Source organism: Ovis aries, chromosome 3 (genome assembly GCF_016772045.2).
Source record: "Ovis aries strain OAR_USU_Benz2616 breed Rambouillet chromosome 3, ARS-UI_Ramb_v3.0, whole genome shotgun sequence".
In the NCBI taxonomy this organism is placed as follows: Eukaryota; Metazoa; Chordata; class Mammalia; order Artiodactyla; family Bovidae; genus Ovis; species Ovis aries.
Genome location: NC_056056.1, coordinates 162,869,082 through 162,940,548, shown reverse-complemented (window position 1 = coordinate 162,940,548; position 71,467 = coordinate 162,869,082). Strand labels below are relative to the sequence as shown.

General features: G+C 40.0%; 3 protein-coding genes across 25 annotated transcripts in view; 1 reads left to right on the top strand and 2 right to left on the bottom strand.

Annotated features, from left to right (window-relative positions):
* The window catches only part of NACA (nascent polypeptide associated complex subunit alpha), an 11,424-nt gene extending 9,439 nt beyond the window's left edge, over positions 1–1,985 (bottom strand). For 6 of the 19 annotated variants that reach the window (XM_060412926.1, XM_012174719.5, XM_060412931.1 and 3 more), the window contains exons 1-3: positions 1,947–1,985; positions 1,279–1,417; positions 1,023–1,094 (exon numbers count right to left, since the gene is read on the bottom strand). In XM_060412926.1, the coding sequence (XP_060268909.1) occupies positions 1,023–1,092 (70 nt within the window). In that variant the 5' untranslated portion in view covers positions 1,093–1,094; positions 1,279–1,417; positions 1,947–1,985. Of the gene's footprint in view, positions 1–1,022; positions 1,117–1,257; positions 1,418–1,946 lie in introns of all 19 variants that reach the window. The other 13 variants (XM_060412927.1, XM_012174720.4, XM_060412933.1 and 10 more) reach the window with 3 other exon arrangements.
* Positions 1,986–3,942: 1,957 nt separating this feature from the next.
* On the bottom strand, positions 3,943–21,814 carry PRIM1 (DNA primase subunit 1). Of its 2 annotated transcripts, XM_004006569.5 has the most exons (13): positions 21,636–21,814; positions 20,727–20,884; positions 17,206–17,312; positions 17,061–17,134; positions 15,592–15,728; positions 15,187–15,245; positions 13,962–14,071; positions 13,364–13,455; positions 13,053–13,194; positions 10,855–10,924; positions 10,362–10,447; positions 6,602–6,700; positions 3,943–5,156 (listed from the first exon to the last, which is right to left on the bottom strand). In XM_004006569.5, the coding sequence occupies exons 1-13, from the start codon at positions 21,736–21,738 to the stop codon at positions 5,137–5,139; spliced, it is 1,257 nt and encodes a 418-aa protein (XP_004006618.1). In that variant the 5' UTR covers positions 21,739–21,814; the 3' UTR covers positions 3,943–5,136. The 2 variants fall into 2 exon arrangements, with proteins under 2 accessions (XP_004006618.1, XP_060268922.1); XM_060412939.1 differs by having other exon boundaries at positions 3,943–6,700.
* An 11,988-nt stretch (positions 21,815–33,802) lies between these two features.
* Positions 33,803–55,683, top strand: LOC101105400 (17-beta-hydroxysteroid dehydrogenase type 6). 4 transcript variants are annotated; one of them, XM_060412924.1, is made up of 6 exons: positions 33,803–33,848; positions 44,094–44,420; positions 46,730–46,988; positions 50,703–50,866; positions 52,038–52,151; positions 54,928–55,683. In XM_060412924.1, exons 2-6 carry the CDS (start codon positions 44,108–44,110, stop codon positions 55,143–55,145), a joined length of 1,068 nt encoding a protein of 355 aa, XP_060268907.1. In that variant the 5' UTR covers positions 33,803–33,848; positions 44,094–44,107; the 3' UTR covers positions 55,146–55,683. The 4 variants fall into 4 exon arrangements, with proteins under 4 accessions (XP_060268907.1, XP_004006617.1, XP_060268908.1 ...); XM_060412925.1 differs by lacking the exon at positions 33,803–33,848 and adding an exon at positions 42,488–42,599; XM_004006568.6 differs by lacking the exon at positions 52,038–52,151.
* The last annotated feature ends 15,784 nt before the right edge of the window (positions 55,684–71,467 follow it).

The following is a 71,467-nucleotide window of genomic DNA, read 5'->3' as shown; positions in this document are numbered from 1 at the left end:
CATTAATTTTGAAGCTTGATTCAGATTATTCAAAATTCATCTGAATTTCAGTCCCCACACTTGTAAAATCAAGCTGAGACTCTCTAAAGTTTTGTCTAACACTGAAACTACAGACTCTTCAGAGACAAGTCCTTTATTTTTCAACCTTAAATCTCAATAGTTCAAGGATTTCATGTAGCTCATTCCCCAATTCAGAGGCTCCTTCCTTTTTCTTTTCAAGCAGCTGTATTAATCCTTTCAGCTGCTAAATCAGACAGGTGGGGAGAGAGAACCTTAATGCTTTCAACTATTTTAATTCCAGGAGATAGAAACTGCCCTTAAGTGACAGGTGGAGTTAAAAAAAAAAAAAAAATTTACCATGGGGGCGGGGAGAGGCCAGAATGGAGGTCATAGCCTGAAGATTCCCTTCATTTACTTCTGCACAACTGAACAGCAAGAAGACTACCATAAAGTTTTTTCACTACCCCCCTCAGATTTTGTAGAGTTGTATTTTAAACAGAATTCAAACCTTGCTTTTACACTACGTTCTACATTCATTAATTTCAAAGCTGAAGAGCAGTCAAAAGAAGGCTCTAATTCAATCCTGGGTTCCAGATAAGCTGTTGATGCAGGCATTGTTCCAGGACACTAGAAACATCTCAGCACCAATCCACCAAAAAACAAGTTAACCAATCTAGGAGGGCCCCAGGGCCCAGGAGAACACATTTACCACCAGCACACAACTCATCCAGGCATGTGATGACAGCACAAAGCCAAGCACTGCCATCTAAAACCTTGATGCAACTTGCTGGCTGCAACTTCACAAAAGCTCAGGTCTCCTTGGCCTGCCAGTGCGTCACCTGTTTCCAACAGGTAAGTAACTATTATGGACTCTCCTCCCTGGCAAAGCTACAGCCCCATCTTCTTTAATGAGAACCAATACTGAAAAACAAATATAATCTATATGTCATTTAACCCACCATATGTTTTTAGGGCCAATTTTACAATCTTAATTAAGGGCAAGGCGTCCAGGGGGAACCTACCTGTCTCAGCCTGGGGCTGTGGCAACTCCTGCTCTGTAGCAGGGACGGTTTCTGTGGCTTCACCGGGCATTTCTGAAGGGAATAAAAAGGAGGCCTGAATTGACTGGAATCCATCCCGCTGCCTAATCCAGAGTCACGCTTAAAACTGCTGAGAGCTGTTAAATAGCGTAAGGGTGTGTGGGACAACCCTCCCCAAAGTAGCTGGAATAGGTGAAAAACACGACGTAACCCTCACATTTTTGATCAAGAGAATCACCTTTTTGTCGCTCCTCTTCACTCCGCGGAGAGCGGATTTCCCAGTGCCCAGGGATTCGCTTTATTCCACACTCCAAATCCCACACAGAAGCAATTACCACTGCGTTCTCAACCCGAGGGAGAGGATCCCGGTCTGGCTCCTGAGCACGGGATGGGAGACTTCAGAGGCGACCTCGAAACGCCGCGCCCCCTCTCCCCCGCACTTTCTGGGCGAGGACCTCCAGGACCCCCGTTTGCTGACTTCCGGGACCCAGAAGGGGAAGGAAGGTGTCTTAAGTCCCAACACTGGCTTGTCACAATAAGGGTGTGTGTGTGTGTATACGCGCGCGCGGGGGTGGGGGTGGTTGTTCCAAAGCTGTGACCCCTTAACATCTTCTGGGGTCTGGCGAAGCCGGTTCCAACAGCAGACGCAGCCCACTTCCATCCCCAACGGCTCCCATCTCCCCAGCCCGGGACTCTCTGGCCTTCCTGCCCTACTCTTGCCAGGACACCAAGAGCAGACCCCATTTTGTCCGGAGGCCCCAAGGCCACACTGCCCAGGGTTGAACAGGAACCCCGTGACCTCATAAAAACTCTAGTTCTCCTTAGCTCTTATTCTGCGCGGCGCCTCAGACCGCAAGAAAGGCGGATGGCTATGGATAAAAAGTAGCGGCGAAGACAAGCACTTACTGTGTGGGGAACGCGGAACCAAGATGGCGGCAGAAAGAGAGCGAGCGAGCGAGAGCGTGACCCACGCCTGTTGCAGAACGAAGCCTGGGGGAGGGGGCGGGACCAGGATCTAATTCCGGGTCAGGAGCTGCTTACAGTCACTTCCTTTAACCAGTAAGTCATCCGGCTGTTTCCAGTTGGGGGTGGTGACAAGGGCTAAATAAGGGTATGAATTTAGAACAGGACTCGCTGGCCTGGCAGAACTCTCTATCCTGAGCTATGCAGTCCTTAGATAGCCGACCCCTTCGCATACCTCATGTTGAGGCATTTTTGACACGCGAAAGGCAGCAGCCTCTGCTCTCGGGTCAGCAAACTAGCCACAACATTATTACTTTCTGACTTCTTTTTATCAGTTAATTCAGTAGAACGACGTATTAAGTAATGCCGAATACACGGAGATTGTAGTCACCAATGAAAGGTAGCTGTGACCTAGGCTGTCAATTATTTTACTTTGGAATACATAATTTAAATGAGATTATCATGAAGGTGTAAATTTCTATACCCAGTATATTTCTTTTTGCCTCTATTTTGGACACTGTATCCTGAAACTCATACGTTCTAAAGGATCCCACTCCTTATACAGTAGTTTTTGAAAAGTAGAATACAAACGTTTTGTTAATGAAAAGGTTAGGGGTCTTGATTCCCATATCCTCTCTCCAAAAGGACTCAACAAATACAGTATTCACACTTTCAGTTCAGTTCAGTCGCTCAGTCGTGTCCGACTCTTTGTGACTCATGAACCGCAGCACTCCAGGCCTCCCTGTCCATCACCAACTGCTGGAGTCTACCCAAACCCATGTCCATTCAGTCAGTGATGCCATGCAACATCTAATCCTCTGTCGTCCCCTTCTCCTCCTGCCCTCAATCTTTCCCAGCATCAGGGTCTTTTCCAATGAGTCAGCTTTTTGCATCAGGTGGCCAAAGTATTGGAGTTTCAGCTTCAATATCAGTCCTTCCAATGAATAACCAGGTCTGATCTCCATTAGGATGGACTGGTTGGATCTCCTTGCAGTCCAAGGGACTCTCAAGAGTCTTCTCCAACATCACACTTTAAATACACTTAAAAGCTAGTGGTGTTAAGACAATTGTGGCTACCTTTTAAGATAAGTGGGCTTCCTGTTGTCTCAGATGGTAAAGAATATGCCTGCAATGCAGGAGATGAGGGGAGGAGTCGTGGGTGGGGAAGTTCCCCCGGAGAAGGAAATGCCAACCTACTCCAGTATTCTTACCTGAGAAACCCAATGGACAGAGCCTGAAGGGCTAGTCTTTGGGGTCCCAAAGACTTGGACATGACTGAGAGCCTAACGCTTTTAAGATAAGCAGTGAATATTTTAAATGCTCTAAAAGCTACTTTAAAATTTCACTATTTTACTATAGTGTTGAGGATTACTTCATAGGATTGTTAGGAAGGTAAAAGCCAACTTAATGTTACTATTAAATTTTTTGATAGAATTTCTGCTTAATAGTGATCTGGGAGGCTTTCAGTGCATTCCATTTACCTTCAGAAGAAAGGGCCCATAATAGCCAACTGTGGTCTTAGATAAGTAAAACATTCTGACTACTCCCCTTTCTTTCCCAGCAAGCCTACCGACTTATAACTGTTAATCGTTAGCCAAAGATGTGCTTTCTTTCTTTGGGTTTCTTTATAAACTGGGCAAGTTTGAAGATGGAAACTAGTTCTGTGCCCTTTGTTTCTACAATTTTCATACATGGATGAGTTGGCAAATCAGAGTTAGAGAAGTTAATTGTCTTTGAGCATGTTTCTGCTATTTTCAAGAACCAGACATTGTTATATACAAGCACAATATATTCTGTATTTTATGGGCGGTTACACCAGTTTTTATCAAGGGCTCTAATATTAAAGCATTAAAATGCTTTAATGCTAAAACATCTTTTATTGAACGGGTAATCCCAGTCTTTCTCCTCTCATTCTAAGTACTTAAGATGGACTAACGAGTCTTTAGTAATTCTTTATTCAGGAGTTTTAATTGACCAGTCACTGTTTTCCAAAAAGACTTAACAATATATAGCAAACAGAAGTTCAACAGAGGAATTTTACACCAATAGTCTTTAATTTTTTCTTAAAAAATTAGAAAAGGGAAAGAAATGCAAAGCATTTCAGTGTGTTGACTGTATTACACAATCTGTTTTATATAAGTCAAAAGAAAAAAGAAAAAAAAGACTGTGGCTATGGTGAAAACAATGTTATAGGTAATGCAAAGAAAGGAAAATTTTCATACCCCACGGAAAGCACCAGCCTGAAAGCCTGCTTCTTAATGTTTCTCAAAAGACAATGTAAACCAGAATGACTTGTTTTTAGTCTGGCTATAAAATCAGGCAAAAGTAATCTGACATTTCAGAATCTATCATATGAAATCAAATATGGAAGAAATGAAACCTTTAAAATTAAATTTAAGTGTCTGGAGATATACAAAGTCCAAGTGTTTCGACAAGTACCAAAAGTTTTATGCTGGTGAAGTGGTTTTTCTAAATTGCTTAGAAAATTATTCTCTGAGGGAAGAAGTTAGGAGCTACAATTACCAACACTTGTAAAAAATACTAGGCTCTAATATTGTAACAGTATTAAGTCATATCTTTTGAAGTAAAGTTATAGTAGGTTTAGATGCCCATTTTAAAATGATTTTTTAAAAGACAGGGAGTGGGGTGTGGCCTGACCAATAAAAATATCAGTGAACAAAATGAGGAAGTTACTGAATATACACTCCAGGTATAATTAACTTAAGTGTTAATTAAGAACTTAAGAACAAAACCCTCATACACCTAGAAATATGGAGGTTGAATCTGGTGAGCTGACATTAAAGTCTTGGTCATATTACTACTCACTTCTATATATGGCAACTACTAGAAGTTAGTACCTGTATAAGTAATCTTAGAATTATAATATTAAATTTTACAGATTAATCTGCATTCACTTATATCCTCCCATTATTGCTCCTTTCAGGAATCTGAACATTCTCCTTTGGTGGTTTCCTGAATCTTTTCAACATAATTATTTATCAAGAAAAGGAAATTTAGCTTTGAGCATTAAGACACATACACAGTTCTGCTACATTTATTAAATGGCTCTTGAAGTATTTGATTCTTGGTTGATGGTAGACGATAATCCATATTCATATAGGAGCTGTTGTCTTCAGAAGTCTTTTTGTAAATCTAAAATAGGATATACTTTTATCAAGGATAGTAAAGGAAAACAAAGCTCATTTATTTCACATTCTGATTTGCTTAATGTTTCCATTAAATTCACATCATGCATAAAGATTTGCTTTCACATTTGCTGAAGCCCACATTATAGGCTGAGTTAGTACAGAACGAGAATACAAAGGACTTAATATGCCCCATTGGAATGGCAGCTTCAATGAGGCTTTCCAAGTTCAGAGTCATCACTGTTCATTCAACAAGCACGTATTTGAGTGTCTGCTATGAGTAGAGCATTATCTTAGGCACTGCTATTTAATCATCACACGTTTTATTAAAAAATGAAGTGGAAAAGGGGCTTGCATTTCTATAACATTGCCAATTTTCTATGGTATTCATCAATCTCTTGAATAATACTCACTACTGATTTTTTTCCTTTTGCTTTACACATATGCTTGGGTGTCTCCTAGTCAAAGAACTTGATAAGCTCATTGAAACTTTCCTCTTGCTTGGCTTCTGTGACACTTATACTTAGATCTTTCAGCTTCCCCCAAAAATCATTACCAAGTTCAAGGATGGCTCTAGTATTTGCACTTTTTGGAGATCTCCAGCTCTGTTGTCCTAATACTAACAGCTCATTCTATTCCCTGTTTCTCCCCAGATACTGCTAGATTTATCTTTTTAGATACAACTACAAATCATGACACTCCCTTCCTCAAAAACCTTTAATTGCTTCCCTGTTCATGTGAATTAAACTCAAATTCCCAAGTCTGAAATTAAAGGCAATCTACACTGTGGCTTCTTTGAATTTTTATCGCATCACTTCCTGATGCATCTTTTTCCAAATAAGCTATGCTACTTGATGGCCTCTAGAGTGACTTGATGTTTTCCTGCTCTATGCCTTTGTTTCTGCTGTTCCTTTGAGAATGAACAACCTGTCTCCTTTCTCCACTCTTGTATCTTTATCTCATCAAATCTCTGTGGAATTCCTACTCATACCTCAAGGCATGATATAATGGCACTGGGGACTAGAATTCATACAGTAGTTCACTGAGTAGAGTTAAATGCCATTCTTTTCTTTTTTTTTTCATTCTTTTCATATAAAATCTTCCTAGGTTCTCTCAGTCAGACGAGACCTCTATCGCTTTTTTAGCATTTTATACTTTTTTTGGTATCAGTTAGTACTCCCTAAGGGCAGGGAGCCATGGTGTGGAATTCATCCTTGTATAATTCATTTTTATTTTTCTCATAGAACCTGACATATAGAAAGTGTTATATGAGTATGTGCTGAATTGAATTAAGGGACCTCAGTTTTCAAAACACTAAAGATAGTAAGATAAACTAGTAACTTTTCTTGAGAGGGCAAAGATTAGAGCTCTTAAAATTGTTCACTTGTTAGATGTTTTAAACTGCCCATACTAAGATCAAAATAGCTATAAGGGAAAGGTGTAGAATCTTACCACTCTTCTTGAGAAGTTCTCCTTTTCGGGATTTATCCAGGTTTTCAAGAAACTGCTCAAAAATTTTTACAAAAGGAGCTAGACTGGTCTTCTTATAATCTAAATTATGAAGACCATGAGTTATAATTAGCATTTTGGCAGCAAGAATAACATAATGTATAACTTTTAGTCTCTTGTAAAAATTCTATAGAATGGTACTGTCCAAAATGTATAATTTAAAACACTCTAGTAGCCACATTAAAAAGGTGAAATTAATTTTAATAGTATATTTTATTTAACCCATTATATCTAAAATATTTCAACATATGATAAAAAGTGAGTGAAGTTGCTCAGTTGTGTCCGACTTTTGCGACCCCGTGGACTGTAGCCTACCAGGCTCCTCCATCCATGGGATTTTCCAGGCAAGAATACTGGAGTGGGTTGCCATTAAAGATTGAAATATTTTACATTCTTTCATATTAAGTCTTTCAAATCTAGTATTTTGTACTTAAAGTATAACTTAATTTATTAACAGATACTATATTATCATATCATTGGAAATACTTGATCTAGATTTAAATTATAGTATATGTAGGTAAAAAAGCAAGCTCATAGAACTAATTTTTCTAACATGCTTAAAAGTTTTCCAATAATTGAATCAGTTATCAGTTTTTAAGCTTAAATTAATTAAAATTAAGAAAACAAAACAAAACCCTGTTCTTTAGTTATACTAGCCACATTTCAAATGCCTAATAGCCACATATGGCTAATATATTATAGACAGTGCTGCTCTAAAACATCCAAACCATATATATATAACTACTCTAGTAGTCAGGCTTTCTGGTATTAGACCAGCATCATCTACTGCTATGTATTAAGTCCCACCAAACACTCCTTTCTTTGGAAATTGTGGCTTCAATAATAAATAGTTTTACCAACAGATCAAAACACTGAACATGTCAAGTGGGGGCCATACCTTCTAGAAACAATCAGAAGTTTATAGTCACATGCATTAAGTACAGGTATTCTTTGATTTATAAAGTCTTAAAAATGTACATAAAACTTTGAATACAGAATCATAATCATCCATTTAATTATACAATCAATAATTAATACCCAAAGGAAGGGAAAAAATCTAATTAAGATCAAGATGAGATTTGGATTTTATCTGCATGGAATTAAGAATACTCATAATAGTTTACTAAAAAGAATTTAAAGGAAAAAAAAGAAAAGAAAAGGAACCAGGGACTTCTCTGGTGGTCCAGTGGTTAAGACCCCATGCTTCCACTGCAGGGTAGGGTTCCATCCCTGGTCAGGGAACTAAGATCCCACATGCCATAATTATATATTGAGTACTATGCTAAATTATAAAAAAGTATAATCCATACATACTACTTCATCTCAAGAAATTTTTATGTTTTAAAATATTTATTTATTTATTTGGGCCACTCTGTGAGGCTTGCAGGATCTTAGTTCCCTGACCAGGGATGGAACCTGGGCTCCTTGCAGTGGAGGTATGGAATCCTAACCACTGGACCATCAGGGAATTCCTTCAAGAAGCTTTCAAAAGAACTGGAAAAACAATTCCTCTATGTAGTAACAGAAGACAACATATAATTAAAGGCCAAACAGGCATACGGATAATTTTGTGTCCAAAGAACTGACCAATCACAGTTGACTGAGGTAGCTATGAACTGGGTCTTAGAAAAAAGATTTAATTAGATAGTCAGTGAGGAAGGTAGAGAACATACCAGTATTTGGGAAGCAGAAAGGAAGGAACAAATGGTACTAATATGAAAATGGACAAAAGTTTAGAATCATAGAAATTAAAGAAATAATAAGAACTTATATATATCACCTATGCCAGCCTCCCACCTCATCTAAAGCATCCCTGACTTACTCACGGCTAATAGCCTGTATGAATACTTGAAAGAGCAGTTTATTTCCGAACAGATATTTATTATAAAGCTTCTCCTTATAGGGAGCCAAAACTTGCTTTCTTAAAACCTCTGAATAAAATAAAAAGATGTCCACAAAGAGATACTATTAAATTTATTATTCTTTTATTATTAAATTTAAAAAGTTGTGTTAAAAGTAATTTGCTAAAAAAAAAAAAAGTAAAATAGTATTAACAGGTTTTTGTGGAAAAAAATAGCAGCTCCCTGCTAACCTTTCCATCTTCTTGAATGGCAACTACTTTTTTCTTTTCTAGCACTTACTTCTAAAAATGAATACTTCCATTTTTACTTAGAAATTTAAGGCCATTCTTCCTAGGTCCATGGCTTTTTTGTGGGGAGGGACTGTAGGAAGGGGTCTGAAAGCTCTTAAGATCTTCTCTTAATTCTGTTAAATTTCAAAACGATGTGCCTTGGTGTAGGCATATCATTCTCATTATGCTGAGCCCTTTTAACAAAGGGCTCATTTCTGGGATGTTTTCATATATAATTTTGGCAATTTTTTCCCTCCCTATTTTATTTGTTCTTTTTCTGTCAGATATTAGACCTCCTGAATCAGTCTTTAATTTTATCTTTTTCCTCCTTAAAAAACATAACTAACTTGTCTTTTTTTTTTTTTTTTCACTACTTTCTAGGAAGTCTCCTCTTTTCTTTTCCAGCCCTTCCAGTGAAAGTTTTATTCTAACGATTATGTTTTTGATTTCTAAGACCTCTTTCTTATTCTGAATGTTTTTTTCCCCATAGCATTCTGGTCTTGCTTCATGGATACACTGTCTTCTCTTAATCTCTGAGGAGATCAGTTTTTTTAAAAAAAGGTTTCCTCTGTTCCTTGCATTGTTTATTTTCCCTGAGTTCTTTTTTTTTCCAGTTTATTATTTTCCAGTTTATTTGTTAGAGACTTTTGTCCATTATTTTAAACAGAATGCTTGTAATCATTCTATAAATATTGATGGAGGAATGTACCTTGTTTATGTTAGAGCTGAAATATATGAAGTGACATTTGAGCTTGGATTCTGAAAGCAAGGTAGCAACATTTGACTAAAAAGATCAATCAGAGATCTGTTCTGCCCATTACAGTAGTCACGAGTCACATGAGGCTATTTAAATTAAATGAAGCTAAAAATTCAGTTTCTCACATTTCAAGTTCTCAAAAGTCATGTATAAAGGCTAGTGATTACCATTTGGACAGTGCATGACATTTTCATCATAGAAAGTAGTGTTGAACTATTGCTATAGTGTCTCTTGGGTATTGGTATAAGATTTGACTTTCACTAACTCAGGGAGATGGTGATGAACAGGGAGGCCTGGCGTGCTGCAATTCATGGGGTCGCAAAGAGTCGGACACGACTGAGCGACTGAACTGAACTGAACAGGCCGTTTTATATTCCCATCTCTTTCAAATTATTGGATATACAATTCAGTTACAGTTTAGACATATATTTAACATAACACTCATCTGGATACAAAAATAAGTAGAGAACGAAATACTGCATACATGGTAGTTGTTAAGTAGATAGTTATTGAATCTAAGACTGTGAGATTCAAACAACTGTCAAAATCAATTGACAATTTAATCTTTCAGTATAGATCCTGGCATTAAATGTTATTTTGTAAATATCTGTAGACTCACATTGGATTCAACAGCACCATTTGGGCAACTGATGAAGGAGAGAAACATTGTGATCATATTATTTGCTACTGAGCTGGTTTCAGGATAAATAATGATCCATTCTGGTCTGAATCCAAGGCAAATTAATTACTGAGTCACAGAAAGACGTCAATATAAAAAGATTATGTTAAAGTGAGACTTCAATATACTAACCTACCTCTGGTTCTGTGTTTAATATCAGATTCAGCTCCATTCTCTTTTTCTTCTTTAGTAGAAATAACATCCAACTCATGGCAAATGGAACTACAAATAATAGAAGATAATTTAAAAGTTGATTCTTGGTCAATATTACCCAGTGTATGAAAGCACATGAATCTCACAAGATTTTCTGTGAAAAAAATGTGGCCAAATGAATTTGGGATATTCTAAACATCATACTCTCTTTCTGGAGTTTTCCATGCATGTTAGCATATTAAAGACTAGGAAATTTTGCTTAAGTCAACACTTCTCAAACTTATTTGAACTTTTTTTTTTTGCATAATAGTAGCTGAAAAATTTGTGTTCTGTAGAACTCACGAGGAAATGCTCTTCTGGAAGGGCACCATCATACAGCCTCAGAGAAGCTGCCTCTCCAGAAGGGATCTAATCCAATTTACTTCACATTTACAAGTCACAAACAAAAAAGGAGTGATCAGTGATCTGGAACATACCTTATGGTTGGAACAGTAAATGGATCAAACTGATCCACTTTCTGTAAGTCAATAGGCACAGAAATGCGACCTGTGAAAAACAAAAAATTATAAGCTGAATATTGTACAATACAAATAATTATAGGCTGTGTCCTATGAGTTATTTTTGGCTAAAACTTTAAGGCTTAGAAAGAGGGTTACACTAATCTGTTAAGAATATTTATTTAGAAATATAAAAGTACTTTCGGGACTTCCCTGGAGGTCCAATGGTTAAGACTCCACACTTCCGATGCAGGGGGTATGATTCTCTTCCTGCCTAGGGAACTAAGATCCCACATGCCATGTGGCCAAAAAGTTTCAAAAAATACATAAACAGAATAAAATTGGGTCTTAAAAAAAAGTACTTTCATATTAGTGCCTTTTATTTCTCTAAAAACACCAAAAAATAGATGTGAAAGACTGCTGAGCTATTACCTAGTTGCTCTTATATCCATTTTGATTTCTGTTTTTCTCTTCCCTATATCCTCCAATATGTACGTACGGAACAATCTCAAATTTAGTGAGTCCTGAAGATGGAACACAAAATAGATGGAAGTAGTTTACTTCATTACTTTAATTTGCTGAAATCAAAACAGACACCTATGTGTTGAGCATCTTTGGAAATAATATAAATGACATATTACCCTTTTACAAAATCCACATCTGGGACATGAGGATAAAATTCATATCTGAAAAATGAGATAATGAATTTAAAGAATGGCAGGTGACTAACAAAATAATTAAGGAAATTGAGAGTTACGGGTAGAAGGCAGAGTGAAAAGACTATAGCCATTTAATGGGAAAAAGATATAATAAAAATGTATACTTACGAGTGAATGTAATTAGTTACTCAAATCTTGAATATTAAATAAGGGGAATACTCACTGAAGCTTTAGAATATTAAGAGAAACATTAAGAAACATTAAGCTTGTTACCAAAATAAACTAAAAACACATAACTGGCAGATTTGAAAAGGGGCTATATAAATGTATATACTACAGAGTCATTGTAGACTATTAAAGAAAACTAGGCAATGTGGGAGTACTGAATATGTGACAGACACTTTTCTAAGTATTTAACCTTTTAGATCTTCACCATAAACCACTGAGGTATCTACTGTACAGATGTTAAAACCAAGGGTCATTTGCTTAACTTCCCACGGCAAGTGGCAGAGTTGAATTGTTGACACTAAAAAGGATAACTAGATACTTCTAATTGTGTCCTCTAGTTGGATGGAGCAAAGTTTATGCCACTGTATCTACTATCATACTTATTGTAAAGTCAGTTTTAGTCCATCAAATCTTATCCAGAAGAGTGAAAGAAGAAAGCTAAATCTATTGAAAAAGACCTGAGGGAGGCAGCATAGTGGAAAGAGCATGGAATGGAGTATAGTTGCCTTACAGTGTTGTTAATTTCTGCTGTACAGCAAAAGGAACTAGTTCTATGCATACATTACATATACCGCTCCCCTCTTTAAGAGTTCCTTCTCATTTAAGTTACCACAGATAACTGGTACAGGTTCCTGAGCTATACAGTCGGTTCCCATTATTTATTTACATAGTAGAGTATATATGTCAATCCCAATCTCCCAATTCATGCCACCCCCTGCCTCCACCTTGGTAACCAGAAGTCTGTCCTCTACATCTGTGATTCTATTTCTAAAAAGCATGGAACTTTGAGTCTTAAGAACTGAACTCTGTTATCAGTTCTGACATAATTTTTTTATTTTTGGCCACACTACGAGGCTTGTGGGATCTTAGTTCCCCGAATGGCAATAGAACCTGGTCCCCATTAGTGAAAGTGCCAAGTCCTAACCTCCCTGGATCACACCAGGGAATTCCCCAAAATTTGTTTTAAGACTGTGGACAAATCACTTTAACCTCTCGAGCCACTGTTTTCTCATCTGAACAATATGTGCTGCTGTTCTATGATTTTTAAGTTCCTCTCCAACTCTACTTCTAACGCTGAACCTTAGAAACCCAACTGAAAATTATTTACATAGTGGAAACTCATTGAATACCTACTAACTGACAATGGAAAAATAAGTTAATTCAGATACTAGCTGACAGAACAATTCTTCAAGCTTTACTATTTCAGACATTCACACTCAGTGACATGCTTTCTATAACAAAAAATAACTTTGATTTTTCTTTTGTTCTTAATTTTTTAAAAAATAGTACCTGTTTTAGGATGAACACTAAAAGGGCTCTTCAGTAAATGATTGATTCCTTTGCTAACATTGATATCCAGTCGTGGAAAACAATACTGGAGCATGATCTCCCACTCAAGCCAGGGTCCACATTTGTCGTTTTTGTTGTTTTTCTAAAAACAGATGTAAGTCCAGCATGAGGATCAGTAGGAACTTTTGAAGATTTCTTTAAGGTGGTGAAAAAATGATCTTCAACCATCTTTAACTTAGTAAGTGAAAAAATGATAATTTAATTAAGAATTGCATTATTGTATTTGTAATACAGATTTCAATGGAATATACCTGATATTTGTTGATGGTGTTCTTCAAATTCTCCCAACGCTGAAGTGAATTGCTATGCCTTTGGAAGCCTTGTTGAAGTTCATCACGCATTGGTGATGGATCATTAAGGAACATACTCATTTAGGGTACATCAATGAACAACTTATTTTCAATGTGTATTACCACAAGGATATCTAAAGACTACATAGAAAGTAATTATTATTTTCTAAAATACACATATTAAACACAAAACCTTAGAAAAATTCCCCTGTTAAATTGTATTAGGTACGACAGAAAGAATGCCAAAATAGCTTTAAGGTTTAAGGTAAAACTGGTTCGTGATCTGTATATATTTTGATGATCATTTTGTATCCGTTAAGTAGTCACTAATTTTAGGAGGATCAGCTTCCAAAATGAGGAAATTTATTTACAAAACAGCCTCGCTTCTTACTGTATTCCAGACTAGAGATTTTAAAAAAAAATGCAGAAATACAGGAGATGTTTTGTGTAAAAAAGATTAAAACTATATAAGTACATGAGAACATGCAGGTAGAACAAATTTATAATATCACAGGTCAGTACAAGTAGCTCACATAGAAATGGACTTGGGAAAGGATATTTTCAGGAACAAGGGCTAAAATTTTATCCCAGCTTTCTTTATTCTCAAGAATATCTTGATCAACTAAGGCATATTGTTCAAAGTATTTTTTAATTATGTTTATAGATTTTCTGTAGGAACAATAATAACAAAGTCCCAACACTATTAGTGACATATATGGCACACGGCTTTTGTTCACTAGGGAGGCTAGTACTTATTTTCACTGAATTTCTAGAACTTAACTAGATAAAATGGGAATTATACCTCTTCACAGGGTTATGAGAGTTAAATGAAACACTCTAAGGGGAAAGAACCTAGCAAAGTACTTGGCTTAGACTAGATATTCAAGAAATGTTTACTTCTTAAATCCCACAATTTAGAAGGTTCATAGCATCACAGACATGTAACAAGGGCAGAAAGCAACCAAGTCAGGACAATGTAATAATACATCAGTAGTAGGATGTGGGATACAATCAACAGTTTCTATTCTGAATTGCTTGCTTTAGCATCTCAACACTTACAAAGTGCTTTGCAGTTTGAAAATAGACTTTGCATCTACTGTTTTATGTATATATATTTGTACGTTAGGTTACTAGTTTTTATTTCATTATTATTGTTTTTTTGGCTGCACAGCATGCAGCATGCAGGATCTTAGTTCCCCAGTCAGGGACTGAGCCCATGACCCCTGCAGTAGAGGCAGAGAGTCTTAACCACTGGACTGCCAGGGCCCTTCTACTGTTTCATTTAATCTCTGCCACAACTCTGAGATAGATGGAGTAGACACTGTTCTCCCCATACTGATAAGAAACAGAGTCTCTAATATTTTATCAAGGTCATATTAAAGTGGCAGAATAGGGATTCTTACTTCTAATGCAATGCTCTTTCCATTATCCTAGAGAAGTAGTGAATTAAATGGAAAGGGTATGGTCTTTGGGATCAAGCAGACAAGGACATATATGCTGATTTTAATAATTACTTGCATAAAGCCAAACAAATTATACAATCTCTCCACTTATAGATGAGAGATAACCATCATGTATCTAATGCGGTTGTTGTAAAGACCAATAAGAACATTTGTGAAACACCTATCAAGAATACTGGAATGTACAAAACAGACAATTAATTAATTCTGGCTATTATTGTTGTAAAATGCTACCCTGGTGCAGAAAATTGATACAGTAATTCTAAAAGCACATGCAGGTAAATCAGACACAACTTAAACTTCATGGAGTCTTCCCCAACAGACCTGACAAAAGGGTGAATTTTTTCACTTAGGTGAACTTTCTTTTTAACATCTTGACCACCCTGAAAAACAAACCATCAAAAACAAAACAAAACTTCATGTAAGAATCAAAATTTTCTCTAATGTATTCTAAAGATATTGATTAAATTCTGTCAAAGTATAAATCTTGGTTAACTTTACTTGACATACTTGGACCAGAAAAGTAAACTAAACTTCCTTTTGCCACATACAGCAAAATATGAGATATCTTAAAAATGTAACTACTATGATTTTAACTGATCTACTGATAAAATCATTTACTCTGAAATATGAATGCTTAAAAGATAGTTTGCTTTTGTTACTAAACATACAAGGCTGGGTGATGTCTAGCTAATGAAGAAATGTAAACTATCATTAAGAAGACCTTACCTTTACCAGACTCAAATATTCAACTATCCCAGAACGTACTGCAGAGGACAGTTTTCTAACTGATTCATCACAGACCCAACAATGAACACCTCTCCTTCCAGAATATACCCAGAGACGATGTTTAAATCCAAAGTCCTCTGAGGAGGGAAGAAATCATCAGTTTTAAAATAAATTTGTAAATTTCTGGTTCTTGCATATTTCTCTAGCTTGATTTTTTTTTTTACCTCTTATCCACATGTACTCATCTTAACTATACTGCAGTTGACCCTTGAACAAAGTGGGATGCCGACCCTCCCACTAGAAAATCCACATAAAACTTATGGTTGGCCCTCCATAGAAACAGTTCCTTGAACTTCCTGGGTGGCCCAGTGGTTAAGAATCTGCCTGCCAATGCAGGGGACACAAGTTTGATCCTTGGTCAGGGAAAATTCCACATGTCGTGGGGCAGCTAAGCCTGTGTGCCACAACTACTGAGCCTATACTCTGCAATAAGAAAAACCTGCACACTATAACGAAGAATAGCCCTCAACTAGAGAAAGCCCATGTCTAGTGATGAAGACCCAGTGCGGCCAACAAATATGTATGTGTATGGATACACACACACACACACACATATATATATATATAAAAGGACAAGTTCCTCTGCATCAGCAGTTCCTCTATATTTGTGGTTCCACATCTGCAGATTTAACCAACTATGAAGCATATAGTATTGCAGTATTTACTACTGAAAAAAATCTGTATAAGTAGAATTGCGCTGTTCAAACCCATGTTGTTCAAGAGTCAACTGTACATTATTTGTAGTTTCCCATGCTCCCTGAGCTCTTGCTTTCAGTTCTTTACTTATCCTGGTCACTCTGCTAAGAATTTCTTCATGCCCCAGTATTTCCATTTCTCTCCCTGACCAACTGCCATTTCTCTCTAAAGACCCTGGCTAAGAATATTAAAAGAGGTAACACATTTAAAGTGTTTGAAATAGTGCCTGGTACATAATAAGCCTCTTATATAAGTTAGTCATTATCATTCTCATCCTTACCATCACCTCTTCCAGGAAGCCTTTTCTGATCTAATATCTTCCCATTCCTGTATGCACTCCTGCTGTTCTATATCCCCATAGCACCCTGTGCATATTAACACATATGTAATCCTTATTTTTCTTGTTTTCTCCTTAGACTGCATAACTTACTTGAGGTAAGAACTGTTATCTTTCATAGTTCCTCACTTAGGACAGTAACTGGCATGCAAGAATTGCTCAACACATGACTGAACTGGGAAAAAAATTACATGATTTGATCAATAGGTTTATCAAAGTTTTAACTACAACTTTAATCTTTTATTTTCCCATCATATATTTCAAAGAAACATGTCAGAAATTTATGAGACTTGATTATAAAATGGTATAGACAGATTAATATTCAGAAGAAAAAGATTCTTGCACGTGACCCCATTTAGATACTGCTAATACTTGCCTTTCAGTGCTCGGTCGATGATATGTATGGCCATCGTCATGAGGGTCCAGCACTTGGAACATATGTCTGCAGAACTGGGGCAGAATGATCATTACTCACTGTCAGTGATATCACCCACCCTACTAGCAAAGCATGCGGAACTCACCTGCAACATCTCCTCACATCGTCATAGTCTGTCATGTCAATGTCAAACACCAGTTCTTTTTCCTGAGCCTGGAAAGCTCCCAGCTTCACTGTATTGTGTTGATTGGGCTAAAGGGACAAAATATCAATCAGTTTCTGTAAGAGCTGCCACACTGTCATATATGCTTATTTCCTACCTATAAAGAAAAAGGGGCCAAAGAGAAGGAAAGAAACCATATAATGCCAAGTCTGTCAGTGACTGACATAGAAAAGAAGCTCACTGATTTGATCCTATACAGCCAGAAGTGATGCCAGTGTAACTTCCATCTACTAAAAACAAGGTTTGATAAATGTTTTACCATAAGTATGTTTTCTGATCATCCTATTGAGATATAATTGACATAAGACATTGTATAATAAACATTTGTTGATCAGTAGAAATCATAATAAAGCATTTCTAGGTTTCTGATCAGGAAAGGTCCATACAAATAATTAGTAGCCTACTGCAAGATATTTTAAGGACCTTTAGTTGTTATTGGTCATATAAGTAACAAAAATGTGTTTAAAATTTTTCAATAATTCAAAAAGATCTCCCAAGTCAGTCTGGCTCAAGCTCTAAGGAATTTCCTTTGAGGCTATGGACTATCTGGTAAAGAAGGTAGACTGAATGCAAATACTTATTTGGCTTCCTCTAAACCTGCACAAAAATAATTTTTTCTTTTTAAAGATAGGTATAAGTCTTTTTAAAAAGAGAACCAGAGAGGAGACAACACCACCACAATTTTTATAAGGAGATTCAAAAAGCTGAATCTTCAGCTCTCAGTAAAGAAGAACAAGAAGAAACCCAGTTTACATCTCAGAATCTCCAAGTCTTAGGAAAAGGTGACAACAGGTATCTCTGGAGCTGAGATTAAAAACAGGAGGACTGATTATAAATCTATTTACGAAGCAGTTAGTGCTAAACCTACTGTGTGGAGCTAGCTGACTGTGCTTCCATTTCCCTGGCAAAGACACCTGAATCATTACCTGGAGAGCATAAAACAGAGGGTCCCTGGACTGAGAAGGGGAGAGTAGGCACAGCTGAAAAAAGGTTGAACTGTACAGATATTCAGGGGATTAATTAGACATTTACTTGTGGAATGTTGAGACCTAGTTCTCTCCTCTGTACCTTTCCACTGCCACCCCAGGCAGGAGACAGGAAAATTCCTCTCTGAAGACTGACCATGTGTGTCAGGCATTGTTATTAGGCTCTAGGAACAGATCAGTGATCAACTGGAGTTTTCATTCAAGCAAAGACCTAGAGAAACTGACACCAGAGCTTCCCACAATAAAATGGCCCAGATCTCAGCCAGAGCTTCCAATCAGCTCTTTGGTACTCGATTCTTAAATATAAGCAACAAGCAAGAAATTAACAGATATATAAGGAAAACCTCTGATAAAAGTGGAAAAACAGAAAAAAAAAAATGTAACTGTAGATAAAACAGCCTGTGTAACAGAAGAAAATGTAAAAAACTGTCACTGATATCTTCAGCAAGACCAGATATATCAATGAAAAGAGTACAGGATATGTTAGAAAAAAAATGTTCTTGGAAATGAAAACATAATAGCAGAAATGAAAACCTCTGAGGAAATTCCCCAGAAAGCAGAGAAAATGAAAATAAAAATAGGAAGAGAGACTTCCCTGGTGGTACAGTGGCTAAGACTCTGCACTTCCAATACAAGGGGCCCTGGGATTCAATCCCTGGTCAGGGAACTAGATCCTACATGCCACAACTAAAGATTCCATATGCTGCAATGAAGACGGAAGGTTCCTTGTGCCTTAGTTAAGACCCAGCACAGCCGGAAAAAAAAAAAAAAAAAAAGAGGTTGCCTCTTGGGAACAGAAAATAGAGGCAAAAGTAAGAAACCAAAAAAAAAAAAAAAAAAAGAGCCTAATTAATAGTAGTTGATTTTGTAAACTACATGCATATATAGCCAATAAAAACACACAAAGATGATGTATAGATGCCTGTCTGGGCCCAATTTAAATGACACCTTTTCCCCCTTCTGTGCTAGGGAGGAGTTAGAGTGACACCTTGGCTCTTCTACAGAGACTTCAGTTTTAATCTCTGTCCCTAAAAGAGGAGAAACCTGCTCCAAAGTGTTTTCCCTGCCTGCCTTTTCTTACCTCCTCTCCCTTTTGTTTGGGATTTAGAGTCCGAAAACCTGGATTCAAGTCCTATCTCCCTCATTTAGAAATTGTGTAACCTAGGCCAAATTATCTAAGTTCTCTTTTTTAAAAAAGAATAATGAAGAATGATATGAAAAACAAGTTATACAACATGAAAAAAAAGCTCCATACAAAAGCTGTTATTCTATGTGTATCTTTTTCCTACCTGTGTGTATTTTTAAGGAGAGGAAGAAGGGCAATTTTGGGCAATTATGTTGGTTCATTCAACAGATACTTATGATGTACTCTCTCTGCCTGGCAGTATTCTAGGCACTTAGAATGCATCAGTGAGGGGAGAGGGTAGGAGGAAGGGCAGGCTGCAGGCCTCTTTGAGTAAGGACTTGAAGGTGAGAAAAATGAACCAAAAAGATACTTCGGGAAATGGGTTCTAGGCAGTGGAAATTGATTGAGCACAGGTCAGTGTGACAGGAATGGAGTGAGTGAGGGAGAGAGTGGTTTTTACTCTGCGTAAAATGAGAAGCCACTGGAGAATGGTTTTGAGCAGATGAATCATGATGATCTTACTTGTTTTAAAAGGTTCCTTTTGGCTGCCGTGTTGAGAATACAGTCTAGAGTCTACAGGAGCAAAGTGTTAGGAAGTTTTTACAATAATTCAGATAAGAGGTGATGATGATGATAGTAGCACTAGTAGCAGTGGTTAGTAGATATTATTATGGTAGAGTTAAAGAGATTACCTATCGAAACAGATATAGGTGTGAGAGAGGAATCAAGAATGATTCTCTCCAATGTCCTCTGTGTTCAACCATGCTGACTTCTTCATTTCGTCTTTAAAAAATGTTTTTTAATCTATTTGATTGTGCTGGCTCTTCATTGCTACATGGGCTTTCTCTAGTTTCGGTACACGGGGTTCTCATTGGAGTGGTTTCTCCTGTTGAGGTGCATGGGCTCTAGGGCACCTGGGCTTCGGTTTAAGCTCTCAGGATCTAGAGCACAGGCTCATTAGTTGTGGCACACATGCTTAGTTGCTCCATGGCACGTGGGATCTTTCTGGACCAAGGATCGAACCTGTGTCCCCTGCATCCACTGTACCACCAGGAAAGTCCCTCATTTAGTCTTTTAGCCAGATACTGGCTTAAAGTTTTTTTGTCCTAGAGTGAATATAGCCAATCCATTTCTAAATGATTTCCAGTCAGTAAAGTATCAAAGGACATTAAAAAAAAATTTTTTTTTACCTTTACAACTTCCTTACAAAAATGGTTAAAGTGTGGCTCTTCAAATAAAATAAACACTACAAATTTATCTCAAAATGCTAGGGGCACCAACTCTTTCTTGGTTTAAAAAACAACAAACTACATAAAAAAACGATTTCTTACTCTGTGGGAATATACTGCACCAATATCAATCTTGTATGGATTCATTTTCTGCATCTCCTTTTCCAGATCACTTTGGTTGTTGAAGGATTGGTAGCGAATGTAAATATCATCTTTCAATGTGAATGAAAATTCACGATGCTGAAAGTAATTCTTTACCACTGCAAAATAAATGTACACCTTAATTTGGTACTTTATCCAGCTCAGAGCATTAAAACATTAACCAATGAGAAGATATTTTTAGTGAGTCCTCTGTGCTCAACACTATGCTACATGTTAAAAAAAAAAAAGACAAGAGCTAGTTCCTAATTTGAAAGGGTTTACAAAGATGAAGATAAAGATGCAGAAATATTTTCAATATGTAATACCACCCCTCTTTCCTTGGTGGGCACTAATAAATTCAAGAGGGAAGAGTTAAGTACCTCTCCTCTTTTAGAAGATGCCCCCCGGTCCCTGAGCAGATCACGACTTCGCAGCTTCATGCTATGAGCGCTGTACCTACCCCTCCCCCCCCTCCACTCCCCTCCCGCCCCGCGGTTGCAGGTAAACACCAAACGGAAAGTGAGTTCGACCATTTGAGCCGGAAAAATCTCATGGACTGAGGAACTGGTGAGCTAGTTTACAGGGTCGCAAAAAGTCGACATGACTGAGCGACTTAGCACACACTAACACATAGTGGTAGTGGTAGCGGCTATACCTTTCCGTGTGCGGCGTAGGCTGGTCATTACATCCTCTCTCGGCCCATTTACCCCTCAGAGGTGACGGAGAGGGCTGGAGATAAGGGACGAAGGCGCCCAGCCCAACGCCTAGCGCACAGGAGGCACTTCATATTGTCATTCCAGGGTACCCTCCCCAAACCTCCTCACACGCCTTTGCAGACACACTACCAACCCTCTCCCCTGCCTCCATCACCTCCGCCATAGTTGAGCCAGCGATAGTATTGGCCGTAGGGAAAGAGCCTTCGGTAATAAAGCTTAAGCAGCTCGGGCAGCTCGGCAGGATCAAACGCCTCCATGGAACGCAGAATTCAACCCTGAGAGGACTACCGCAAGAATTGGCGGGAACCACACAGGGCGAGCCTGCGCCACTGCGCAGGCGCATCATGGCGCCCTCCGCAGGGGCCGCTGGGAATTGTAGTTCCTATTTGGAGGCTGGCCTGGGCGAGGCCGCTTCTGACCGACTGAGCTTCTATGGTCGCTCAGCTGATAAAGAATCCGCCTGCAAGGGGAGACCGCAGGTTCGATTCCTGGGTCGGGAAGATCCGCTGGAGAAGGGATAGGCTACCCACTCCATTATTCTTGGACTTCCCTGGTGGTTCAGACTGTAAAGAATACACCTGCAATGAGGGAGACCTGGTTTCCATACCTGGGTTGGGAAGATGCCCTGGAGAAGGTAATTGACTACGTCTGGCAGGCTATAGTCTATGGGGTCTTAAAGAGTCGGACTCGACTGAGCGACTTTCCCGTTCACTTTCTGGTTGAGGTAGGTGCTCCTGTGGTCCCTGCCCATTTACTTCTTTGCTAGTTTCCCTGCACAGGTGGGACAAAGAAGACCACGCCCATTCCTGGATGATTTACTACGGAAAGATGAGCCCAGAAGCATATGGTTGTTGTTCAGTCTCTCAGTCGTGTCGGACTCTTTGCGACCCAATGGATTGCAGCACTGCCGAGCTTCCCTGTCCTTCACCATCTCCCAGAGCTTGCTCAAGCTCATGTCCATTTAGTCGATGATGCCATCCAGCCATGTCATCCTCTGTCGTCCCCTTCTCCTGCCTTCAATCTTTCCCAACATCAGGGTCTTTTCCAATGAGTCAGCTCTTGCCATCAGGTGGCCCAAGTATTGGAGCTTCAGCTTCAGCATCAGTCCTTCCGATGAATTCAGGGTTGATTTCCTTTAGGGTTGACTGGTTTGATCTCCTTGCAGTCCAAGGGATTCTGAAGACTCTTCTCCCAACACCACAGTTCAAAAGCATCAATTCTTTGGTGCTCAGCCTTCTTTATGGTCCAACTCTCACATCCATACATGACTACTGGAAAAACCATAGCTTTGACTAGATGGACCTTTGTTGGCAAAGTAATGTCTCTGCTTTTAAATACGGTGACTAGGTTTGTCATAGCTTTTCTTCCAAAGAGCAGTGTCTTTTAATTTCATGACTGCTTTCACCATCTACAGTGATTTTGGAGCCCAGGAAAGTGAAGTCTGTCACTGTTTCCATTGTTCCATCTATTTGCTATGAAGTGATGGGACTGGATGCCATGATCCTAGTTTTCTGAATGTTGAGTTTTAAGCCAACTTTTTCATTCTTTTCTTTCACCTTCATCAAGAGGCTCTTTAGTTCCTCTTCGCTTTCTGCCATAGGGACGTTGTCATCTACCTATCTGAGGTTATTGATGTTTCTCCCGGCAATCTTGATTCCAGCTTGTGCTTCATCCAGCCCGGCATTTTGCTTGATGTACTCTGCATATAAGTTAAATAAGCAGGATGACAGTATGCACCCTTAATGTACTCCTTTCCCAATATGGAACCAGTCCATTGTTTCATATCAGGTTCTAACTGTTGCTTCTTGACCTGCATGCAGGTTTCTCGGGAGCAGGTAAGGTGGTCTGGTATTCCCATCTCTTTAAGAATTTTCCACAGTTTGTTGTGATCCACACAGTCGAAGGCTTTAGCGTAGTCAATAAAGCAGAAGTATATTTTTTTCTGGCATTGTCTTGCTTTTTCTATGATCCAGTGCATGTTGGCAATTTGATCTCTGGTTCCTATGTCTTTTCTAAATCCAGCTTGAACATCTTGGTATTCTGGGTTCATTCATATACTGTTGAAGCTTAGCTTGGAGAATTTGAGCATTACTTCGCTAGCATGTGAAATGAGTGCAGTTGTGTGGTGGTTTGAACATTCTTTGGCATTGCCCTTCTTTGGGGTTGGGATGAAAACTGACCTTTTCCAGTCCTATGGCCATTGCTGAGTTTTCCAAATTTGTTGGCATGTTGAGTGCAGCACTTTAACAGCATCATCTTTTGGGATTTGAAATAGCTCAGATGGAATTCCATCACTTCCACTAACTTTGTTTTAAGTGATGCTTCCTAAGGCCCACTTGACTTTGCATTCAAGCATGTCTGGCTCTAGGTGAGTGATCACAGCATCATGGTTATCTGGCTCATTGAGATCTTTTTTTATATAGTTCTTCTGTGTGTTTTTGCCACCTCTTCTTAATATCTTCTGCTTCTATTAGGTCCATATCTTTTCTGTCCTTTATTGTGCCAGTCTTTGCATGAAATGTTCCCTTTGTATCTCTAATTTTCTTAAAGACATCGCTAGTCCTTCCCATTCTATTGTTTTTCTCTATTTCTTTGCATTGTTCACTTAGGAAAACTTTCTTCTCTCCTTGCTATTCTTTGAAACTCTGCATTCAGATGGGTATATCTTTCCTTTTCTCCTTTGCCATTTACTTCTCTTTTCTCAGCTATTTGTAAGTCCTCCTCAGACAACCATTTTGCCTTTTTGCGTTTCTTTTTCTTAGGAATGGTTTTGATCACTGCCTGCTGTGCAGTGTTACAAACCTCTGTCCATACTTCTTCAGGCACTCTGTCTATCAGATCTAATCCCTTGAATCTATTTGTCACTTCTACTGTAAAATCATAAGAGATTTGATTTAGGTCATACCTGAATGGCCTAGTGGTTTTCCCTACTTTCTTGAATTTAAGTTTGAATTTGGCAGTAAGGAGTTCATGATCTGAGCCACAATCAGCTCCTGGTTTTATTTTTGCTGACTCTGTAGAGCTTCTACATTTTCGACTGCAAAAGTATAATCAATCTGATTTTGGTATTGACCATCTGGTGATGTCCATGTGTAGAGTTGTCTCTTGTGTTGTTGGAAGAGGGTGTTTGCTATGACCAGTGCATTCTCTTGGCAAAACTCTGTTAGCCTTTGCCCTGCTTCATTTTGTACTCCGAGGCCAAACTTGCCTGTTACTGCAGTTATCTCTTGACTCCCTACTTTTGCATTCCATTCACCTTTGATGAAAAGGACATCTTTTTTTTGGTGTTAGTTCTAGAAAGTCTTGTAGGTCTTCATAGAACTGTTCAACTTCAGCTTCTTCTGCATTAGTGTTTGGGGCATAGACTTGGATTACTATGATATTGAATGGTTTGCCTTGGAAGCCACCCACGATCACTCTATCATTTTTGAGACTGAACCCAAGTACTGCATTTCATACTCTTTTGTTGACCATGATGGCTACTCCATTTCTTCTAAGGGATTCTTGCCCACAGTAGTAGATACAATGGTCATCTAAATTACATCACCCATTACTGTCCATTTTAGTTCACTGATTCCTATAATGTCAGTGTTTGTGCTTGCCATCTCCTGTTTGACCACTTCCAGTTTACCTTGATTCATGGACATAACATTCCAGGTTCCTATGCAGTTTTGTTCTTTATAGCATCAGAATTACTTTCATATCCAGACACATCTTCAACTAGGTGTTATTTCTGCTTTGGCTCAGCCTCTTCATTCCTCTGGAGCTGTTTCTCCGCTCTTCTCCAGTATCGTGTTGGGCACCTACCAACCTGGGGAGTTATCTTTCAGTGTTACATCTTTTTGCCTTTTCATACTATTCATGGGGTTCTCAAGGCAAGAATGCGTATAGACTTAGATTATCAAGATGAAGTAAAAGAGATGTTCTCTGCTAACTTTATAACTGTTTTAGAAACAACACATTTAAGCAATTAAAGAAGGTTTGGAAATTAGTTCTTCATAGAATTTCTAGGTCCAATATATGGAAATAAATGACCAACCAAATGAGAAAAGCGGGATCTATTTATTCAAGAACTTGTTTTATACAGAAAGGGAGTCAGCCACCCTCACTTGTATTTTGACAGACTTAAATGTAGGCAGAGGAATGGGAAAGCTTTAATAGGGACAAGAGAGAAGGTTTCAGGTATATCCTAAATCAAGGCCTTTGCATTGGGCAGGTATAAGTGGGCTAACATACATTGGGACATCCTATGTGATTGGTTAGGTGCACATATTTGGCTTTCTCTTGTTGGTTCTAAATTGAAAGTGGGGGAAAAAATTAGGGAAGCTGTCAGTTTTTAATCAAGTCTTGACTATCTTGGATGGATTATTATGTGGGTTATTTAGCTTCCTGGACTATTACTCCAGACTGCAGTCTCACTTCCTCCAAGTCTGACCTAAAGCAAGCTGGCTTTCTGGGCTGTTTATTATAGATAAGGGAGTTGGTTTCCTGGGTATATTTTGGGCAGATTGTGGATCAGAGTTCTGTTTTTGTATATGGTCTGGTCATTATTTCTTTCTATATTTGGTCTCTCATATAGAGCATCCAGGAGTACTAAAATCTGAATCCAAGGAAGCTTGCAGAATCATGGAGAGTTTTATAAGTATGAAAGGAGCCTGTTTACTATTGATGTGCAGATTTGCCAATCAGTCTTACCAGGTAAAGATACATCTCACTACAAATGTGGGTCGGGGTGGGTAGTCTGATAGTTACATAAGTATTATTGCTTGAAAGCTATCATTTTCATGAACTTTAATTTTTGAAAGTGGTCATGGTCCCTCATCTTTTGTAGGCAACATGGTGAAAAATAGTCTCTAGACAGATCATATTTATTTGAGTATTTCTAGAAGTGTGATGTTCTGCACAATGTTAGCTGATTTTCACAATCCCCAGACAACCTGTTTCGGGTAGAGTAAATTTCATTTCTGGGAATGTCTTCACTCTAATAACAGTAGCAAGAGTGCCAATAGAGGGACTTCCCCGGTGGTGCAGAGCTTAAGACTCCATGCTTTGAATGCAGGGGATACAGAAATTTGTTGGGGAACTAACTGAGTTTCCCGCAATTAAGACCTGATGCAGTCAAAAGTCAAAAATTAAAAAAAAGAACAAAAAAGAGCAACATTAAGAGTTCTCTTTTCCAGAGCTGCATACCCTTGGGCTTTTTAATGGAGGTTTTGGTGTTTCTTTACTGGAAATTCCTTATTGCTGCCTTTAGGAACTAATTTCTTTTAGCTATTTGGGAGTCCTCCATTTGAATTTCAGGACCATTAAAGAGGGCACACTGCAAGGAGCTAAGACATAAGGGGGCAAAGCAAAGGAAGTTTATTTATTGAGTTCCTATTGTATGCTTGATTTATTTAACATTAGTTTTTCTCATTAGGCAAGAGGACATACTAATAGCTAACATTTGTATAGCATTTGCTATGCTGTCAAGGACATATGTGATCAGTACTAACCATATCCCTGTTTTACAGATGGAGACCTATTTGTTGTTGTTCAGTCACTCAGTTGTGTCCGATTCTTCATGGCTCCATGAACTTCAGCACACCAGGCTTCCCTGTCCTTCACCATCTCCCAGAGTTTGCTCAAACTCATGTCCATTGAATCAGTGATGCCATCCTATCATCTCATCCTCTGTCATCTGCTTCTCCTGCCTTCAATCTTCCCCAGCATCAGGGTCTTTTCCAACGAGTCGGCTCTTGCCATCAGGTGGCCAAAGTATTGGAGCTTCAGCATCAGTCCTTCCAATGAATGTTCAGGACTGATTTCCTTTAGAATTGACTGGTTTGATCTCCTTGCAGTCCAAGGGACTCTCAAGAGTCTTCTCCAGCACCAGTTTGAAAGCATCAATTCTTTGGTGCTTAGCCTTCTTTATGGTCCAATTCTCACATCCATACATGACTACCGGAAAAACCATAGCTTTGACTAGACGGACCTTTGTTGGCAAGTGATATCTCTGCTTTTTAATATGCTGACCAGGTTTGTCGTAGCTTTTCTTCCAAGGAGCAAGTGTCTTTTAATTTCATGGCTGCAATCACCATCTGCAGTGATTTTGGAGCCCAAGAAAATGAAGTCTGTCACTGTTTCCATTGTGTCCCCATCTATTTGCATGAAGTGATATACCAAATGCCGTGATCTTAGTTTTCTGAATGTTGAGTTTTAAGCCAGCTTTTTCACTCTCCTCTTTCACTTTCATCAAGAGGCTCTTTAGTCCCTCTTTGCTTCCTGCCATTAGGGTGGAGACATATGTCGAGATCTAATTTGTCCCAGTCACAAAGCTAGTAAGTGAGAGAAGCAGACATCCTGGCTCCTAGCCTGTGAGATTAACTCCTAAGCTTCAAGCTATTTGTCTACAAGGGGTTGTTTTGAGGGTTAAATGAGATAAACTAAGAGGTGCCTGGCACAAGCTCATAGCCCAGAACCACTCAAAGAGAGAAAGATATTTTGTGGAAGTGCTTTGATATACAGGTTTTTATCCCAAGGGCCACTGGGAGGCAGTATTGCCATTCAGTTGGTTTCCCCTGTGTTTTCATCTTTGTACTTGCAAAACCTCTTTGTCCTTCAAGTCTTACATTATCTACCTTCTTTACATTTACTGCTTATGTCTACTGTCAACCTCTTTGGGTAATCTGTCAGCCCTCCATCACTCTCTTCAAGTTCTTTGCAGACTTGGACACCTACTTCATGGACTTTCAGTCCAGCTTGTATTGTTATTCTGGATGTTTTTAGCATGTAAAAGGAATGTTTGGGAAAGATATGGTTCATCCAGTCATTTTTTTAACTAATTCATTTATTCTGCAGTTAATAAAAATTTGTATTGGACATTTAGCTAGGCTCTGGGGAGAAAAATGACATGGTTTCTGTTTCTAAGAAAGTTATAGTCTAATAAGGGCAATTGATACAAATCAAAAAGTAGAATAAAATGTTATAGATGAATTTTTTTCCCTCCCACTGGTCTTCCAGAAAAGCCCCAAAGTCCATCTATTTGTAAATTATTTTTTGTTTACTCTTCAATGAATTTTTAACCCAGTTGTCTATTGGTATCAGTATTTTTTTTTTTTTTTAAAGACTTGGGCAGGATTGGTACAGGGAGGAAGGGCTCAAAAGCTTACATGGCATGGTGTTTCCAGGAAACTGCCAGTAATAGTTCCATATGGTCAGAACTCAGACTTCAAGGGAAGGCACAGTAAGACATCTCTCTGGCAAGCTATGGCCAGAGCATTGTGTGCCAAACTAAAGAGTATGGAAATAAAAGTCATTTGTCCATTTTAATTCAGTTTTGGTTAAAATTAAAATAAAATATTGATCATATCTGATTCAATCATATCTGCATTGAAGGCTTGGGAATGAATAATATTGTTGAAACAAGTTGAAAATTTGAATTACCCTGTGCTAGTTATTTTCCTCCTCAATAAAATAGGAGAAAATAAGAAAATCTGTTATGTTCACAGAAGAGCATCATAAACCAGGGGAGACTGTCTAGGTGGAGCCAAGATCATATTTCAACTTACGATAACTTTTATCACTTGTTATCAACTACTGAAAGTAATAAAGAGTACCCTCATTTTTTTTTAATGACAAAGTTTTAGTTAAATCTCACAGGAATGATTCTTTTAACCACAAAGCAAATGATGACTTCAAAGCTGATAAAACGTGTTATAGGCCTTTGCAATCGTTTTTTAACCTATTTGATGGATATAATATATGAAATTGAATTTTTTCACTTAAGCTGTAAATGAACCCACAATATTTAAAAAATTTTTTTCTTAATTTTATTTTTTAACACCAAAAACATTTTGTATTGGGATATAGCCAGTTAACAATGTTGTGACAGTTTCAGGTGAACAGTGAAGGGACTCATCCATTCATATACCTATACATGTATCCATTCTCCCCCAAACCCACCTCCCATCCAGGCTGGCACATAACACTGAGCAGAGCTCCATGTTCTATACAATAGCAAACCCACCAGATTTTTGATGAGTAACCTGCTAATATACCTACTGAATAGATTTTCTTGTTAATTATAAAGTTATATACATTTTGGGTCTAGCTTCCTCCTTGCAGACTGCTTAAAATAAAGGATGACAGATTCAAATCAAAACATAACATCAAACTTTGTTCCTCCCCAGGAATCTGTATTTGTCTGAAGACTATAGGGACTCTTGGAAGGCTTTTAAGCAGGGAAGAAACGTAATCAGAACTGTGTTTTAGAAATAAACTCTGGGGACTTCTATGATGGTGCAGTGGGTAAGAATCTGCCTGCCAATGCAGGGGACAGTGTTAGATTCCTGGTTTGAGAAGATTCCACATGCCATGGAGCAACTAAGCCTGAACGGTACAACTAGTCCTGAAGCCTGTGCACTCTAGGGCCCATGAACCGCAACAGGAGAAGTCATCGCAATGAGATGCCCACACACCACAAGAACCAGAGAAAGAACCACTAGAGAAAACCTGCACAAAGCAGTGAAGACCCAGGGCAGCAGAAAAGAAATAAATAAAATTTTAAAAAAGAAAGAAAGAACCTTTCAGTTCAGTTCAGTTGCTCGATTGTGTCTGACTCTTTGCGACTCCATGGACTACAGCATGCCAGGCTTCCCTGTCCATCACCAACTCCTGGAGCCTACTCAAACTCATGTCCATTGAGTCAGTGATGCCATCCAACCATCTCATCCTCTGTCGTCCCCTTCTCCCACCTTCCATCTTTCCCAGCATCAGGGTCTTTTCAAATGAATCAGTTCTTTGCATCAGGTGGCCAAAGTATTGGAGCTTCAGGTTCAGCATCAGTCCTTCCACTTAATATTCAGGACTGATTTCCTTTAGGATGGACTGGTTTGATCTCCTTGCTATCCAAAGGACTCTCAAGAGTCTTCTCCAACACCATAGTTCAAAAGTATCAATTCTTTGGTGCTCAGTTTTCTTTATAGTCCAACTCTCACATCCATACATGACTACTGGGAAAACCATAGCCTTGACTAGATGAACTTTTGTTGGCAAAGTAATGTCTTTCTCTGCTTTTTAATATCCTATCTAGGTTGGTCATAACTTTTCTTCCAAGGAGCGTGCATCTTTTAATTTCATGGCTGCAGTCACCTGCAGTGATTTTGGAGCCCAGAAAAATGAAGTCTGTCACTCTTTCCAGTGTTTCCCCATCTATTTCCCATGAAGTGATGGGACCAGATGCCATGATCTTAGTTTTCTGAATGTTGAGCTTCAAGCCAACTTTTTCACTCTCCTCTTTCACTTTCATCAAGAGGCTTTTTAGTTCCTCTTCACTTTCTGCCATCAGGGTGGTGTCATCTGCATATCTGAGGTTATTGATATTTCTCCCAGCAATCTTGATTCCAGCTTGTGCTTCTCCAGCCCAACGTGATATACTCTGCATATAAGTAAAATGAACAGGGTGACAAAATACAGCCTTGATGTACTCCTTTCCCGATTTGGAACCAGTCTGTTCCAATAACCTCTGGAGCCCTGTAAAGGACAGATAGAAGGGGAAAGAGCAACCAGAGGCAGCATCATCCCAAGAAACTGTTGTTGGAATCCAGGGCACAAATACTTGTGGCCTGAACTAGGCAGTAGAGATGGATGTGATTGGGTGGACATAAGTGACAAGAAATATTATGAAGAATTAATGTTGATTGGATGTAGGGGATGAGGGATGGGTCTAGGATGATCCCCCAGGTTTCAGGATTGGGCAGCTGGTTGGAAGGGAGTTGTTTAGCATCTAGTGGGTAACCATTAAATTTGTTGAGTATTTGTTGAATACATGTAGGGATAGGAAGTAACATGAAAATGAGGAGGATCAGATTGCACTGAATCATCATCATTTCAGTTTTGAAAAGTTAAATTTGAGTTTCTATTGTGATATTTCCTAAGCTCCCCATGCTTTTCTTCCATAGCCTTCGTCACAGTGTGTAATTATATATTTATTTGTAGGAATGTATATTTAATGTCTGTTTTCCTACTAAAATGATAAGTTCTAAGATTTCAAATATCACGCCAATTTACTCTCCTCTATTAGCTCCGGTGGCTTCCCTGCTGGCTCAGTGGTAAAGAATCCACCTGCCAGTGCAGGAGATGTGGGTTTGATCCTGGGTCTGGAAGATCCCCTGGAGAAGGAGACGGCAACCCACTCCAGTATTCTTGCCTGGGAACTCCCTTGGACAGAGGAGCCTGGCAGGCTATAGTCCATGGGGTTGCAAAGAGTCAGACATGACTTACTGACTAAACAAAATCAACAACATTAGCTCCAGTAAATAGCGCTGGACCTAGCACATAGTAGGAACTCTATATTTATGGAATGAATGAATGAATTCCAGTGAAAGATGCCCAGCAGGCAGTTGGATATGAGGAGCTAGATGTCAGGAGAGCTCTTGACTGAAGGCAGAGATTTACAAAGTCATTAGACTGTAGATCAGGTTGAAGTTGATGATGACTGAGGTCCCCATACAAGGAAGGTGTGTGCACTGAGAAGAGAAGAAGGGCCTGGATAGAACTCTTAAAGATACTGACTTTAAATATTGGGTGGAGGAAGAGAAGCCAGCGAAGGACAAGGAGAACAAATAGAAATAGAAGCAGGAGAGCTAGGAGATGGTGATTTCATAGGAGCCAAGAAAGGAGAGAGTTGTGAAAGGGTGCTGAAGGATTTTATAACAATTCCAATGTGAGGGAGGGATGGGTTTACCCATACCTCTAAACCAGTTCTTTGGATACCAGCTGTGTGTATTACAATTCAACTCAGCCCTGATACTATCTACCCAGTTTCAGGAGACGAGTTTGATCCCTTGGTCGGGAAGATGCCCTGGAGGAGGGCATGGCAACCACTCCAGTATTCTTGCCTGGAGAATCCCATGGACAGAAGAGCCTGGTGGGCTACAGTCCACAGCATTGCAAAGAAGTGACTGAACATGCATGCACCCAGAGGTAGTGTCAGAATCCATAGATTCAAGCCTGCCCCCCAGAAGACTCCCCCCAACCTCAGATGTCAATCGCAAGCCCAGGTTGTTACCTGTGCTTCTGACGGACTGGCTTTAAATTGAAGGTTCCCACGACTCCCTCCTTGGGTTTGACTGATTTGCTAGAATGTATTAGATCATAAAGCAGTGGCAGGTCTTTTGTAAACGTGTCTGACAGCCTTAAGGCCCAGAGCCCCAGTTCACGGAAACTGATCTCAGGTGGGCAGTCTAAGAGCAGGCTCTGCTTCCCCATTCCCTGACTCCAGCAGAGGCTCCAACTTAGAGAATGGGAGCTTTCTGTTTTTAATTTTGACTGTAACAGGTCTGATTTTGCAGCTGAACAAGGCTGGCACTGTTGAGAACTGTAGGCACAAGCTAGCGAAGCACCCTGAACTCTGACCACAAGAGAGTGGTGTTGTGAAACAGGTGCAGAAGGTTGGGATGGGCAGCGTGCAGGAAATGAAAGGGACCTTGCTCAGTGGGGTTCATGAAGTCCTCTGAAAACTCTTCCTGAACAAATGGTGTGAGAGTGTGTGTGTGTGTTTGGGGTTGGAAATAAAACCTGTTTGGAGAAAGATCTTGATTGTGGTCTATAATTTTCTTAAAAGACCCTTCAACTTTGATTTCTGAAAGAAAATTCATCACCATGGCTTTCTCTGATGCTGAAGCTGAAACTCCAACACTTTGGCTACCTGATGTGAAGAACGGACTCATTGGAAAAGACTCTAGTGTTGGGAAAGGTTGAAGGCGGGAAGAAAAGGGGACAACAGAGGATGAGATGGTTGGATGGCATCACCGACTCAATGGGCATGAGTTTGAGCAAGCTCTGGGAGTTGGTGATGGATAGGGAAGCCTGGCATGCTGCAGTCCATGGGGTCACAAAGAGTAGGACACAACTGAGTGACTGAACTGAACTGAACTGATGATTTTCTCTGCTTTTTTGATCTGTATTCTTTTGCAGTTTAAATATTGTTTAGAAGTTGACAGTGATTTTATCCTTACACATAAGACCCCTTGGATATGCTCTGTAAACTGGGAATCTTGACAGTGTGGAAAACCAGCTCTTTTTTAGTTAATGCTGGGAGCTGTGGAGTAAGTTCGTGAACTTTGGGATAAGCAAAAGCAGCTTTATGTAATTAAGCCCTGAGAGTTGTGTTGCTGAAGCTCTATGATCTAGTTCTGTCCTGCCCTAACCCTACCCCCATTTCCTACTATGAGCAAGCTCTTTGCAGTGGGAGTGGTGAAATTTTTTTTCTTTCTCTTTTTTAACCCATGTGACCAGTAAACAAGGTTTTAATAGTCCCATGATTCCTTCTCTCTTGTTACATTTCTAATCCTGCAGAGAACAGAGAAGAAGTAAAATTCCAAAGGTAGGTGAAATGTGATATATATTCACAAATAAAAATTCCTCAGGTAACATTTGTCCTTTCTCTTTGTGGAGTCTCATATACTGATATGAAATGAATGAAGTGTGATTTATGTATATGTGTATAGATACATTTTATCATATTTTACATAGATATATGTGTATATATATATGCCAGTACATGGCATCAACTACTGGAGTATTTACCAATTTTTTTCCCACTTGGCAGAGGGATTGAGTCAGCTTTTGGGATGAGACTAAGGTTGGCAAATCTGTTAGATTTTATTTTTGGACAAATGTAGCATCTTCAAAAAGAGTTTGAGGTAATCTATAGTAAAAGACACATACACAAAAGAAGTTATTAAAATGCAAATGAAACATAAAAAGAGAAAGAAAATCCACGTGTTGAAAGAGAAGAGAGAAGAAAAAAATGCTATTTATGAGGACTAATAGAATTACTATGACTGAACATTAAATTTGGCCTTAAACCACTAAGATAATATGGAAAAATTAGATAATTTAAAAAGAATCAATAGTATACTATTTACTTAGAAAAGACAAAGTCTTTCCTGGTACTAAATGCATGACAGGATTTATCATATGGGATCTTACACAGTGTATAAATGCACAGGGTTCTTGATAAGAATTTTATGACAAATGCAGAAGTGATTTTCTTCAGGCTGTTTCTTTTCTTCTCTTTTTAATCAAGGTGGTATTTTTTTAAATTATTATTCAGCCTTTATTTTATTTATTTATTTTTTTACTTTACAATATTGTATTGGTTTTGCCATACATCAACATGAATCCGCCATGGGTATACACGTGTTCCCCATCCTGAACACCCCCCTCCCACCTCCCTCCCCGTACCATCCCTCTGGGTCATCCCAGTGCACCAGCCTCAAGGTGGTATTTTAATTTTTCTAATTTGAGTGGAAAACACACAGGTGACAGTTCAATGAATTTTCACAAAATTTGCATTTCTCTTACAGCCACACAGGTCAAGTAATAGAACATTATGAGCACCGTAGATAATCCATTAATACCGTTCTCATTCGATGAACCCTACCTCCTCCCCCAAAGTAACCAGTAATATGATTTGTATTAATATCAACATAGATTAATTTAAATTTTTTAAAATAGCTTTAAAAATATTTAGTTTTATTTATTTGGTTGCTTCAGGTCTTAGTTGTGGCATCGGGATCTAGTTTCTTGACCAAGGATTGACCCTTGGCCCCCTGCACTGGGAGTGTGGAATTTTAGCCACTGCACAGTCAAGGAAGTGCCAACATAGATTAGTTTTGTATTTTAAAACTTTGTGTAGATGGAATCATGTAGTATGTGTTCTTTTGTGTCACAGTATTATGTTTGTGGGACTCATTCATGTAACTTTGTAGCTATAGTTTGTTTTTGTCACTGTATAGCATTCCATTGTATGAACATATTTCAACTTATTTATCCATTCTACTGTTTGTGCATGTGTGGGTGGTTTCCAGCTTTTGGCTATCACAAGTAATGTTTATGGTGTACATATTTTGTTGTTGTATACCTAAACTGGAATCTTTGGGTATAGGGAAGGTGGATCATTATCTTTGGCAGATAATGATAAATTGCTTTTTCCAAATTGAATATATTTACTTGTTCAATAGCAATGTTTGATTGTGAACTCTTTGCTATTTTGTGAACTCTTTTTAAGAAACTTTTATTTTTGGCTGTGCTGGGTCTTTGTTACTTTGCTCAAGCTTTTTTTTTTTTCCTCTAAGTTACGGTGAGCTGGAGTTACTCTTCACTGTGGTGCTCAGGCTTCTGATGGTGGTGGCCTCTCTCACCGTGGAGCACAGGCCCTAGAGTGCGGGCCCAGTAGTTGTGGTGCACAGGCTTAGTTGCTCTGCTGTACCTGGAAACTTCCCAGATCAGAGATTGAACCCATGTCCTCTGCATTGGTAGGCAGATTCTTATCTACTGCACCACCAGGGTCAGACATCTGAGTTAAAGATTTAAAAATTTGTTTCTATACTTGTTTGGACTGCACTGGGTCTTCATTCCTGCGTGTGGGTTTTCTCTAGTTGTGGCAAGCAGGGGCTGCTCTCTAGTTATGGTGCATGGGCTTCTCACTGCAGTGGCTTCTCTTTTGCAGAGCAGGGATTCTAAGGTGAACGGGCTCTCAAGCCCTAGAATGAGTGGGCTTCAGTAGTTGTGGTGCATGGGTTTAGCTGCCCCTGTGGCATGTGGGATCTTCCCCGACCAGAAATTGAACCTGTATCCCCAGCATTGGTAGGCAGATTCTTAACCACTGGACTGCCAAGGAAGTCCTCAGTTAATGATCTTAGTGCTTTTTTTTCTGTATGAGAAGATGCAAAAATCTGGGTTCGTTAAATTGTTTTCCACCTGAGATATCTTGAACTAAGGCATCTATTTTTCCAAAGTATAAAATGCCTTATCACATTCTTCATCTTGAATTCTTTTCAGAGTGTACTGCCAGTCAGTGACTGCAGAGGCTAATGACTTGATCCTTGTAGAACTGGATAGTGGGCAACATTCTTTGTTTTGCAAGTAACACCTAGTTTGTATGCCCAGTGTGAGGACAAAGAACGTCACAATGGATCAGTCCATGAATCCGTGCGTTGTTGATAGACTCACTCTTTGGATCAGTGACTAGACTGATTTAACCTTATAGATAAACCCACATCTGAAGATTTAAAAAAAGGAAATAAAAGCTATTCCTTATTTTGCCTTGTGCTATATAGCAGAGAGACAGGTCCCCTGCTTGAGACTGAAGGTCAGGGTGAACTAGTATGGCCCAGTGTAGTGATAAAAAGCATATAGAAAAGACTAAGGATGTTGCAATGCTTGGAGTTGCACACACTGAAAAAGTGATTCTGATAAGACCTGGAGGAAGATGCAGGGTTCAGGGATAAAAGTCTAAAATGGCAATAATAAAACAACCACCAAAGTAATCCTAATAATATCTAGAAATTACATAGTGCTTTACATGTATTAACTCACTTAAACTCTCCCAACAGATCACTGAAGGGTCCTTTTTCCCATTTTGAAGATGAGCATGCAGGTAGAGGGCTTCCCTAATGGTGCAGCGGGGAAAGAATCTACCTGCAGGGCAGGAGCTGCAGCAGACCGGGGTTCGATTCCTGGGCCAGGAAGATCCCCTGGAGGAGGAAATAACAACCCACTCCAGTATTCTTGCCTGGAAAAGTCTCATGGGATGGAGGAGGCAGGCGCGCTACAGTCCGTGGGGGTGGCAAAGAGTCAGACACGCCTGAGCATGCACAATAGCAGCACAGGTAGAGAGGCTAATTAACTTGCCCAAGGCTACGCAAGTAAATGGTAAAGCCTGATTTGAGCCCAAGTAATCTGACTTCAGAAAACATGCTCATATTTCTGTGCTATCCACAAAATCAGGGTTGAGGTCAGGGGAACTCATGCAGATTGGAAAGGAATAAAAGGAAAGGTAGGCAGAGTATTAGCCAAGAGTCTCACTGGTATAACAGACTCCAAAAAAAGTGTTCTGAGAAATGTAATGTGTTCTGCACTATATATATTTTTAATTCAGCTGCACTGGTTCTTCACTGTAGTATACGAGGTCTTTGATTGTAGGGTCAGGGCTCTTGGTTGTGGTCCGTGGGATCTAGTTCCCTGACCAGGGACTGAGCCTGAGCCCTCTGCACTGGGAATGCCAGAATCTTAACCATTGGACCTCCAGGGAAGTCCTAGCTCTGCATAGTTGCTGAAGAGGAAAGTTACAGAAGCCTGAAACACCTCCAGGTTTGGATGTGAGAGTCTTCGGCACACACCAAGTACAGTGACTGGGTGGGGAAGCCCAGTTTAGGAGCGAGCCTAACCTTGAGGATTGCCAACCTCCCTAGGACTTCTCCTGGGTTTTTCCTTTCATTTTCACACCTGTGTCAGGTTTTTATGGTTGCTCTACTGAGAGATAGATGACACGGTATTATGGCTAGCTTTTGTTGGGATTTTCAAGTTTAAGAGAAACCAATCAGGGGTAGTAGTCAATATTAATATTTCTAATATCCATACCAGTGGCTAGTGACCCTGTGTGCACCCCAGATTCCAAGGCATCCAGAGAGGTCAGTTCAGGGGCCCCCAAACCTTCCTGCTTCCTCCCTGGGGCCCTATCACTGAATAAGACCTGGGCTGGTGAGGATGGGCTGCGAAGACTCATGTTGGCGGGAGGAGAGACAAAGAAGGGACATCCTGGTGGGTGCTTAGGCAGAGATTAAGCCATCTCTACTTTCTCCTGGAGCCCCTGGAACCCTCTACTTCCCCACACCTTTTTCTACCTTCCTTTCCTCTTCTGCTATATTCTCCCTTTCCTTTCATGCTTACATGGCCCCATCTACAAAAACAAACACCGTTCCCTTAGAGAAAAGCTCACTCTGCTAAGTGGGGAGAGCAGTAAGGGAATCTCAGGCTGGGGGATGGCCAGATGAGCTCTACAGTTCATTGTAGATAGTCTTAGGATGAAGTGTCCAAGACAGAATGGGCTAATGACTTCGTTGTTGGTAAAGAAAAGGCTCAGAGGAAACACCTACAGAGTCATGTTTCCATTTGAGAGTCTTCAGTCCAAGGAGGTGGCTCAGTGAAGACACCTGCTAAGCAGAGCCTAGTCCTCAGTATTGCCCTGAGACTTCTCCTAGGTTTTCCCTTTCTTTCTCCCAACCTCTTAAGGTTGTTGTAGTTGTTCAACCTTGGGACTGTTGACATAGGTGGATTATTTTCCCCTATCCTTGGAAACACTTGTTAACTCTTGTCTTTTTGATAGCAGCCATTCTAACAGACGTGAAGTGATAGTTCATTCTGATTTTGATTTGCGTTTCCCTGATGATTAGTGATATTGAGCTTCTTTTCATGTATCTGTTGGCTGTTTATATGACTTCTTTGGAAAAATGTCTACTCAGATCCTCTCAGTTCAGTTCAGTCGCTCAGTCGTGTCTGACTCTTTGTGACCCCATGAACCGCAGCACGCCAGGCCTCCCTGTCCATCACGGACTCCTGGAGCCCTTTTGTAATTGGATTTATTTTGCTATTGAGTTTTATGAGTCCCTTCTATATTTTGGATGTTAACTCCTTATCAGATATACAGTTTGCAGATATTTCTCTCATTCTATCGGTTGTCTTTTCGTTTTGTTGATTGTTTCTCTGGTTGTGTAGAAACTTTTAGTTTGATGTAGTCCCACTTATTTTTGCTTTTGTTGCTTTTGGTTTCACAGCCAAAAAGATTATTGCCAAGGTCAACATCAAGGAATTTTCCCTATGTTTTCTCACCTGGGAAGCCTGTGGGCTTGTCACATATGGTCTTTATTATGTTGAAATATGTTTCTTCTGTGGGGCTTCCTTAGTAGCTCAGCTGATAAAGAATCTGCCTGCAATGAAGGAGATCCCAGTTCAATTCCTGGGTTGGGAAGATCCCCTGGAGAAGGGCATGGCAACCCATTCTAGTATTCTTGCCTGGAGAATCCCCATGGACAGAGGAGCCTGGAGGGCTGCAGCCCATGGGGTTGCAAAGAGTGGGACACGACTGAGTGACTAAGCACAGTACATACTTTTCAAATAGTGACATCAACAGAGCTGTGCTTGAGGAAAATTATCAGACGGCACTGTGGGGAGGCGAGAAGGGACTAACACTGTGGGGATGGTGAGAATGCTCCTATGATAGGGCAAGCAAGAGGTACTGAATGTTGAAGGCTTGAACAATGGGTGTGACCATGGGATTGAAGGGTAGGGGACAGGTGCTCCAGATGGAGAGCTGGACTCTACAGCCTCATCTCTGGAGGGAATGCATGGGGCAATGAAGAGAAAGTGTCAGAGCCTTAAGACTAAAAATAATACAAATAGAAATTGGGAATCCTGGAGGAGAAACAGTTTTAGGAGAAAATATGATGTGTTCTATCTTGGATATATTGACTATCTGGCTCAACATCTGGCTGGAGAGTACTTAAGGAAATTAGAAACACAGGATAGAGCCTCAGAAAATGGTCAGGTCAAGGGATATAGATATTCGAAATAGTCAAGACATCTCAAGGCTTTTGATTCATGTTCAATTTTGGCTTATGTTTTGGGATTCTGCCTGGCCCGGCATATCTCTTTTTCAAGTTTAGTCTTACTATGTGGTGGTTGAACAGTAATACGTAGAAAGGCTGTGGGTTCCAGGCTTCCTCTTCACCGGGGACATGGATTCTCATCTTTGAATGGCATCAGGAAATTACCCTTTTAGTCAACAGACAGGCAGGATGAAGCTCTGTTAGTACAGTGCACCAGAGAATGACAACTGGGCAGAACAGAGGCAGTTGTCTAGAGAACACAGAACTCATACTGGAGAGAGCAGAAAACTTGGGGGAGGGGAGAGAATACGGAGGCAGGGGGAGGAGGGAAAAGGAGAGAAAGAGCAGAGGAGGGAGGGAGCATTCAATGTCTCTGTCCACTGTTTTCTCCCCTTCACTGGCTCCTCGATTTCTATTCACCTCTACCTTCAACAGTTCTGGACCTAATTATAAAAAAATGATTCTCTGCAACACCAGTTAGGTGTTTCACAATTCAACTCAGTTCTGATGCTAACGACAAGGAGACAACATTAGATTTCACAAGTTAAGGGTTCAGTCCTACAAGCCTACTATTCTCTTCACCCCTCACTTTGGACACCAGTTATAAGCCCAGATTATCACCCGTGCTTCTGACAGACAGTAGTTTCAAGGATCCAGCAACCCCATCCTTGGGTTTGATTAATTTGCTATAGTGGCTAACAGAATTTACAGAGGGACATTTTACTTATTTGATGACTGGTTTGTTATAAAAGGATATAACTCAGGAGCAGCTAGACGGAAGAGATGCTTAGGGCAAGGTCTGGGTTTCCTTGTAGCTCACTTGGTAAATAATCTGCCTGCAGTGCAAGAGACCCGGGTTCAATCCCTGGGTCAGGAAGATCCCCTGGAGAAGGAAATGGCACCCCACTCCAGTATTCTTGTCTGAAGAACCCCATGGACAGAGGAGCCTGGTGGGCTACAGTCCATGGGGGTCACAAGAGCTGGACACGACTTAGTGACACACGACAGAACTTAGTGGACACGACAGAACTTCTCTGCCCTCTCCAAGCCACCTTCCCTGAGTCTCCCAATGTTCATCTGGAAGCTCTCTGAACCCTATCCTTTTTGGTTTTGGTGGAGGCTTCATTACCTAGGCATAATTGATTTAAATCATTGTATGCTTCGTCGCTCAGTAGTGTCTGACTCTTTGTGACCCCATGGACTGCAGCCTGCCAGGTTCCTCGGTCCATGGGATTCTCCAGGCAAACATACTGGAGTGGGTTGCCATGCCCTTCTCCAAAGGAACTTCCCAACCCAGGAATTGAACCAGGGCCTCCTGCATTGCAGGCCAATTTTTTACTAGCTGAGCTATCAGGGAAGCCCCTTAAGTCATTGGCCGTTAGTGATTAAACTCAATCTCCAACCCCTCTCCTCTCCCTGGAGGTCAGGAGGTGGAACTGAAAGTTCCAACCAGTTCAGCGCAACGTAGAACTCTACTGGGCAGTCTTTGTTCAAGGACCCTCGTTGGCCTAGCTGAGAGTTTCTCAGGGCTGAACTGCAGTTTAAGTTTCTTCCTTTTAAATCCAACTTTCCTTCTCTTTCTTGTTTCAGACCTGTATTGGCACCTACTCCTGCACTTTCCACCTTTAGTCTCTTTAGTTATTTTCCCCCAGTGAATGCCTTGCATGTCTGTTTCTGTCTTGGAATCTGAACTGACACACAGGGATATTGATAGGACCTGCCTTAATGGGCTGTTACGAAAATTCAATGACTTAATATATATGAAATGCTTATAACAGGACCTGTAATACAGCACGTGCTTTGCAAGTGTTAGCTGCTCTTACTATAATTTTATTATGCTTTTGATCTCAAGTTATACTTTATTCTCACTAGGAAACCTCTCAGTTCTTGGACTGGCTTGGAAACCTCTCCTGAATGCTCCAACAGCATCTGGCCCTTACTTCTATTATGGTTGGCCCTCCATATTTACAGGTTTTGCACCTGCAGATTCAACCAACCACAGATTAAAAATATTAGGAGAAAAATTTCCGGAAAGTTCCAAAAAAGCTGAACTTGAATTTGCTTCATGGCAGCAACTATTTACATAGCATTTACACCACATTTACAACTAATTACAGGCATTTACATTGTATTTTCACCTATTTCCATATCATTTACATTATATTAGGTATGGTAAGTAATCTAGAGATGATTTAAGGAGGATATTCATAGGTTATATGCAAATACTATGTCATTTTACATAAGGGACAGATTTTGGTATTTGTGAAGGGTCCTGGGGCCAACCCCTCATGGATACCAAGGGATGACTGTATATTGCATTGTTTTCTTGTCAGTCTTTACACTTGGACCATGAATTCAATGCATAATGGAATCTTGTTTTGTTCGCTTTTGTGTATCAGTGCTTAACATTGTGTCTGAGTCATAGTGGATGTTGAATTGATGTTGTTGAATGAAAATGATTCAGTGGAGTCTTAACAGATGAGTATTATTTGTCAAATGGATGAGAGCTGGCAAAGAATTATAGACAGAATTGTATACTGGGGCATGAAAAGCCTGTACTGTGTGGGTTATTGAAAGGTGCTTATTACAGCTAAAGAGTAGGGTGCAAAAGAGGATGGTAAAAGAGGAGGCTAAGAAAGAAATCTGGAATCAGAGCTCTGGGGAGACCTTAAAGCCAAGCTAAGGTAAGCATTGTGTAGGCCTTGTGATGTCCTAGTGGGCCCAAACCCATCTATTAAAAAAAAAAATCTTTATTTATGGCTGATCTGGGTCTTCGTTGCTGCACTTGGGCTTTCTCTAGTTGCGGTGAGTGGGGGCTTACTCTCTGGTTATGGCACGTGGGTTTCTACCTGTGGTGGCTTCTCTTGTTGTGGAGCATGGGCTCCAGGCATGCAAGCTTCCTTGTTTGCTGCGTGTGGGCTCGGTAGTTGTGGTTCTCAGGTTCTAGAGCACAGGCTCATAAGTTGCAGTGCTCAGGCTTAGTTGCCCCATGGCACGTGGGATCTTCTCAGGCCAGGGATCCAACTGGTGTCTCCTACGTTACAAAGTGATTCTCAACCACTAGACCACCAGGGAAGCCCCTACACCCATCTTTGACCTCTATCTATGACTTCCCAGGTGGCTCTGTGTTAAAGAACCCACCTGCCAAGGCAGGAGACACAGGAGATTCAGGAGATTCGAGTTTGATCCTTGGGCTGGGAAGATTCCCTGGAGAAGGAAATAGCAACCCACTCCAGTATTCTTGCCTGGGAAATCCCATGGACCGAAGAGCTTTGTGGCTTCAGTCCATGGCGTTGCACAGAGTCGGAAACGACTGAGCGACTGAGCATGCACATGACTTTATGAGTCATGTGTTAGTTCAGCCAGAAACTACAGATTGCCCCCAAAAGGTGGATGTTTCTCTAGAACTACGTATAGGAGTGTAGGCATCTCTGAACATTCATTTCAACAATGCATATGATTGGTCTATATTTACAAACTGCTGTGGCTACAATGTCTCACCAAACTGTTAGATCTCTTAACTAATCTATTTGCTTTCATCATACCCCTGTTAAATCCATTCTTCATTCCCACTGTGAGACAGATCTTTCTAAAGCTAAACCTGGCCATCTTAGCCTTCAGTTTAATACCTTCTAATGGCACACCCTTGTTGCCTATAACATACATCCAGATTCCTTCGTGCGGTTTACAGGACTCCTCCTGGTCTGACCCTTTACCACTTCACCTTCCATTCCTTGTTCCATATGCTCTCTACATCACCTAAACTGCTTGTAGGTATCAGGAAGTTTTATGCTGCTCACTCCTCCGTTCATGTACACATTATTGCTGCCTGGAATGTAATTTCATCCTTATCCACTTTTTGAACTCTTTAACTATTTTATTGGAAGTATTTCAAAAATTATTGCCTCTGTGAAGCTAGGTCTAACTTAGCAGGTAGTGGGTCACTCTCCTTTATAGCTCCATCAGACTATGTATACTTCTGTTTTGCATCTACCACAATTGCAATGCAGTTGTTTGGTTACTTCCCTGATTCCCCTCTCTAGACTGTGGCTAGAGGGTAGGACCATGTGTTAGTTAATACAGAGTGCTAGCAAATAGTGCAATGGTTGGCACATAGTAAATACTGGTTAAAGAAAAAAGGAAGGAATAAAATGAAAGCTGTTCTTTTTCTTTTGAAGGAGGTCCTCTCACCATGTGGCTGTACCTGGCGGTCCTCGTGGTCCTGTACTACCTCCTGCGCTGGTACCGGGAGAGGCAGGTGGTGAGCCACCTCCGGGACAAGTTTGTCTTCATCACGGGCTGTGACTCAGGCTTCGGGAACCAGCTGGCCAGGCAGCTGGACCTGCGAGGCTTGAAGGTCCTGGCTGGGTGTCTGACAGAGCAGGGGGCAGAGCAGCTGAGGAACCAGACATCAGACAGGCTGCAGACAGTGATTCTAGACGTCACCAAGACAGAGAGCATTGCTGCGGCCACTGAGTGGGTGAAGGAGCGTGTTGGGGACAGAGGTATGGGGAAGTTTTTTCTCCTTTCATTTACTTAGGCATGAAGATGTTGACATTTTATGTGCATATACATAACACATATATAATCTCAAAAGCAGGGCTTGAAAGACTGGCTTTGTCATTTGAAAGACAGTTGTGATCTTTGGCGGTGTTTTTTTTTCCTTAACAATGTTTGCATTGAAAAATGAACCCAGTAGATTTCAGGCTGTTATCTCACCTTGCAAGTGAAGTATTTATAACCACAATTCTTTTCTTCATAATTCTTTATGTTTGAAGAATTTTCAAGGTGTTCTTAAGGATCTGCTTCTTCTTCCCTTGGCTACCATCTAAAATACAGACATTCTTTGAAGCCAGACTTTGATCGTCTTTTTTTAAAAATAAGTTTTCATTTTATTTTTTCTAATTAATAGGCTGTATTCCTTAGAGCAGTGATAGATTTACAGAAAAGTTGGAAAGCACAGAGTTCCCATATGCAACCCCCCTCTTATAGTTTCTCCTGTTAGGAACATCTTGCATTGGTGTGGTACATTTATTACATTGGTAAACTGATATTGATACATTAGCATTGATGAAAGTCTATAGTTTACATTAGGATCCACTTTGTGTTGTATGGTTCTATAGGTTTTGTCAAACGTAAAATATCCTGTATTTACCATTATAGTATGATGCAGAATACTTTCAGTGTCCTAAAAATCCTTTGGCTCCACCTATTCACCTCCTCTGCCCTCCCCCACTCCTCCCAAATCCTGGCAACTGTGCAGCCTTTTACTCTTTCCATGTTGCTGTTGTGCAGTTACTCATTTGTGTCCAACTCTTTCCCACCGCATGGATTTCAGCATGCCAGGCTTCCCTGTCCTTCACCATCTCCTTGCTCAAACTCAGTGATGCCATCCAACCATCTCGTCCTCTGTTGTCCCCACTCTTTCCATAGTCTTACGTTTTCTCAGATGTCATGCGATTAGAATCATATTGGATGTAGCTTTTTAGACTGGCTTCTTTCATTTAACAATATGCACTTAAGGTCCCTCTGTGTTTTTCTGTGGCTTGAGTACTCATTTAATTTTATTCCTGAATAATATTCCACTGTATATACTACAGTTTGTTTATCCATTCACTTACTGAAGGACATCTTGGTTGTTAAATTTTTTGGCAATTATGGATAAATCCACTTTTCTAAAGTTCATTTTCTCTGGATATTATCCAAATCCTCTTTGATCCCTTTCTTCTTTCTCTCCTTGTTTTATGGTTCTTTACGTCCTGATAATTGGACCTCCTAGATATCTATTCATCCAATGAGTTCTAAAATAGTAATAAAATTATTTTTTTGGATTGAAGAATGTTTATTTTTTTTAATTTGCTTTGAATTAGGAAACTGATTTTAAAATATTACTCCTACCTGAGGATGTTCTTGACTCCAGAGGCAGAAGTTATGGTTAGTTATAGCCTCTGTGCTGTACATAGTGGTTTATTTCTACTGTACTGTTATTATTATTGTTAATGTTTTCCCACCTGTTAGAGAGTGTGCTCAAGGACATGGATCTCTGTTAACCATCACTGTATTCCCAGTTTGTAACATATTGTCTGATACATGTTGAGGGTTCAACAGGTGTTGAATGGATCTCATTTACGCATAGTTTAATCTATTACCTTTATGCCCTTGATTTCTAAATTGTTTCTTGTTCATCACACCTGAATTTCCAACTACTTGCTGGTTTTATCAACTGGAAATTCTCCTGGAAGCTCAAACTCACCAAATCTAAAGGAGAACTCTTATTGTCTCATCTTCACCAAATCTGCTTTTCATTTTGGTCCTTGAGACTGATTCTTTTCTTCTCCCTCCAACTCCAGAGCTCAAGACAAGAAGATATACTTTCAGTCCTTTGGAAGTACTTTCTGTTTCACCCTTAAAGTGATAATATAGCCATTTAATCCAGAAAGAGTCTTTCTACTAGATTCCCTACCTTAGTGGGCCTTGGACTTCATATCTTCTAATTGTGTATATTTTTTGATGCTATAAATACTGAAGTTCAGTTCACACTGTTTGGCAAATTCCCTCAAACCAAAAGCTATCATTAGGGTTCTGTTTATCCTCCCTGGATTCCTGCCTTCTCTTTGTTTTTGGCTTGACCTTCTTTTATTTCCTTACTGATAGATGTGTTTAAGATTGAAAATACATATTCTGATTTGTTTAAGATTGAAAAAGTATGTTTTGTCTAGCATTTTTAGCTGTTTTCAACAGAAAGATTGATCAAGGTAGAAGTCTGTCATTTTTGTCTGAAACTAAACTCCTGCTTTGATTTTTATTGTTTTAGGGCTCTGGGGTCTGGTCAACAATGCAGGCATTTTTCACTCACATGGCTATGCTGAGTGGGTAAAGATTGAGACCTACAGGGATACCCTTAGGGTGAACCTCATTGGTGTGATAGAGGTGACCCTGAGCATGCTTCCCCTGGTAAGGAGAGCACAGGGGAGAATTGTCAATGTCTCCAGCATTCTGGGGAGAATTGCTTTCTTTGGAGCAGTCTACTGTTGTTCCAAGTATGGAGTGGAAGCCTTCTCAGATATTCTGAGGTAAGACTCTAAAGTTAAAACCATCTAGAAGAGTGGGATGGGGAAGGAGATGGGAGGGAGATGTGGGAAGGAGGGGACATGGCTGATTCTTTTTGATGTATGACAGAAAGCCACAAAATTCTATAAAGCAATTATCCCTCAATTAAAAAAATAAAGTGGCAAAGAAACCCCCAAACAAACAAAAGCAACCACTGAGCACTTAAATATGTCTTAGTCACCACGACCTACTAGTCACTTTCACCTACGTTATCTTATTTCATCACTTCCAAAATCTGATATGTTTACTGCTGCTGCTGCTGCGAAGTCGCTTCAGTCGTGTCTGACTCTGTGCGACCCCATAGATGGCAGCCCACCAGGCTCCCCTGTCCCTGGGATTCTCCAGGCAAGAACCCTGGAGTGGGTTGTCATTTCCTTCTCCAGTGCATGAAAGTGAAAAGTGAAAGTGAAGTTGCTCAGTCGTGTCTGACTGTTAGCGACCCCATGGACTGCAGCCCACCAGGCTCCTCCATCCATGGGATTCTCCAGGCAAGAGTACTGGAGTGGGGTGCCATTGCCTTCTCCGATATGTTTACTAGATATTATTTATTAGATAATAATCAAATATTGTTGTTTACCAGATATTATTGCTAGTCTGTTTTATGCAGAATGCTGAGGCTCAGATTTGGTATCTATTCAGAGTTCACCTGCAGCAACGGTGATCTGGCAGACGCGAGTTTTGACCAAGTCTCTGTCTCTTGTCACCACGCCACATTCTAACTCTCACGATATATCCTTGGTAAAATTTTATTTCTGGAGAGAGGATCACCTCTTTCCTCCTGTCCTCATCTCTTCACAGCAACTCTTTCTGGTGCTCATTTGCTTCCAGTTAACTTATTTCATCCCTTTATTCTGTATATCTTCTCTTTAGCTAATGGTTTCTTTTCTTTCTTATAACTTTAGTTTGCCACAACCCTCTGATGGCCGTGCCTCTACCTCCTGGCTTTTAAAAATACCTCATTTCAGCTTCCTGCTCCTCTATCAGTGGTTCCTACTTTTTATAGTTCCCTTCATATTTTAACTTCTGAGCCAGAGAATCCTGTTGGGCCTGAGATCATTTTTGTGTGTGTGTTCTGTATGATACTACATGATGTGATTTTTTATTTTTGCACTTACTATCTGTTAGGCACTGCTGTGAGTATTTTACATCTAATAAATCATTTAATTTTCATAGCAATCCAGTGAGGAAGAAGTTATTTTTATCCTCATTATATGTCTAGGGAAACTGAGGCACAGAGGTTCAGTAATTTGCCATGGCCATCTTGGTAATAACAGGCTGAGTCACTGTCCAGTTCTAAGAAGGGCTCTTCTCCCATTAAGGACCCTTCCTGGTCATGCCAGCCGTAGACACGAAGATGCAGTCACACGGTACAGAATAGTGCTGCACAGACTCTCCTTTAGCAGAGGCTGATTCTAGGGGCAGTTTCTCTTAGAAACAAGCTATGAATATTACAAACACCATGAATTAACTTCCTATGGCAGTTGTAGTAAGTTTCCACAGGTAATTTATGGTGCATGGTGTCTTACAACAGCACGCATTTATTCTCTCACAGTTCTGGAGTCTAGATGTCTGAAATCAGCATCACTGGGCCAAAGTCAGTTGTTGACAGGGCTATGTTCTTCTGAAGGCTCTAGGAGAGAATCTGTTACTTGCCTCCTGCTTCTGGTGGCTGCTGGAATTCCTTGGCTTGTGGCCACATCAACCTCTGCCTTTATGGCCACTTTGCCTTCTCTTCCTCTGTTGGTCTTTGGGTCTACCTATGCTTCTCTTATAAGGACAGTTGTGATTGCATTTAGGATGCACCCAGAGCACCTGGCACAGTCTCCCTAGCTTAAGATCCTTAACTCAATCAAACTTGCAAAGTCTTTGCCACATAAGGTAACATTTACAGGTTTCAGGGATTAGGACCTGATATGTTTGGGAGTCATTATTTAACTTACCACATGCCATGTCTGGTATATATCTAATACAATGTGCATATCATATTATCTGCTTAGGAAAGGAGTAGGGAAATAACCAAGGACATTACATGAGTTGTTACTATATGGCAGGCATCTTTCCTGGCTTCCTGCCTATCCAACATTTTGACCACCTCCGTGGGGCCGCTGCCTGCTGATTTACCACCGCTCATGCCTCTTGGACTCCCAGGCCAAGAGTGAAGACATGCCCTTCCAACCTTTAAATCATTATTTAGTTCCTGTAGGAAATTCCAGTTTGCCTTAATTATGCTAAGGATAAACAGAAAAAGGAAGTTTTGTTCCCCATTTGAATTAGAGTTTTAAAGGGGATGGAGATGTGGTGTGTTGGGAATGTATGAGAAAGCTGCAAGGGGAAGTGAAATGCAAAGGGCCAAAGCACCCCTGGCTTGCCTAGCCCCTCCTTCTCCAATACACACAGGTACCTGGAGAATCGCTTTCTGAAGCTTTAACTTGAAAGGTTTTAGGCTTTGGTTTGATAAGGGAGGGTTTTCCCTTAGAGCAGTGGTTCTTAACTTTTAGCATGCCTCAGAGTCACCTGGAAGGCTACTTTGGACAGATTGTTGGTTCTTATCCCCAAAGTTTCTGATTTAGTAAATTTAGACTTGGGCTCAGTAATCTGCATTCTAACAAGCTCCCATATGCTGATGCTATTGATCTGGGATCCACACTTTGAGAACCATTCATTGCTTTAGAGGATCACGATGCTTTGTGTTTTATATTCTTATGAAACACTGCTCCAAACATTTCTCCTTGACATTAGCTTGGGCTTCATCTTCTCTAGCAAGGTGCTGCAACCTCTAGAGCAGGGAGCAGCCCTCATCACTGTCCCGGAGTACTGAAAGAATATCTCACAGGGTGCACAATGCCATCTTGCTTCACTTGGTGAAGGCAGCACTTCGCATAGTGCCTGATACATACACAGCCCCCTGATGAACTTTCGAAAATGTTTTTTGAACTAACCCGAATATTCTGGAGTGACCAGTGACTTGTCAATTTAATGCCCGCATCATATTCCACTAATGGTCTCTTGCAGTCTTTGAACACACTGTAATTTTTCACAGCCTGCTGCTTCTGTGTTTGCAATTCCATTAGTATGGTATTCCACTCCACTCTTTCTTCACTTGGAAATTTCCTCTTTATCCTTGGAGGCTCAACTGAAACATTTTCTCCTTACTGAAGCCTTCTTTGACTCCATCAGAAAATATACATCTTCTTCTCTACTTATGTAGCCCCCTGAATACCTTGCCTTTATAGTTCTTTTGACTTGTATTGCAGTTATTTGCTTATTTATCAGACTCACTCACTGTGGGCTTTTCAGGGGTGGTGAGCAGAGTCTTAATTTACTGAGATTGTGCACGCAAAACACTTGGCCCAGTAGACACATAAAAACATTCATTTTCCTTATTATTCCTTGTATTCTTCATTTTTCCAGTGTATAGCACATGGCTGAAAGTGAACAACTCTGTTAAATAAATGGATGTGGAATTGAATGGTTATGGTAGTTTGTATAATCATATCCCAATTATTGCACCTAGGGATGTGTAAAATTTTGTTTTGTTCTCCTCCATTTCTTTATCCTTTAAAATATTCAGTAAAGGTGTTTTTATAACTATTTTGTTTTGTTTTCTTTCTGAAAGCATTGAAATTGTGGTATCTTTCAATCAGAGGAATTAACTTGAGGATTTTTTTCCCTCCTAGGCGTGAGCTTCAACATTTTGGGGTGAAAGTCAGTATGGTTGAACCTGGCTACTTCAGAACAGCAATGACAGATGTGCAGAAGTCCTCAGAGATAATGAAACAAATCTGGAAAGAAACCCCTGCGCATATTAAGGAGACCTATGGAGAGAAGTTTTTTGATGCCTGTGAGCTTTTCTTTTAATGGCATGATGGATAATCTTGCATGAAAAGGGCAAAGGCTGTTGGTAGAGAGAGATTGGGAGATCGTCTAAGAATAAATCACCTTCAATAAAGCCTTCCTAAGACAAAAGGGAAGGTTCAGGAAGGTTCCAGTGCCTTCATAGTCGGTGTGGTGATGGCTGTTGTGGCTGAGGAAGAGGCCTTACAAGCAGCCTCAGACCAGAGCTTGCCCTGCCTTGTCCCCTATGGGCCTGGACACCTGAGCACCAGGGAGGTATTATGTGGTTGGAAGCGTGGAGGAGGGGGTACCTCTCCCCTGTTTGAAGGGGCTGGTGTGGGAGGCCCGCTTAGTTGAGCATTCAGTATTATCTACTCTTTGGGTAACAGCCTAGCTACAAACTCCACATTTTATTGTGAGAGGACGGAGGGTGCATATAGTGGGGAGAGGTGAGTGGATTAGGAGAGGATTTGCAGGGCACTGTCGGCCATTCCCAGAGGCTGGACCTCATGTGCAGGCCATGGGAGTCCTGCAGGAGTGAGAAGGCTCAATTTCATGGCGTGGAGGAGGGTCGGTTTTGGGGGAAGAGGGAGGGCAGTGCTTTAAGTAGCAGAAAGTCATGCATACTAGTGTGGGGTGCACCTTCCTGGGGAAGGGGTACTTTTTTTTCACATAAAGAATTTAGCAGCTTGCCAAGGCCAAAGGGAGCAGCTCTCTTTTCCCGTTCACAAAAAGGCCCCGTGGCAGGTAGCAGTAGCCCTGGCCTTGACTTTGGGTGATATCTCAGTACAGAGAAAGGATAAGGGGAATGTGCACATGGAAGACTCCTGACCTCCAGCCCTGTCTTCTGGGTACATCAGGCTTAGAGGGGTGGCTGTCCACAGAGGGGAGAGAAATTGGATCAAGGAAAGGCTGATAGAAAACTTCAGGGCCTCTCAGAATACAAAGCTAGGGAACTAAAATTCCTAACAAGTCAGGTGGGCAGCTGCTTTTCTGAGCTCTTCTCTACCTAAAATATTAAACTATTAGAGACTTTGTCTCCCCTTGTGGGTACATATATTTGACAATAGAAATCAAAGAACAAGAGAATTTACTAAGAAGTGGCTTTATGTAAAAGGAGGGATATATGTATTTAATGATTTAAAGGAGTTGAAATTGTTCATTTATTTGTCCCTCAGTTCAGTTCAGTTGCTCAGTCGTGTCTGACTCTCTGCGACCCCAGGAATTGCAGCACGCCAGGCCTCCCTGTTCATCACCATCTCCCGGAGTTCACTCAGACTCACGTCCATCGAGTCAGTGATGCCATCCAGCCATCTCATTCTCTATCGTCCCCTTCTCCTCCTGCCCCCAATCCCTCCCAGCATCAGAGTCTTTTCCAATGAGTCAACTCTTCACATGAGGTGGCCAAAGTACTGGAGTTTCAGCTTTAGCATCATTCCTTTCAAAGAAGTCCCAGGGTTGATCTCCTTCAGAATGGATTGGTTGGATCTCCTTGCAGTCCAAGGGACTCTCAAGAGTCTTCTCCAACACCACACTTCAAAAGCATCAATTCTTCGGCGCTCAGCCTTCTTCACAGTCCAATTCTCACATCCATACATGACCACAGGAAAAACCATAGCCTTGACTAGACGGACCTTAGTTAGCAAAGTAATGTCTCTGCTTTTGAATGTACTATCTAGGTTGGTCATAACTTTTCTTCTAAGGAGTAAGCGTCTTTTAATTTCATGGCTGCAATCACCATCTGCAGTGATTTTGGAGCCCCCCAAAATAAAATCTGCCACTGTTTCCACTGTTTCCCCATCTTTTTGTCATGAAGTGATGGGACCAGATGCCATGATCTTCGTTTTCTGAATGTTGAGCTTTAAGCCAACTTTTTCACTCTCCTCTTTCACTTTCATCAAGAGGCTTTTTAGCTCCTCTTCACTTTCTGCCATAAGGGTGGTGTCATCTGCATATCTGAGCTTATTGATATTTCTCCCGGCAATCTTGATTCCAGCTTGTGTTTCTTCCAGCCCAGCGTTTCTCATGATGTACTCTGCATATAAGTTAAATAAGCAGGGTAACCCCATATATATATCCAAAATACTATCGTTTAACATTTATTATCAATATAAAAGTTATTAATAAGATATTTTATATTCCCTATTTGTCTTTGAAAATTGATGTGTAGTTTACATTTGCAGCATATCTCAACTGCTGCTGCTGCTGCTAAGTCACTTCAGTCATGTCCAGCTCTTAGCGACCCCATGGACTGCAGCCCACCAGGCTCCTCTGTCCATGGGATTTTCCAGGCAAGAGTACTGGAGTGGGGTGCCATTGCCTTCTCCGCATCTCAACTGGGATATTAAATTTTCCTAGGAAGTACTTCTGTATTTGGATTAGTACAATTGATAGTTGCCAGAAGCATTATTCATAATAGCCCCAGAGTGGAAACAACTCAAATATCCATCAACTGTTGAATGGATAAACAAAATGTGGTAGAGCCATACAATGAAATATTACTTGGCAATAAAAAGAAATTAAGTACTGATACATGCCAGAACATGGATGGACTGTGAGAACACTTTGCTCCCTGAAAGAAGCCAGTCACAAAAGACCACGATCTATAATTCTATTTATATGAAATATTCATAAAAGGCAATCTGTAGAGACAGAAAGTAGATTACCATTTGCCTAGGGCAAGGGTGGTTTGGCTGTAAATGGGAGAGTGATTGCTAATGGGTATAAGGCTTCTTTTTGGGATGATGAAAATGTTTTAAACTTAGACTGTGGTGATGGTTGCATAATTCTGGATAAACTAAAAGTCATTGATTTGTATATTTCATTTTATTTTTATTTATTATTATTATTTGATTATGTCACTTGGCTTGTGGGATGTCAATTCCCTAACCAGGGACTGAACCCAAGTTACAGCAGTGAAAGCACTGAATCCTAACCACTGGATCACCAGGGAACTCCCTGATTTGTATACCTGATTTTTAAAGATTTTTATCTACTTATTTATTTTGGCTGCACTGGGTCTTCCTTGCTGTGCATGGGCTTTCTCTTTAGCGGCGAGCAAGGGATACTTTCTGTTTGGGGTGCTGTGGGCTTCTCATTGCCATGGTTCTTCTGTTGCAGAGCACGGACTCAAGGCGCACAGGCTTCAGTAGTTGTGCCTTGCCAGCTCCAGAGCACAGTCTCAGTAGCTGTGGTGGCCAGGCTTAGTTACCTGTGGCATGTGGGATCTGCCTGGACCAGGGATCCAAGCAAACTAAATTCTTAACCACTGGACCACCAGGGAAGCCCTGATTTGTATACTTGAAATGGATGATTTTTGTCTTTGTGACCCCGTAGACTATAGCCCACCAAGCTCCTCCGGATTCTCCAGGCAAGAATACTGGAGTGGGTTGCCATGTCCTTCTCCAGGGGATCTTCCCGACCCAGGGATTGAACCCAGGTCTCCCGCATTGTAGGCAGACGCTTTAACCTCTGAGCCACCAGGGAAGCCCGGATGATTTTTATGAATGTGAATTATCTCAATAAAGATGCTATAAAATTTCCAATTGAAAAGTAGATTCACATACCTATATTGTTCCAAACATATTTAAAATTTTCCAATAACAGAATTGAGCTTTAAAATTAAGTAAATTTTAAAATTCAGCTTTCAGTCATACTAGTTATGTTTTATGTGCTCATTAGCTACATGTGGCTAGTGGCTGTTATACTGGGAAGCATAGGTCCGATAGGCCTAATTCTTGTGGAACTAAAATGTGGTTAGACTTCTGTGACTGCGTGCAACAGGATCTTAGAAATATAAATAATAAGTTGAAAGTGAAAGTGAAGTTGCTTTGTCGTGTCCAACTCTTTGTGACCCCACAGACTGTAGCCTGCCAGGTTCCTCTGTCCATGGGATTTTCCAGGCAAGAATACTGGAGTGAGTTGCCATTTCCTTTCTCCAGGGGATCTTCCCAACCCAGGGATCAAACCCAGGTCTCCCAAATTGCAGGCAGACTCTTTACCATCTGAGCCGCCAGGGAATCCCTAAACCATAAGATTGCTAACTACCATTTTTCTTTTTGTTTACAGATCACGATATCATGAAACAAGGGCTGCTGGGTTGTAGCACAAACCTAAACCTGGTCACCGACTGCATGGAACACGCTCTGACATCTGTGCATCCCCGCACTCGATATTCAGCTGGCTGGGATGCTCAGTTTTTCTTTGTCCCTCTATCTTATTTACCTACATCCCTGGCAGACTACATATTGACTAGATCTTGGCCCAAACCAGCCCAGGCAGTCTAAAGAAAAATGGTTTGATGGCCCTTGAAATGAAGACAAAAATCTGAAATTGATGATGTCTCGCTAATCCTAATGCATAATCTATAATTTTTCTAGCAATCAACTTTCTTGCTTAAACTCACTTATCTGACACCATCAGAGAACCAATATGTTGATGTTATAGATATCCAAAGCTTACTCCCTTTAGGTGCTAAATCTCTACTATTTTAGCCATTTTTGGATGCCAATGTTTCCAAAATGCATCAGTCTTCCTGAGTAGACTAAAAACAGTTTAGCTTGTTTTGATGTTATTTCCTTATATAAGTGAGTAGCTGTTCTGTGCTGTGATCAACTGTTGCTTAGGGACTATTGAGAAATGTGGGTCTGTTAATTCTTACTTGAAATGGGTTTGTACTTTGGTACTTTTAATAAATGTTTAATTTCATCTTCTTCCTATTAGCCAGCTGTTTTTGGATATGTTTCTCCTTTATGGCAAAACCAATACAATATTGTAAAGTAATAAGCCTCCAATTAAAATAAATAAATTTATATTAAGTAAAAATAATTGATTATTAATTTTTTAAAATTTACAGGTAATGTAGTTATTAATTTAATATAGTTAAATTTAAAAGTAATATATACTTAGTTAAAAATTCAGTTATTACTCAAAAGCTTAAAAATGAAAATACAATTGTTTCCCACCTGCATTGCTGCTCCTCAGAGATGAGTGCTTTCGACTTTTGGTTATTTCTTCTGGTATATATCACTGTGTATTTTAATAATATACTTCATACTGTTATTTCTTGATTTATTAATTTTAAACATTTTTTATTAACTTCCTGTTAGGATAAATGAGAATTTAGCTTTTTATACCACTTTCTTGACCATTTTCTTTCTTTCTTTTTTTTTCTTGACCATTTTCTTTATCTCCATACTGCTTTCTTTTTTCTTAAATTTATTTTTTATTGAAGTATAGTTGTATTACAATGTATTAATTACTGCTGTACAGCAAAGTGACTCAGTTATACATATATATATATATATATATATATACTTTCTTTTTCATATTCTTTTCCATTATGGTTTATCACAGGATATTGAATGTAGTTCCCAGTGCTATACAGTAGGATTTTGCATGTATTACTTAGCCATAAATGGTACATATATATATATATACATATATATATATATAATGGAATATTACTCAGCCATAAAAAGAGTGAAATAATGCCACTTGCAGCAACACCGATGAACCTAGAGATTATCATATTGAGTGAAGTAAGTCAGACAGAGAAAGACAAATATGATATTGTTTATATGTGGAATCTAAGAACAAGGGTACAAATGAATTTACCTACAAAACAGAAATAGAGTTACAGTTGTAGAGAATAATCTTAAGGTTACAAGGGGGTAAGGGAGGGAGGGATAAATGAGAAGAATGAGATTGACACATACACACTACTACATGTTAAATAGGGAACTAATAAGGACTATATAGCTCAGGGAGCTCTACTTAATACTCCATAATGTCCTATATGGGAATAGAATCTAAAAAACAGTGGATATGTGTATATGTATAACAGATTCACTTTGCTGTACACCTGAAACTAAAACAATGTTGTGGATCAACTATACTCCAGTAACAATTTTTTAAAATCTTTTACGATTCTGACAGTTTTGAAGAGTATGCTGTGCTGTGCTTAGTTGCTCAGTCATATCTGACACTGTGACCCCATGGACTGGATTGAACCCAGGTCTCCCGCATTGTAGGCAGATTCTTTACTATCCTGGGCCACCAGGGAAGACCAAGAATACTGGGGTGGGTGGCCTATCCCTTCTCCAGGGGATCTTCCTACTTAGGAATCGAACCAGGATCTCTGCATTGCAAGCGGATTCTTGACTAGCTGAGCTACCAGGGAAGCCCTTTGAAGAGTATGTGCTGTGTGTATGCTTAGTCACTCAGTCATGTTCGACTCTTTGTTACCCCATGGATTGTAGCCTGCCAGGCTCCTCTGCCCATGGGGATTCTCCAGGCAACAATACTGGGGTTGGTTGCCATGCCTTTCTCCAGAGGATCTTCCCAACTCAGGGACTGAACCCAGGTCTCCTGCATTGCAGGTGGATTCTTTACTGTCTGAGCCACCAGGGGAGAGTACAGGCCAGTTATGCAAAGTGTCCCCCAGTTTGGATTATGTGATCCATTCTCATGATCAGATCTAGGTTATGCATTTTACCAGAAATGACATAGAAGTGCATCATTGTGTCCCTCTCAGTGCATCCCATCAGTAGGCACAGATGTAAGTTAATCTCAGTACTGGTGATGTTAAGTTTGAACCCTTGGTTAAAGTAGTCTGCCATGTTTCTCCACTATAAAGCTAATTTTTTCCTATGTAATTAATCAGTAAATTTTATACACTAATATAAATTTTTAAAAATATCATAGCTTGGAGATTTCACAGCAAATGTAAACACCTAATACTTGTACAAAATAGTAAAAGTAAACCCAATGATCAAAAAGATCATGATCTTCATATTTCAGAAACACAGAAAGTTATCACCAAACACCTTCTGAGTTTTGGCGCACTTTTTACATTGTATTTTCCATTAAAAGAAATGTTTGTATTGAAAAAAAAGTAATTTGTCAGGATATTTCAACATTATATATATGCCCCATTCCTCATCAAACTTTTACCACTAATTTTAGAATTATTCATAATTCTTTTAAAATCAGTTCTTACTATGATGGTTGCAAATAGTGATTTTTAGCTCCATCCTTTCATCTATGCTTACAAGTTGAAATTTTCATTCCCTTTATTTTTTATTTATTATAAGAATGGGTTGACGGATTCTTATTTTATTCAATTAGTTATAGACCATTTATGTCATAATATGTTTCATATTTTTATAACTCCTATACCCATAGCACTTAAAAAAAGCAATCTACTTGTTGGAGTTCAATATTTACTTGTGGTTCTTTTTGTCTTTAAACTGAAAGCATATTTAGAACTTCTAAATATTGGGTTATTTTTCCTTCCCATTCAATGTCTTTTATTTTTCATTTGGGGCTTTCCTGGTGGCTCAGCTAGTAAAGAATCCACCTGCAATGCAGGAGACCTGGGTTCGATCCCTGTGTTGGAAAGATCCTCTGGAGAAGGGAACTGGCTACCCACCTCCAGTGTTCTGGCCAGGAGAATTCCATGGACTGTATAGTCCATGGGATTGCAAACAGTTGGACCCGACTAAGTGATTTTCACTTTCACGTTTTCATTATTCATTTGAAGTATAATTTGGCTTATTCTTTTCCTGTTAGTATTTAATTTGGTATCTTTCCCCACTCCTGCATCCTTATCAATATAATTTTATTTTTTGAATCCATAAAACATTAACATGATTCTAAAGTCCAACCTGAATTATTTTGAAGAAATCTCAGTTAAACCATAGCAAGACACAATTTCACATGCATCATGCTGCAAAAAATTGAAAAGCCAGCCAATACGAAGAGTGAAATTGTAGATCAAGGGGCGATCCTACACTTCTGGTGCAAGGGTTAATTTGTAAAATTGTTTGGTGAGCAATTTGGAAAATATTTGATGAAGTTGAAATGCATTTGCACTCTCAGCTGCATATCATTAATATCATGCACACAAGAAGATTAGTATGAGAATCTTAACTGCTCTGTTGTTTGAATCAGGATAAATTGGAGACAATTTATCTGTCCATTCACAGGAGAATGGATAAACTGTAGTATGTTCATACAATGGTCAGTCTATCTGTCTCTGTCTCAGTATCTCCCTATCTGTCTATCCATCTGATGCTTAACATGAATAAAGTTAAACTATGTGTATTAATGTGGGTAAAACTTAATAACATAATAAATGAAAAAAATAAGTTGCAGAAGATATGAATAGTGGTTTCATATCTTTTGTTTAAAGTATTAAAACTAGCAGAAAGTATCATATACTATTTATGGATATGTATCTATATAGGAAAAGTACTAAAGATTTTATTAGGATAATAAACACCAAATTCATGATGGTAATTACCTTTGAGGTTTGAGGAAGACTATATTGGAAATGTCAGTTGAAATAATAGTACTCATTTCACGCCAGTCAGAATGGCTGCTATCCAAAAGTCTACAAGCAATAAATGCTGGAGAGGGTATGGAGAAAAGGGAACCCTCTTACACTGTTGGTGGGAATGCAAACTAGTACAGCCACTATGGAGAAAAATGTGGAGATTCCTTAAAAAAATGGAAATAGAACTGCCATACCACCCAGCAATCCCACTGCTGGGCATACACACTGAGGAAACCAGAATTGAAAGAGACACGTGTACCCCAATGTTCATCGCAGCAATGTTTATAATAGGCAGGACATGGAAGCCACGTAGAAGTCCATCAGCAGATGAATGGATAAGAAAGCTGTGGTACATATATACAATGGAGTATTACTCAGCCATTAAAAAGAATACATTTGAATCAGTTCTAACAAGGTGGATGAAACTGGAGCCGATTATACAGAGTGAAGTAAGCCAGAAAGAAAAACACCGATACAGTATATACTAATGCATATATATGAAATTTAGAAAATGGTAACGATAACCCTGTATGCGAGACAGCAAAAGAGACACAAATGTATAGAAGTCTTTGGGACTTTGTGGGAGAGGGAGAGGGTGGAATGATTTGGGAGAATGGCATTGAAACATGTATAATATCATATATGAAACGAATCGCCAGTTCAGGTTCAAAGCATGATACAGGATGTTTGGGGCTGGTGCACTGGGATGACCCAGAGGGATGGTACAGGGAGGGAGGTTCAGGTTGGGGAACACGTGTACACCTGTGGTGGTTCATGTTGATGTATGGCAAAACCAATACAATATTGTAAAGTAAAAAAAAAAAGAATAATACTATATTTCCCAAGTTTGGTGTTCGATACACAGGTGTATCTGTATGCAGGTCAGGAAGCAACAGTTAGAACTGGACATGGAACAACAGACTGGTTCCAAATCAGTAAAGGAGTACCTCAAGGCTGTATATTGTCACCCTGCTTATTTAACTTATATACAGTGTACATCATGAGAAACGCTGGGCTGGATGAAGCACAAGCTGGAATCAAGATTGCCGGGAGAAATATCAATAACCTCAGATATGCAGATGACACCACCCTTATGGCAGAAAGCAAAGAAGAACTAAACAGCCTCTTGATGAAAGTGAAAGAGGAAGTGAAAGAGGAAGAAAAAGTTGGCTTAAAACTCAACATTCAGAAAACTAAGTTCATGGCATCTGGTCTCATCACTTCATGGCCAATAGATGGGGAAGCAATGGAAACAGTGACAGACTTTATTTTCCTGGGCTCCAAAATCACTGCAGATGGTGATTGCAGCCAGGAAATTAAAAGACGCTTGCTCCTTGGAAGAAAATCTATGACCAACCTAGATAGAATATTAAAAAGCAGAGACATTACCTTGCCAACAAATGTCCTTCTAGTCAAAGCTATGGTTTTTCCAGTAGTCACATATGGATGTGAGAGTTGGACTATAAAGAAAGCTGAGTGCCAAAGAATTGATATTTTTGAACTGTGGTGTTGGAGAAGACTCTTGAGAGTCCCTTGGACAGCAAGGAGATCAAACCAGTCCATCCTAAAGGAAATCAATCCTGAATGTTCACTGGAAGGACTGATGCCGAAGCTGAAGCTCCAATATTTTGGCCACCTGATGCAAAGAACTGATTCATTTGAAAAGACCCTTATGTTGGAAAAGATTGAAGGCGGGAGAAGGGGACAACAGAGGATGAGATGGTTAGATGGCATCACTGACTCAATGGACATGAGTTTGAGTAGGCTCCAGGACTGGTGATGGACAAGGAAGCCTGGCATTCTGCAGTCCATGGGGTTGCAAAGAGTCGGACATGACTGAACGACTGAACTGAACTGACTGAACTGAACACAGGTGCAGATGTCAATTAACATATGTACTATTTTGTAGTACTCAAATATTTAGTAATAAAAATTAAAATTAAAAAGAAGTAATAGTCTGTGTAATCTCAAACTATAGGAACATACCCTCTTTAAATACCTTTTCCTATGCCTTGTGTGTGGCTGGCTGGCCAACTAAGTCCCTTTAGTCGCTTCCCACTCTTTGCAACCCCTATGTACTATAGGCCGCTAGGCTCCTTTGTCCGTGGGCTTCTCCAGGCAAGAATACTGGAGTGGGTTGCCATTCCCTTCTGCAGGGAATCTTCCCAATCCTGGGACTGAACCTGGGTCTCCTACATCTCCTGCATCGGGCAGGTGGGTTCTTTACCTGCACCACCTGGGAAGCCCGCATGCCTTGTGTGTAGTACAGTTAAAAAAAATGTTGAATGTAAATAATAAACTTTTTTTTTCAATAGAGAGTAGTTATTTTAATCTACTTTTATATATTCTCATTTTAGTGGATATTGTTGGAAATTTTAGTGAGGCCAAAGACTGTTTTTAAAAATTTGTTCACGTAGATCATTAATAGACAGACTTTTCTATCTTGTCAACTGATTGAGAAGTAGGGCATTTAGAGGGCACCAGCATTATAAAATAGCTTAGTCCCTGGGAAGGAAAACATCAGTAAATATGTCAATAAAATGTTAATCTCTAGGACCTTGCCTAAGTTATTTAATAACCCAGTAGTTATTAAATAAATACTTGTTGAATGAAACAAATATAGGAAATATAAAATTATGTGAAAAGTAAAGGCTTTTTTTCTGATGCTTTTGGAGGGAGATTTTCTTGAGAAGTTAGCAATTCTAGTAGCAAGAGTCAGAATTTAAATTGTTGACCTGACACAAAAGAGTAAGATCTCTCTATGCATGGTTAGGAGTCTTCCCCTATGGACTACAATATTGAGTAATGCTGGAAGCCTCTGAACATTAATTTAGATCTGGTGGACAGGGTAAACAAAACAGTAATCTTCCTGTAAATGACTTCAGCAAAATCTCTAAATCATTAACTTCTTATCTACATGGAAGTCTGTGTCTGAGACACATACAGTATTAAGTCAAAAATACAGGGTCACATGTATAGTGTTAGGAAGAGGAAAAGTTGCCTTACCCTTCCCTTCTTTGGATCTTTTTTACTGGTCAAATAATTAAAATGACATGAGATATATTAACTGAAGAAAATGGAGTTGAATTTTATATGTATGAGAATCCCACAGACATGAGAGGTTCAGAGACAGAAAGGTAAAATGAGATATGTATGCCATTCTGAGCTAAGGAATGGGATAGGGCCTTGGGGCTTCCAAAGACAAGAGAGTTATTAATAGCACACAAGAGCAGCCAATGTTAGTAATTAGAGGTTTGCTCTGCCATATATATGAGGTTACTTAGATAAAAGCTATATCTGGTAGGGACTTCCCTGGTGGTCCAGTGGTTAAGACTCTGAGCTTCTATTGCAGGGGGACTTGGGTTCCATCCCTGGTTGGGGAACAAAGGTCCTGTACGCCATGTGGTATGGGCAAAAGATTAAAAACAAGTTGTATCTGGTAATAATTTTTCTGGAAAAAGTTCCCCAATTTAAATTCTTCTAGGAAGTGAGTTCAGTTCAGTTCAGTTGCTCAGTCGTGTCTGACTCCTTGCGACCCCATGGACTGCAGCACTCCAGGCTTCCCTGTCCATCACCAACTCCTGGAGCTTGCTCAGACTCATGTCCATTGAGTCGGTGATGCCATCCAACCATCTCATCCTCTGTCGTCCCCTTCTCCTGCCTTCAATTTTTCCCAGCATCAGGGTCTTTTCAAATGAGTCAGTTCTCGCATCAAGTGGCCAAAGTATTGGAGTTTCAGATTCAGCATCAGTCCTTCCAATGAATATTCAGGAGTGATTTCCTTTAGGATGGACTAGTCTGATCTCCTTGCTGTCCAAGGGACTCTCAGGAGTCTTCTCCAACACCTTCTCCAACACTTTTTCACAGTTCAAAAGCATTAATTCTTTGGTGCTCAGCTTTCTTTATAGTCCAAATCTCACATCCATACATGACTACTGGAAAAATTATAGCTTTGATTAGATGGACCTTTGTTGGCAAAGCATTGTTTCTGTTTTTTAATATACTGTCTAGGTGGGTCATAGCTCTTCTTCCAAAGAGCAAGCGTCTTTTAATTTCATGACTGCAGTCACCATCTGCAGTGATTTTGGAGCCCCCCAAAATAAAGTCTGACACTGTTTCCACTGTTTTCCCATCTATTTCCCATGGAGTGATGGGACTGGATGCCATGATCTTCGTTTTCTGAATGTTGAGCTTTAAGCCAACTTTTTCGCTCTCCTCTTTCACTTTCATCAAGAGGTTCTTTAGTTCCTCTTCACTTTCTGCCATAATGGTGGTGTTATCTGCATATCTGAGGTTATTGATATTTCTCCTGGCAATCTTGATTCCAGCTTGTGCTTCTTCCAGTCCAGCATTTCTCATGATGTACTCTGCATGTAAGTTAAATAAGCAGGGTGACAATATACAGCCTTGACGTACTCCTTTTCCTATTTGGAACCAGTCTGTTGTTCCATGTCCAGTTCTAACTGTTGCTTCCTGACCTGCATACAGATTTCTCAAGAGGCAGGTCAGGTGGTCTGGGATTCCCATCTCTTCCAGAATTTTCCACAGTTTATTGTGATCCACACAGTCAAAGGCTTTGGCATAGTCAATAAAGCAGAAATAGATGTTCTTCTGGAACTCTCTTGCTTTTCCATGATCCAGCGGATGTTGGCAATTTGATCTCTGGTTCCTCTGCCTTTTCTAAAACCAGCTTGAACATCAGGGAGTTCACGGTTCATGTATTGCTGAAGCCTGGCTTGGAGAATTTTGAGCATTACTTTAGTAGCATGTCAGATGAGTGCAATTGTGCGGTAGTTTGAGCAATCTTTGGCATTGCCTTTCTTTGGAATTGGAATGAAAACTGACCTTTTCTAGTCCTGTGGCCACTGCTGAGTTTTCCAAATTTGCTGGCATATTGAGTGCAGCACTTTCACAGCATCATCTTTCAGGATTTGAAATACTCAACTGGAATTCCATCACCTCCACTAGCTTTGTTCATAGTGATGCTTTCTAAGGCCCACTTGACTTCACATTCCAGGATGTCCTGCTCTAGATTAGTGATCACACCATCATGATTATCTGGGTCATGAAGATCCTTTTTGTACAGTTCTTCTGTGTATTCTTGCCACCTCTTCTTAATATCTTCTGCTTCTGTTAGGTCCATACCATTTCTGTCCTTTATCAAGCCCGTCTTTGCATGAAATCTTCCCTTGGTATCTCTAATTTTCTTGAAGAGATCTCTAGTCTTTCCCATTCTATTGTTTTCCTCTATTTCTTTGCATTGATTGCTGAAGAAGGCTTTCTTATCTCTTCTTGCTATTCTTTGGAACTCTGCATTCAGATGCTTATATCTTTCCATTTCTCCTTTGCTTTTCGCTTCTCTTCTTTTCACAGCTATTTGTAAGGCCTCCCCAGACAGCCATTTGGCTTTTTTGCATTTCTTTTCCATGGGGATGGTCTTGATCCGTGTCTCCTGTACAATGTCATGAACCTCATTCTATAGTTCATTAGGCACTCTATCGATCAGATCTAGGCCCTTAAATCTATTTCTCACTTCCACTGTATAATCATAAGGGATTTGATTTAGGTCATACATGACTGGTCTAGTGGTTTTCCCTACTTTCTTCAATTTGAGTCTGAATTTGGTAATAAGGAGTTCATGATCTGAGCCACAGTCAGCTCCTGGTCTTGTTTTTGTTGACTGTATAGAGCTTCTCCATCTTTGGCTGCAAAGAATATAATCAATCTGATTTCGGTGTTGACCATCTGATGACGTCCATGTGTAGAGTCTTCTCTTGTGTTGTTGGAAAATGGTGTTTGCTATGACCAGTGCATTTTCTTGGCAAAACTCTATTAGTCTTTGCCCTGCTTCATTCCACATTCCAAGGCCAAATTTGCCTGTTACTCCAAGTGTTTCTTGACTTCTTACTTTTGCATTCCAGTCCCCTATAATGAAAAGGACATCTTTTTTGCATGTTAGTCCCAGACTTTAGACAATAATAAAAAACCATAGTAATCAAACCAGCAGAGTCCTGGCACAAAAACAGACATATGAATCAATGGAACAAAATAGAGAGCCCAGAAATAAATCCACACACCCACGGTGAATTAATTTTCAACAAAGGAGGCAAGAATATACAATGGAGAAAAGACAGTCTCTTCAGCAATTGTTGGGAAAGTTGGACAGTCACATATAGATCAATGAAGATAGAACACTCCGGTACACCATACACACACATACAAAAACTCAAAATGGCTTACAGACTTAAATATAAGACCATGAATGATACCATAAAACCCCTAGATGAGAATGTAGGCAAAATTTTTTTCTGACATAAATTGTAGCAACGTTTTCTTAGGTAACTCTCCCAGGGCGATAGGAATAAAAGCAAAAATTAACAAACGGGGCCTAATGAAACTTATAAGCATTTGCACAGCAAAGGAAATCATAAACAAAATGAAAATACAGCCTATGAACTGGGAGAACATATTTACACATGATGTGATTGACAAGGACTTAATTTCCAAAATAAACAAACAGCTCATTCAACTCAATATCAAAATAAACCAAACAACCCAAATGAAAATGGTCAGAAAACCTAGAGAAACATTACTCTGAATAAGACAAACAGATGGCCAGTAGGCACATGAAAAGATGCTCAACATTGATAATTATTGGAGGAATACAAGTCAAAACTACAATGAGGTATCACTTCACACTGGTCAGTATGGCAATCATCAGAAAGTCTACAGGCAACAAATTGTGAAGAGGCTGTGGAGAAAAGGGAACCCGTCTACACTGTTGGTGGGAATGTAAACTGATACAGCCACTATGGAGAATAGCATGGAGGTTCCTTAAAAAAACAAAAACAGAGTTGCCATATGATCTAGCAATCGTATTCCTGGGCATATATCAGGAGAAAGCTCTAATTCAGAAAGATACATGCGTCTCAGACTTCCCAGTGGTTAAGAATTTGCTTGCCAATGAAGGGAACATGTGTTTCATCCTGGTCTAGGAAGATTCCATATGCCATGGGGTATCTAAACCCATGAGCCTCAACTACTGAGCTTATGTTCTAGAGCCCCCACAGCATAACTGCTGGAAGCCTTCATGCCTAGTAGAGCCTGTGCTCAGCAGCCAGAGAAACCACTACAACCAGAAGCCCAAGCACCTCAGAGAGTAGCCCCTGCTCACTGTAACTAGAGAAAAGCCAGAGCGGCAATAAAGGCCCAGTGCAGCCATACATAAATAAATATTTTTAAAAATCTCATTTGGCTTAAAGACAGAAACAAAATTAAAAAAAAATACCTAAGAAAGTATTAAAAAAAGATACATGCACCTCAATGTTTATAGTAGCACTATTTACAGTACCCAAGACATAGAAGCAACCTAAATGTCCATTGACAGGGGAATAGATAAAGAAAAAGTGGCACATATATATATATATATACACACACACCATAGAATATTACTCAGCCATAAAAAGCCATTTAGAGCAACATGGATAGACCTGGAGATTATCATACAAGTGAAATGAATCAGAGAAAGACAAATACCATTATGATGCCACTTATATATGGAATCTAAAAATGATGCAAATGAACTTAATTACAAAACAGAAACAGATTTTTGACATAGAAAACAAACCTATGCTTGCTAAAGGGGAAAGGAGGGTCAGTTCAGTTCAGTTCTGTTGCTCAGTCGTGTCCAACTCTTTGCGACCCCATGAATTGCAGCACGCCAGGCCTCCCTGTCCATTATCAACTCCCAGAGTTTACTCAAACTCATGCCCATCGAGTTGGTGATGCCATCCAACCATCTCATCCTCTATCGTCCCCTTCTCCTCCTGCCCTCAATCCCTCCCAGCATCAGAGTCTTTTCCAATGAGTCAACTCTTCGCATGAGGTGGCCAAAATATTGGAGTTTCAGCTTTAGCATCAGTCCTTCCAAAGAACACCCAGGACTGATCTCCTTTAGAATGGACTGGTTGGATCTCCTTGCAGTCCAAGAGACTCACAAGAGTCTTCTCCAACACCACAGTTCAAAAGCATCAATTCTTCAGCACTCAGCTTTCTTCACAGTCCAACTCTCACATCCATACATGACCACTGGAGAAACCATAGCCTTGACTAGAAGGAACTTTGTGGACAAAGTAATGTCTCTGCTTTTGAATATACTATCTAGGTTGGTCATAACTTTCCTTCCAAGGTGTAAGCATCTTTTAATTTCATGGCTGCAATCACCATCTGCAGTGATTTTGGAGCCCCCCCAAAATAAAGACTGACACTGTTTCCACTGTTTCCCCATCTACTTCCCATGAAGTGATGGAACCAGATGCTATGATCTTCGTTTTCTGAATGTTCAGCTTTAAGTCAACGTCTTCACTCTCCTCTTTCACATTCATCAAGAGGCTCTTTAGCTCCTCTTCACTTTCTGCCCTAAGGGTGGTATCATCTGCTTATCTGAGGTTATTGATATTTCTCCTGGCAATCTTGATTCCAGCTTGTGCTTCTTCCAGCCCAGTGTATCTCATGATGTACTCTGCATAGAAGTTAAACAAGCAGGGTGACAATGTACAGCCTTGACGTACTCCTTTTCCTATTTGGAACCAGTCTGTTGTTCCATGTCCAGTTCTAACTGTTGCTTCCTGACTTGCATATAGGTTTCTCAAGAAGCAGGTCAGGTGGTCTGGTACTCCCATCTCTTTCAGAATTTTCCACAGCTTGTTGTGATCCACACAGTCAAAGGCTTTGGGAAAGGAGGGTAGGGAGATATAAATTAGGAGTTTGGGATTAGCAGATACAAACTACCATAAATAGGATAGATAAACAATAAGATCCTACTGTATAGTACAGAGAAAGTGAAAGTGTAAGTCCCTCAGTTGTGTTCGACTCTTTGCGACCTCATGGGTAGCCTGTCCCTTCTCCAACAATCTTTCAACACCAGCTCTGTTCTCTACATAGACCCAACTTTGTAAACTTATTTATTGAGTTAGAAACTGAATTTCTATTTCAATGTAGTTTAGTTTTAGGAGAGAGAGTGATGGGTTTTGTTACAGCAGACAAGTTCCATTCTGCTGGTTTGAGTGAAAGGTTGTTGCTGAAACACAAAAGACTCCGGGATTCTTGGCCTCCGGAGAAGAATTCAATCCGTGGCCAGAGACAAGGCCTGATTGCTCAGAGCTTTTGTGCAATAAAGTTTTATTAAAGTGTAAAAGAGAGAGGGAAATCTTCTGACATAGACATCAGAGCGGGACAGAAAGAGTACCCCACCTGCTAGTCTTTAGCTGGATGTTATGTAGCTTCTAGCAGTCTGCTAATAAAGAAAGGAAATGTCTCAAAACTCAGAGAATGGCACCAGGCCCCTCACCCACAAGATGCATTTTGAGATAATGTTGGCACCAGGTGAGTCATCCCAGGCCATAAAATGATTGACATGAATCTTAAAGAAAGGCAGATTTCTATACAAATATATAGTTTCATTAACATTGATTAGGAGAACAATGTATCAGTATAACATACTGGTTCTGAGCCTTTAGGCAGAACCAACTTGAAGACAGAGTCGAGGGTAAATACATAGTACATTAACATAGCTTAAGAGAAATATTTCCATAAGAAAAATGCATTGGTTAGCTCAAGGTTTGAGAAAAGTTAAGTTCAGGTGGAACCAGCTGTCATTAGGTGGCACAGAATTTTCAGAGAAACCTCTTTTTATATTTGTATAGAGAAGGGGAAAAAATATAACAGTAGTTTGTTTACTCCTGCCACTTAAAAGAGAGATAAAAAAACGTCTGACACCTGCAGCCTATTTCCTCCATTTGGAGAACTCTGGACTTCCTGCCTGTTACCCTCTCATGAGGATACACTGTACAGTGTACAATACATATGCGTATGTATTGTAGCCACTTCTCACTAACCATAGTACCTGAAAGGAGAATATATGTGCAACATAGCGTAGCAGTGAAGAAACCATCTGCCAATGCAGGAGACACAGGGCACATGGGCTCTATCCCTGGGTCGGGAAGATCTCCTGGAGGAGGAAATGGGAACCCATTCCAGGATTCTTGCCTGGAAAATCCAATGGACAGAGGAGCCTGGCAGGCTACAATCCATGGGATTGCAAAAGAGTCAGACACGACTGAACACATATGCTTCAAGTACAACAAAGTTTCCCTAAAGTTTAATAGTCTTACTTTAAAAAGTTGTTTCTAGATGGCTTGTATCATGCTCATATTCCAAGTTATAAAGATTTAAAAGGCACAAGGAAAGCTGGGACACAGGAAGTACAGGATGTAATGACTTTGAAAGTCTGAGTTGCAGAAAGCAAGCTGGATGCACCCTCATCCATCATTATTCAGTGTCTGGGTGTATGTTTATAATAGCGCCTTTGTTTGTCTGAAGCAATGGGTCTCAAGGGCGCTGCAGGGGATGTCAAGAGAGATTGTTCCCTGAATATAATAGTTGCTTAATAAATATTCATTGAATGAGAAAGCAGAGACAGGCACTTCAGAGCTTTGCTGATATGAAAAATTGTTCATTGAGATAGCTGCAAGTTTTTGGTGTGGGTGGAAGTGGTAATAAGATGGTGGTTTTGTGTGGAACATGTAGGACATGGAGGCAGTTGAATGGAAAATAGTGCCATAAAAAATTTCTGATGTGATTATATAAAAAAGTTACTCAGAGCTGAGGACTCTTGAGTCTATGCCCAAGGATATCTGATGTCCCCTAACCTTTTCTTTCACTTTTATTTTTTCAAGTTGGTGTCCATTTAACAATACTGAGTTCCTTTAGGCCAGGTACTGGGGCCACAGAGGCCAGGAGGCAGGATTCCTGCTTTTGGAGAGCATATTGTGGAGACGATAGCAGGCACCTTGTATGGTGCCTATCACATTGTGTGGTTGTGACAGTGACTGGGACTAGGACTGTCAGGCTCAGAGAAAGAAGCCATTACTTTGGAGGGGTGGGAAGAAAGAAGAGAAGTTGGGGGAAATTTTCTCAGAGAATGTCACAGATAGATGAGCTAGATCATGACTGTGAAGCAGAAATTTGCTGCCAAAGAAACTGTGCATGTGTGTGTGTTAAGTTTTAAAGAGAAAGGCCTTACAAGCCACAACTGATTAAGCATGAAGTGAGTGGTGAATGAAATGTGAAGTCATCAAAGATCATCTTCAAGGATTTGGAATCAGTTAAAAGTTATGCTGAGTCATTCTCCCTGTGGCTGGAGGTTCTTCAGGCCGGTCTTTCCCCTAGAGGGTCAGGGAAAGTAAGTGAGAACAGAGTCTCCCGATGAAAAGAGGAGTAGGGAAGAGAAATTTTTACTCTCATTTAAAGAACAGAACATGAAGACTAATAGACAACAGACAGAAGGGAAGAAGCCTAAGTGCATGTCATGCTCTTTCAAGACAGCCTGTACTTGCTGAGCCCCCTTGTCCCATGTGCCAATCCCTGTTCCCTTCCTTTGAAAGGCCCTGCCAGACTCCCTCCCATCCTCTTACGAGTTCTTGCAGAGCTAGTTTCTGGCTTCACCCCTGTGGTGCTTTGCACTGTACATCTTCTTGTGTGCATTTGTTGTGCTGCCCTTGAGAGCTAGCACATTTTGCATTTCTCACGGTCTCTCTAGGAGCTTCCACAGGCTCTAGAAGATTACACTGGCCTCTGAATGGGCCTTCCACGTCTAGCTTCCACTGCTCCAACCTTCTTTTCAGAATATTTTTTTGGTGACAACCTCAGTTCTCTTGCTCGTAAACTTCATGCATACTTCATCTGTGAAAGAGTAAAAAAGAGCCAATAAAAATCAAATGGTAGAAGGATGATGCTTAATGAATGGGAGATGTTCGTGACATATGGTGAAGTTACATGTAGATTATGTTTCATATGTTCCATATGTTGTTAAAAATACAGGCCAGGGACTTCTATGGTGGTCCAGTGGCTAAGAATCTACCTGCCAATGCAGGGGACATGGGTTTGATCCCTGTTCCGGGAAGATTCCTACGTGCCATGGGGCAACTCAGTCTGAACGCCAGCCACAGCATCTGAAGCTCATGTGCTTCAGATGAAGGACCCACACACTGCAAAAAGAGAAGCCACCACAATGAGAAGCCTGCACACCACAGCTAAGAGTAGTCCCCACTCGCCATGACTAGAGAAAGCCCACATGCAGCAACAAAGACCCAGTGCAGCCAAAAAAAAAAAAAAAAAAAAAAAAAGGTCAAATGACTGAAAGCGTATAGATCAAGATGAAAGGCAGCACTGTGGCTTTTTGTGAATAGGCTGCAGCTGGTGCTTTTTCCC

What these genes read in the sequence shown, in the direction of transcription:
- PRIM1 (XM_060412939.1), bottom strand. Translation starts at nt 21,738, where the DNA reads ATGGAGGCGTTTGATCCTGCCGAGCTGCCCGAGCTGCTTAAGCTTTAT. An exon ending in TTTAGCCCTTGTTCCTGAAA is followed by an intron (nt 13,456 to 13,961) that starts ATATCCTTTCCC and finishes ATGATCCATCAC; the next exon opens with CAATGCGTGATGAACTTCAA. An exon ending in TATTAAACACAGAACCAGAG is followed by an intron (nt 6,701 to 10,361) that starts GTAGGTTAGTAT and finishes TTCATAATTTAG; the next exon opens with ATTATAAGAAGACCAGTCTA.
- LOC101105400 (XM_060412924.1), top strand. Translation starts at nt 44,108, where the DNA reads ATGTGGCTGTACCTGGCGGTCCTCGTGGTCCTGTACTACCTCCTGCGC. An exon ending in AGAGAAGTTTTTTGATGCCT is followed by an intron (nt 50,867 to 52,037) that starts GTGAGCTTTTCT and finishes TTTGTCCCTCAG; the next exon opens with TTCAGTTCAGTTGCTCAGTC. An exon ending in CTCAGACTCACGTCCATCGA is followed by an intron (nt 52,152 to 54,927) that starts GTCAGTGATGCC and finishes TTTTGTTTACAG; the next exon opens with ATCACGATATCATGAAACAA.